This window comes from Peromyscus californicus, unplaced genomic scaffold, assembly GCF_007827085.1.
Source record: "Peromyscus californicus insignis strain IS unplaced genomic scaffold, ASM782708v3 Scaffold_4__1_contigs__length_199733344, whole genome shotgun sequence".
Classification (NCBI taxonomy): domain Eukaryota; kingdom Metazoa; phylum Chordata; class Mammalia; order Rodentia; family Cricetidae; genus Peromyscus; species Peromyscus californicus.
Genome location: NW_026294562.1, coordinates 99,253,390 through 99,311,158, shown reverse-complemented (window position 1 = coordinate 99,311,158; position 57,769 = coordinate 99,253,390). Strand labels below are relative to the sequence as shown.

At 36.1% G+C, this 57,769-nt stretch overlaps 5 protein-coding genes and 1 pseudogene across 5 annotated transcripts; 2 read left to right on the top strand and 4 right to left on the bottom strand.

Moving 5' to 3' along the window:
- The first annotated feature begins 11,630 nt into the window (after window positions 1-11,630).
- Window positions 11,631-12,593, top strand: LOC128123898 (olfactory receptor 52A1-like). The gene has a single exon (XM_052760176.1). The coding sequence runs from the start codon at window positions 11,631-11,633 to the stop codon at window positions 12,591-12,593; it is 963 nt and encodes a 320-aa protein (XP_052616136.1).
- Window positions 12,594-20,383: 7,790 nt separating this feature from the next.
- On the top strand, window positions 20,384-21,313 carry LOC128093983 (olfactory receptor 52A1-like). Its single transcript, XM_052711957.1, has one exon. It carries the CDS (start codon window positions 20,384-20,386, stop codon window positions 21,311-21,313), a length of 930 nt encoding a protein of 309 aa, XP_052567917.1.
- Window positions 21,314-25,221: 3,908 nt separating this feature from the next.
- LOC128093982 (olfactory receptor 52K1-like) lies at window positions 25,222-26,189 on the bottom strand. The gene has a single exon (XM_052711956.1). The coding sequence runs from the start codon at window positions 26,164-26,166 to the stop codon at window positions 25,222-25,224; it is 945 nt and encodes a 314-aa protein (XP_052567916.1). The 5' UTR covers window positions 26,167-26,189.
- Window positions 26,190-35,174: 8,985 nt separating this feature from the next.
- On the bottom strand, window positions 35,175-36,095 carry LOC128095494 (olfactory receptor 52M1-like; annotated as a pseudogene).
- Window positions 36,096-44,133: 8,038 nt separating this feature from the next.
- On the bottom strand, window positions 44,134-45,103 carry LOC128123897 (olfactory receptor 52D1-like). The gene is given in 2 exon segments (XM_052760175.1): window positions 44,134-44,445; window positions 44,447-45,103. Coding segments are annotated over 2 exon segments (969 nt in total).
- A 9,299-nt stretch (window positions 45,104-54,402) lies between these two features.
- On the bottom strand, window positions 54,403-55,347 carry LOC128095357 (olfactory receptor 52M1-like). The gene has a single exon (XM_052714219.1). It carries the CDS (start codon window positions 55,345-55,347, stop codon window positions 54,403-54,405), a length of 945 nt encoding a protein of 314 aa, XP_052570179.1.
- Between the last annotated feature and the right edge of the window lie 2,422 nt (window positions 55,348-57,769).

Sequence of the window (57,769 nt, the reverse complement as noted above, 5' to 3'; positions counted from 1 at the left end):
CAGGTAGCCTCCCTGGTGATGTGAGTAGCAGTCCAGTCATCCTTGTTCACATCTAGTATCCTCGTATGAGTGAGTACATACCATGTTTGTCTTTCTGAGTCTGGGTTACCTCACTCAGGATGATTTTTTCTAGATCCATCCATTTGCCTGTAAACCTCATGATGTCATTGTTTTTCTCTGCTGAGTAGTATTCCACCGTGTATATGTACTACATTTTATTTATCCATTCTTCAGTTGAAGGGCATCTAGGTTGTTTCCATGTTCTGGCTATTACAAACAATGCTGATATGAACATAGCTGAACAAGTGCTCTTGTGGTATGATTGAGAATTCCTTGGGTATATGACCAAAATAGTGCTTTTATTTTATAATCTTCCCTCTAAATATTCTACCTTGAATCTGGTTCCTGGTTGTAGATCTGCTCTTCAGATATTATTGCATATGAAAAACTTAAGTTTCCAAAATCTCACCTTCAGATCACTCATTCCCTTTCTTCTACTCAATAGCAATCCAGAATGTTTCTTTACATACTTCATCCTCCTCAACAATCCATTCCTATTCTGCATTTTACTAAAACCATTGTTGTCATCTTTCACCTGAAAAAATCCAAAGACAGATTCTTCCATTGACCTAAACTTCTTTTTATCCTCTCTGACTTTACCCCACTCTTAAGTGACATGAGAGTCAGGTTACTTGTCCCACATAAGCCCGTTCACAAAGAACTCAAGAAAAATTATCTGCTCTTCTAGCAAAAGACAGGAAATTATTTTATCCAGACTCATTATTGTTTGGATATGAAATATTTCTCTCCAGGCTCATGTGTTTGACCTCAGCTGTTAGATCTATTCTGGGAGGCTATAGAATCTCAATGACATCCAACCCAGCAGAGGAAAATTAATGGAAAGTAGGCATGAGGCCTTGCGAGTGTCATACTTCTCTCTCTTTTAATCCATCTCCTTCTCCTTGTACATCTCTACTCTTTTTCTTCCTCTTCTTCCTCCTCTACTTTCAGTACTTTGAACACCATTGTGCCTTTCTTTGCTATGTGCCATCATTAGCCTTTTATTGTGGTTTATAATTTTTCCAGACTTCTAAGAACTAAAATACATCACATGTACAGTTTCCTAAAGATCTTGCAAAGATGGTACATCTTATGGCATGAAGGCTTTCTCTCAAATCAGCAAACTTTTTTTTCTAAGTTTTAACTCTTTTCCTTTAGTGTTGTTCCATCTTGTTTTATTATAAACTGTTTTAATTAAAATTTTTTACATGAACTACAGTTGAGACAATTCAAAGCTTCAATATACCCTTCTCTTCTCCAAAGGTAAAATTTATCATAGAGGAGTCATCAAGTTGAATTTCACCTTCTCAGTAATGTCTGTGTTTTTTTTTCTGATCACCAAACAATGCTTCACTTTCATGTTCCTTAAAAAAATCAGAGCCTATTTTTGTTTGCATGTTTAAAATTTTAGTTTTTTAAATTTCCTATTCTTTCTATGAAGTTTTCTTTACCTGAATTAGATTTTGTTTCCATTACAAACTAGATCTAACTGATTTCTCATAATATCTTACTTCTATCAGATCATACTGCTTCACAATTTTAATTATTTCTAAGTGTATATTTTAATTGATTTTAGGCCACTTCCAAGATAACTCCTGTCCAACATTTAGACATTGTGTAAATAAAACATCCATGTGCATCATATAAACTTTATCATACAAGTACATAGAGGGAGCACAGTATGTATTCACTCAATTTTTGTTTGTCATTTTTATTAGTTCTTTGATAATGTCATATAAATCTTATCATATTAGTCACCCTGTCCCAACGTCTCCCAGATCCACTCCAATTACTTATTTACCTAACTTTGCATGCTCCTTTTTATTTATTCTGTTTTAAATTAATCAAGTACAGTTTTTGCTGTCTATATACTCCTAGATGTGTGGCTTTTCCAGTGGAGTGTAGTCTACCTACCAATGGTCACACCCTTAAAGAAAACTGATTCTCTTACAGCAGCTATAAAAATCTTTTTCAAAAAATATTAGCTTATAATGTAATTATATAACTTCTCCATTACATAAATATTCCATTCCCATTATTTTCACATAAGAATCTTTTCAAATATCTCATTATAACTACTACAAATCAATTACCTAATCACATGGAGAACGTTTAAAAAGCATTTATTATGATTGGCAAACAATGATAACTATTTTAGGATATATTATCTTTTTGCTTTTATTACATTACAAATTTTTGTCTCTCAAAACCGCAAGCAATAGACTGGAAAGCATTTCATTTTGTTGATTATTTTTCTTTCTGGAAAATGTCTTGACTGAAAGATATTCTTAAATATCATTTTTAAATCATTAAAGAAATTTATTCACAGAGAAGAGACACAGAAAAAATACTAATAAGTTATAGTTTGTAAATTTCAAGCTGAGCAATATTGACTTTCATGACCATTTTTTTTCTTTTTTTTTTTTTTTTTTTTTTTTTTGGTTTTTCGAGACAGGGTTTCGCTGTGTAGCTTTGCGCCTTTCCTGGAACTCACTTGGTAGTCCAGGCTGGCCTCGAACTCACAGAGATCCGTCATGACCATTTTTAGAAATTTTAGACATGTATAGATATCTAATACTAACCAAGAAAATGGAAAACTAAGCTTACAAGCATAGATAAGAATTGAAAAGAAAAATATTTTTTCTTTATTTCTTAGTGTAGAGTTAGACTGTTTAGGAGTAAGGAGTGTAAGATCATCAAAGAATGAGAGAGGAGGCTGTAGCTTTTAAAGACTCCACTAGAACAATAAAGAGGGGGGTAACAAGGAAAGGAAATGTTAGAATTATCTGGGATATTATTAAACCTTTGGGGAAAGTTTTTATATGCTATTTAGCTTCGTTATAATATATCTAGACTAATAGATTATATTTCAAAAATTCTAGGAAGGCCTCTAGAAGGTAAATTCAGAAGACATTTATTTTAATATCATAATCTCTATTGTCAAGGTTACAAACTGTCAATGCTACATGATATGTATATAACTTTATTAACTTACAACAACAACAACAACCCAAAAATTAAGACTTTTCAGGGAATGTCAATTGATGAGTCAATAACAATGTAGGAGAACTTCTAAGATGAAGTAATGAGACATTTATGTGTGACAGTCAGATAGGCTTGCAGTATCAAATGTACAAGCAGATAGGATCATACAGTTAGAGAAATTTTAAGCAAGGTTTGGATTAATGCCTCCAGTGAAAAATCTGATATTGTTGGTATTTAATTTGTTTTCATAAATCATTATAAACCATTAAGGGAACAGTGGGTCATTTAATAATACTTTTTAAATGTCAAAATTTGGAGAAACCGTTCTCTGATTCTCTTGGTTCTAATGCCATAGATCATTGGATTTGCCAAGGGAGGGACAAGGAGGTAAATATTAGCGACAAAGATATGAATGTATGGGGCCACATGACGACCAAACCTGTGAGTAAGGAAGGAGAAAAAGGCTGGTGTATAGGCTACTAAGATGACACAAACATGGGATCCGCACATGCCCAGGGTCTTCAGCCACGCTGCTTTGGATGGAAGATGGAAGACAGTGTAAAGGATGACAGCGTAGGAGCATATGATCAATATAAAATCTAAACCACCTGTTATGAAGGCTGCAGTGAGACTGTTTAATCTGAAAATCCTGGTCTCTGCACAAGCAAGCTTGAATTAATGGCTTTCCTCAGTTAGGAGTTATTAAGTAAGTGAAACATCCACAAAATTTATAAAATTTGAAGTTAATATGACTTTATGCTCTAAGTAGCAAATTTTCTCACAAATGTAAGGAAATGTCCTCAAATGTTAAATCCATCCAATGCATCTTGCTGTGGGACCAAAAAGATCTTTGAGAGACCATTTTAGTAAATGTTGGAAAATCATTAGTTCAATCTGATTACAAGTTCCACATAAGCATTTTAGAGCACATGGAAAAAATTAGACAATTACCTCAACTGGATGTAGGGTGCATCAAAATCAGAAGCTTTCTTATCATTTCCTATGGGTACAGATTGTGGAGTTAGCGTCTTAATTTAATTGCAGTATATTCTTATCTATTTTAATTGCAGAATATTCTTATGGTATTATTAAATATTTCTTGATTTTCTTCCCTTCCTGTTTCACTCTTAACTAGACTGCGATGGTGACTAAGAGTTCATTGCAGAAGAACTATGTTGTTTATATCCTTCCTTCTAAATCCAATCTAATTTTTCAATGAAGATTTCATGCTTTTCTAGTATTTCTTAGTCAGGGTAAATTAGGACGTTTGTCATGTGGGCACAGATATCTGAGTGCTAGAAGCATATGCTTGTGGTCCTACATATTCAGGAGGTTGAGCCAGAGGGAATCACAAATTTAAATTTTCCCTGCATTCCAGAGTGAGTTCAAGCCAGCTTGAGCTTTTAAGACCATGACTCACATCTATATATGATGTGCAATATATATATATATATATATATATATATATATATATATATATATATATTGCTTAAGATGTAGCTGAGTGATAGAGTAAATGTGCAATATTTCATTTTTTAAGACACGATTTATTTATTTTACTTTCTTTATATGGATGTTCTGCTTGCATGAATGTATGTGCACCATATGCATAACTGTAGGATATCCTAGAACTAAGGTTTATGAATGGTTGTGATACACCTTATGGGTACTAAGAATTGAATCCAGGTACTCTGCAAGAACAACTAGTAATCTTATCCACTGAGCCATCTCTCCAGCTCCTACATCTTAAAACTCACATGTCAAACACCTTTCTGATTGCCTTTCCCACAATTAATAGCAAATTATGACAGTATAGAAGCTTTGTTAATGGCCCAAATCTTTAAAAGTTGTTTTTATTTATTGTGTAAAGAATGAATAATGTTTAAACTTTGTGTGTGCATTGATGAATAATTTACATTCTCATTCCAAACTACTTCTCATGCATCTATAGTGACACTACAAATTATATTGCAATTTATATTACCATTCAGATGAGCACATTATCTACGTAATCGTGCCTCATTTCCTTGGTAAGTACAATTCTTCCACTTGAAATTCTACATGATATATTTACTCATTTAATACTGAATTTTGAAATCTAAGATAAATGTATCATTGGCAAAGGTCAATGACATGTAAGGATTCACGGAGTGGTGGGAGCAAGAGAAAGAGCTAGAACTGGCAGAAAGGGCTTTCTGGGTCCTGGGAACTTTCAGCATCATATTTTGGGTGCTGTTTTTTGGGTAGTGTTTCCTAATATTGTACATATCCTACACTGCATCAAGATTGTTATACCAAGGTGAACACTTAGATGGTTAGGTTTACTTTAGTGCTATTATATAACAGCTGCTATAAAAGTTAACACACTTATCTTACTGTGGAATCGCACTCTTGTTTGTCTTGACGAAATACCAAATAATAGAATTATTGGAATAGAATGTAGAGATATAATTTTGTTTGGAAACTTTCAGTAGAGAGAAAAATGAAAACATTAATATGACATTTGAAAACAGAATATAAACATGATGTTTATGTCAAAAACTTAGCTATCAAGGACAAGAAGAAATATTTTTAGAATATTTTTGTGGAAATGATAAAATTACGTTATCATCATTTATGTTTATGTTTTAGAAATGAAAGAGATTAGGCACAAAAAATATAGAAGATTGATGAGACCTGATTTCAAACAACTAAATGGGGTAGAGAAATGAAAACAGAAGCTAAACCTGAATTAATAATAATTCTTAGGTAAATGTCAAAGAAAGGAAGAGAAAGAAGTGGAACAAAGTTGACAACCGTCAGTTTGTTTACTTCTCTAAAAACAGAATTAATCTTGAGCCTTCACAAATGATTGTGGAGCTGGATAGACTTCAGAATGTTGGAAATTTGAACACAGACCCATCAGTGATGATCCCACCCAAGGGCAGAGAGTGTCAGAAACTGAGTCACATTCTGAGGGGAGTAAAGATACTGTCTGAAATCTTTGTTCAAGTGGTGTAGTTTCATCATCCTTGTCTTAGGTACTATTATCTGAAACCTGACAGAGAAAGGCAGATCTTTTTTCTTTCACATTTTTATAATTAGTGTGTTATTGGTATCATTTGACCAATGACTACTTACTAAACTCAGTATTTTAAATGCCTGCCAATTATTGACATTGAAATGTATAATGGTTAATGATATATGGAACTTTCTACCTTGGGATTTGGGAAGATCCCCAATGAAACCGTCATATATGTATGATGTCACTTAGTGGCAAGCAAACAATATCAAGGAAAGAAGAACTGTGTGTGAATAATTCAAATAAAGTTATTTCAGGGCTATGAGAGCTTTGGAGAAAGATGCATTAGATTCAGGCATGGGTGCTGACACTGACCACCCCAGCACTTGAGAGGGAGGAAGCAGAAGGACCATGAATTCAAGGTCTTCCTCAGTTACATGGCAAATTAGAGGCTACCCTGGATAGCTTGAGATTGTGTCTCAGGAAACCAATTAGCTCACCAACCAGCTCAACAGGAAAGAAGATGCACTGGTATTAGTATGCTCCATTTGATTTTGACCTAACTGTTTAAAGAATTAGCTCATTTGCTTCTAAGTGCACATTTATAAGTGGATGTTGATTAAAGGAAATTTAGACTCTTTTTGGATAACATGGAGAACTTGTCTTCTGAGCTATTGTATATTATGCTGTGTGTGGTTAACAGGACTAAAAAAAATAGCTATAGTAAGAGTGGTGGCACACTAAAAAATCAGGTGTCCTTAAAAAATTAGATAATGACAAATTTTCTGGTGTATCAATAGTGGGAACTTAGAAAAACTTACGTGTGCAAAAGTAGATTTTAATTGTATTCAAAAGTAAAATAATGGGCTATGGTCTAGTCTAGTAGTTGAATTCTATCTTCGCATTTACAGAATTTGATTACCAGTACGTAGGACACAAATTCATACAGGCACATATATACCTGTGGAAATCACTACAAAATGTTGCTCAACAGAACTGACATTCATTATATAGTTGGTTGAAGTTGATAGTAGGCACCACTGGTGCATTTATAAGAATAGTTCTTAGTCAGCTACTTTAGCTTCAGGTTCTTGACAGATGTATGGAAAAGATAGCTTGATAGCTAAATACTCAGAAATCACTGTTGTTTATGTTTTCTGGACCTTGCAATTGTGAGAATTACTATGCTATGAAATGATGCATAGATTTTAATTCTTTGGCCAAGGAGACTACTTTCCATTTAAAAATATCAGTGAACTTCCAATGTGTGTGTTCTAGTCCTAATGGTAGTTTGCTTTGGGCAAATAAAGTCAGGATTCAGGAGAATAACTTGTGGAGTTCAAAAGACAAGGATGTTCTTGGCTCATGTTGTAGTGGAAAGTACTCTGGTTCTTCTGTCAACATCTAACTGTGCATTGACATGACCAGTCAATGCTTCAGCCCTTCAGCCTTCATACCTCCCAGGTATGTCTTTCTCTCTACAGACTTTAAACTGGGAGTAATGAAAACTTATTTTAGTAAAAATACAATAAAAAAGTAAAGAATACTTCATTCAGTCTTTTCCCATGGTTTATTTGCTTTTATTTTTTTTCATGAAGTAGGTGTTACTTAAATAATGCATCTTTTAATTTTGTTATTTTATTTTTTGAGATTATAATATAATAACATCATTTCTCCCTTCCCTTTCCTCCCTCTAAACAAACCCATGTATTTCTCTATACATTTCCTTTTAAATTCATACAAGCAACATTATGCAGACTAAAGAGATGTTTACATATTTAGGAATAATGTACCTATTGTTTTCAAAGATAATTACATAATACATTATTGTACTTATGGTCCCAAAGTAGTTAATGACAACTTCCTTGTCTTAGTCAATAGGATTCGAATTAACTCTACAACTTTGTAATATTTTGAAAATGAAAAAGGAATATTTTAGGATAACCTCTTAATTGTCTCTCAGAAAGCTCAACCAATGTTTGAATTATGAAAATATGAAGGAAATATGATAAAGATGAAGCAAGAATGTACCATAAAAGTCCAGTATTTGATCTATTTGTCAAGCAAAATTTTTCTCAGGGCAAACAACATCCCAGATCTTATTTACTTTCTTACTTCTTTTAATATCATTTAATATTAATTATCATTGTTTACTTTCAGTAGACATTGATAACATATTTGTAATTGTGTTATTTCAGAATTCTAAGGTTCATCAGGTTGGGACCCTATTTTCTCTTATAGGAACTGGGTTTTAGGGAAGCGAGGTACATGAATAACCTCCATTAAGTTTCTAAATGATTCTAAAACCTAGAAAGGATAAAAAATTACCTGATTTAATTGAGAATTTGGCACTTTTAAAATATAGTGCTTGGAATTCTAAAAACAAATGAATAAATAAAAGCATAAAAATGCAAAGTAATTAGCATACTGAATAGGATGTTACTTTTGTATTCTAACCATAATCATATGATGACTGTTAGTGAGAAGTATCTGTGATGTACATCTCTTTGTCTCTAGCACTTTCCTCTTTTGGGGGACTTTTCTTCTCATCTATTACAAAGAATCTTTCATTTCCCTCTGCTCCTGTTTCTTTTACTCTTCAGCATTCCAATGACTGTTCTAGTTTTGAAAGCAATGCCAGACTTTTAGCAAGCTTTCATATATTTAGTTTAAGTATTGTTCCAAATACTGATCTGTTGGAGAGATTATTTCACTAAATGTATGAGAAGAAAGAGAGGTATTCTCAAGGTATAGATTATGAAACTGGAAAACAGGTTTAAGCAAATTTTGTAAGTGGAAAGTGGGCATCAAATACTAATATCTAGATCCTATTGCTGGTTATTTTTTCAAGCCTTTGTTTTAAACATTCATTGAAAAGGCACATAATCTGATAAAAGTGCTATCATACAGTGGGGGAAGCATAATACACTTTTTGCCTTTAAATTGCTGGGCAATTATTGAATGAAAAAAAGAAGCTTCTCTAATTTCTGGCACATCAAGTCATAAGTGTCATAAACAGCATGTGGCTCTTTCAGCAGTTCTTCTACCGTTTTCCCGAAACACCATACTCAAACAACAAAATAAAATGCTTTTCACACTGTTTACAAAACAGATACTTAGGGATGTTTTGACCATAGTCCATTCACTGGTGGTGTTGAGTAGTATTAAACAGGAGCTCAGTGTTCCTCCATGACCTGTTTATGACAGAATTTGTGTTCCAGATTAATTTTCTTCTCCCATAAACGCACATAATATAAAAAGAAGCCTATGTTTAACTGATAGAGTGCAGAGAACTGCCATCCAGGGAGGAAGAGAAAAATTTCTCCACTAATATCTCAAACATGTTCCCTTATAAGGGTCCTGATGTGAACACATGAAAATAAATCCTTCATGGAAGATATTGGAGTCAGTGTCTATATACGGAAAGACTGGAGAAAAATTCTTAATATATTTTTTAAATTCTAAATATTTTTTAAATAGACTGATGAATAAAACTGCAATTAAAGGGATGGAAAAGGTTTCAAATAATTAGATCCCCCCAAAATAAGTGTGCATTATATTAAAAATCTTCAAGAAACTTTGCTTTATATTTTAAATTACCTGTTTTGAACCCATATTTTATTCTTTTTCCAATTGATTCAAACAAGTATAATTCTCAAATTATCAAAAATTTCCCATAAAAGTTAAAAATGTGCAAAATGTTTTCCTCATTTCATGTACGTTTACATACAGGTCTATTATTTAGCTACTGTGGTCTAAGAAACATTCAAAAGTCTCTCAAAACAGTAACAAAAATAATCAGTTTGTACAGCTTACCATACGATAAAAAAAATTGATGTCAAAACTCCTAACACTTTTAAAGCAGCCAGGCACATGTCTGGTGAACAACAAGAATACCAAAGCCAGCTAGGTGCCTTCTGAAGCTCTGATGGAAACAGCAATGTCTTTAACTCACACATGCCTCAAAGCTATCCCAAGGGATGAATGTAAATTGGGAGAAAGGAACACATATTTCCTCAACCATCCAAGAAAAACAGAGCTCCAGGCATTCACAGTAGATCTGAGTTACTGCTTTCAGCTCCTATAGCAGAAATTTCATGTAGGAAACAATGCCTTATCTCTTCCTAGAGTGAGAATCATAAAGCAGAATGAAAATATCAATGGTCTTGTGAGTAGTGTACACACTGACCTGAGTCTTGTGCTTCCTTCTTTCTTGCACAGAGCCATGGGCTTCAGTACCTCCACTGGGACCTGAGACTAGATCACTGAGAACCAAAGCCCACACTAACCCCCAGCCACTCTGCAGCAGTGAACCACCTAAAGTCTGCGTTGATGTGTGACTCGCATTGGACAGCTGGAAAAGTTCCAATAATATCCATTTACTCTTGAAAGTCTGAACTATTAGGTACTTATGACAGTTTAAGTTTCCTATATCAAGAGTCTGATGGTAAGAGATTCAAACTTAGGTTCTTCGAAATAAGGCTTTTCACAGTAGAGAATTGGAGATGAGCACTAATTGGAAGAAGTACCCAAGATATCTTCCTGGGTTTAGCAGACACTTCTGCTCTAAAAATATACACATCATGATGAGACACAGTGCTCACATCCTATATGCTTTGTCCTACAAGAATCTCAAGTAGACTGCCTCTTGTCTACAACAAGCAGGCTAATCTCAATGGGGGTTAAAAACAAAACCATTCACAGCCAAGTCACCAGTCACAACTGAAATAGCTAACAGTTACTCAAAGACTTCACACAGACACTGTGATGTTGCCTAGGTATCAGAAACATGAAGATTGTTCATTAATTCTCCATAAGGTCTAATTTGTTTTTGCACTTTCATTGAAACTGGAATGTAAAATACCCTCTTAATAACACATATTTTATCCACTTTCCAACATTCTACTAAGGAACAATCAACATCTGATTCATTGAAGGAACACTTAATTTTACCAGTGTCTTTTATAATCACAGCTATTACCCTGCAAAGCAACAGATTGTTTAATATCTTGATGAAAGAAAGACTGATTCTAAGAAGATTAAAAATTCTGTCCAAAATTGTCCTTGAGAACAGATACCAGTGATCAGAATAATACTTTCCTAGGGGCAGAATGGCTCATAAATAATGCTCTCATGGGATTAGGTAAAAAGAGGTCTCATCTAAGACCACAACTCACAGAAGAATTTTTCAGTTTGATGATTAGTGTTTGTCTTCCATAAGTAAAGGAAGAACAGATAGTTAAAACTCACAAGCAAATGAGTATAGAGGTCCCAAAGAGGCAGAATAGAGCTCTCACTGGTGTATTTGCATGTGCCAAAGACATCAGCAATCCAGACACTTTCACTGTTACCTGTTTCATGGAACTATTGAAGGCTTCATGTGAGTGTTTGCTTCTACCATGACAAGCATCATAGACCTTTCATCACCAACTGAACAAAGAACCATGGGAGGCTATGATCTTTGCTCAAAATATACTGTAGTTGAATGCTAGTAACTGCTTGACAAAGAATAAGCTTAATTATATATTTTCACTTGCCTCCCAAATTCTTTTTCAGGTATCATGGTCAGTGGCAAGAAGACAGAATGATGAGCTCAGTGAAACCCAACAACATGTCATATCTGAACCCTAGAACTGTAATTTTGATTGGAATCCCTGGACTAGAGCATCTGCAGTTTTGGATTGGATTTCCATTCTTTGCAGTGTGTCTAGTGGCTCTTTTGGGAAATATTATTTTATTGATCATCATCCCAGCTGAGCGTAGCTTGCACCAGCCCATGTATATCTTCTTGGCTGTGCTGGCAGCCACAGACGTAGGACTCTGTGCAGCTATTGCCCCCAAAATGTTAGCCATCTTTTGGTTTAGAGCTTATTCCATGGCCTTTGATGCCTGCCTAGCCCAGCTGTTCTTCATCCACACTTTGCAGTGCATGGAGTCTGGTATTCTATTGGCAATGGCTTTTGATCGTTACATTGCCATCTGTGATCCTCTGAGGCACACATCTATCCTTACACCTTCAATTCTGGGTCGTATGATAGTGGTGGTGGTAATTCGAGCAATGGTGCTAGTAGGTCTGTTACCAATTCTAATAAAAAGACTGCATCTTTTTCATTCCATTCGAATTGACCACTCTTATTGTGAACACATGGCTGTGGTGAAGCTTGCAGCAGATGATGTACAAGTCAATAAAATATGTGGTCTTTTTGTGGGGTTTAGCATTCTGGGATTTGATATGATTTTTATCCTCATATCTTATGCACTGATATTCCAGGCTGTTTTTCATCTTCAACAGAAGGAGGCACGGATCAAAGCCTTCAACACCTGCACAGCTCATATTTTTGTTTTTCTAGAGTTTTATATTCTAGCCTTTTTCTCCTTTTTCAGCCACCGTTTTGGCCATGTTGTTCCTTCAACTCACATTCTTCTGTCTACCATCTACCTCCTCCTGCCTCCTGCTCTCAACCCTATTGTCTATGGTGTAAAAAACATGGTCATTCGTAAGAGGGTGGCGCAGATCTTCCTTCTAAATCGTGGATGTCAGCAGTGATCTGCCAGACACTGCCTTGCAGAAAAGGCTGTTGTTTCTAGAGATGAGAAAGGTTTCTGCTCTGTGCTCATTGTGCAGGTTCCACATCCTCGTGATGGAACATGAAGAGATTCATTTTCACAATTAGAAATGGATTGAAATAGAAATTCTTCAGAATGAGACTGCTGTCATGTCCCCATCTCTGTTATGTTTGATTTCAAATACATATATCTCATATTTTCCTTTTCTTTAATTAGGTTTAATCTGTGGTACATGTACTTTTTGATTAAAACTAAAAGTATTAGTCATTTGCTGATTACTCAAGGTAATATTTTTAATATATCATCTCATACATAGGTTCATTTTAGTTGTTGATTTCATTGTATTGTTCATATTTTGTATTTTCATCCTATTAAATTAAAAGTAATAAATGTAAGTTAAAATTCAATAGGATTTATACTCACTATGATTATTATGCTAATAATTATTTATTGAGATTTTTATTGATTTCTAAATAAGTTCTTATTTACCTGTAATTTAATCATTGTCATTAGAAAGTGTTAATATTTCCATTTTGTCCCAGTATAACCATTATACTATGTGGTTTTGTAATTAATATGTTTATTGTTTATTAGATTGTGTTTATGTGTGTGTATGTATGTCTATAAATGATCTGTCTACAACTTAATTTAAGGGATTAAGGAAATGGTTCAATGGTAATGAGTGAGCACTTGTTAATCTCTCAAAAGACCTGGGTTTGGTTCCTATCATACACATCCTGGTTTACAACCATATGGTTCACAACCACCAGGGAATCTGACACATTTTACTGAACTCTGTGGGCAGGTAGTACACACTTGTTGCAAATTCATATATGAAGAAAACATTCTCAAACACATAAAATAAAATAAATATTAATAGATAACTAAAAGTAGATGAATTGAAATTTGAGCAAGTAATTAATAATTGAAAAATTCAGAGAAGCAGAGACATCTCTCCAGCACAAACTAAATCACTGACATAAAGAAATAAAATTATAAACTGAATTCTACGTGTGTTAAAAAATATAAAGCATATTTTGAATAAATATGTAGCAATAAAAATCAATAATATAAGTATACTTATTACACTTTCTGGAGGATATAAGTTTTAAAACTGTTTTCTAAGTGAATTTGATTCCTGTTCTACAGGTGGCAACATATGCCTAGTACTGTAAACCCATGGTTAGCATCATAGACATGGAGAGGGAACTCACTGCAGGTGTCTAGCTAAGTCAGCGCAGCACCCAGTTGATTTCTAAATGTTTAAATATATACAGACAATTGCTACTTTGAGTCTCAATAAGAGAAACTTCTCTTTGCAGTGAAAGATAGTGAATGAAGAGAAACATGGATGTTCAAAGCCAAGAATGACTGTATCTTGAGGACTCATCCCTGAACAAAGCATGTTTATCACCCTACTAAGATGCAGGGAATGTTGAGCAAGAGGGGGTGCAAGAACATAAGAGCAAGAAGTTAGGGAGAAGGGCTGCAAAATGTCAGCTTTGGGAATGATAGAGCCTTTGCAATTATGAACTCATAGCAGCTGTGGCTACCTATACTGGTCTGACATGTCAGTTGTCAATGGGGGAGGAACACATGGGGCACTATCCTTTCCTGCTGAACTGTTGTCTACTTACATATTCTGGGGGAGGGAGAGTCATCGTTATTACCTATGTGCTCTCCGGTGAGCCCACCAGGTTCCAATGATTAATTACAATCCTATGGTCAAACTAATGGCCTTTGCTAAACTCAGTACATCACAAATAAAACAAAAAGATATGAATGTTAGAAAGGTGTTTGTAGGGAAGAGGACTGTTAGAGGAAGATGAGAGAAGATGGTGGATGAGAATAACCACAATGTATTATGTATATGTATGCCGTTTTCAAAGAATGTATTTAGTGGATAACAATTCTAAATCACTCTCTCATTAAAACATCTAAATATTTTATGGTAAAACTTTCCACTCTCCCCATAGCTATTCAATATAGTACTTGAAGTTCTAGATAAAGCAAGACAACTGAAAGAGATTAAGGGGATATAAATTGAAAAGAAGTCAAAGTACTGTTATTTGCAGATGATATGATAATATATACAAGCAACTCAAAAAATTCTACCAGAGAAATCCTACAGCTGATAAACACTTTCAGCAATGTGGCTGTTTACAAGATTAAAAAAACAAAATGAAATAAAACAGTATTCCTCCTATATACAAATGACAAATGGACTGAAGAAAGAAATCAGAGAAACAACACAATTCACAATAGCCACAAACAGCATAAAATATATTGGGCTAACCCTAACCAAGCAAATGAAATACTTGCAGGACAAAAACTTTAAGTCTTTGAAGAAAGAATTGAAGAAGATATGAGAAGATGGAAAGATCTCTCATAGTCATGGATCAGTAGATTTAACATAATAAAAATATCATCCTACCAAAAGCAATCTACAGATTCAACTCAATCATCATCAAAATTCCAACACAAGTCTTTACAGACCTTTAAAAGAACAATACTCTATTTCATATGGAAAAACAAAGACTCGGAATACCTAAAACAATCCTGAACATAAAGAACTTCCAGAGGTATCAATATCCCTGATTTAAAGCTGTACCACAGAGCTATTGTAATAAAAAACATCCATATTGGCATAAAAACAGATACATTGATCAATGGAATGAAATTGAAGACCCAGAAATAAAACATAAATTCACATACCTATGGAACCTGATTTTTGATTTAAAAAACCACAAAAAACAAACAAACAAACAAACAAACAAAAAAACAAAACAAAACAGAAATACACAATGGTAAAGAGAAACCATCTTCAACAAATGGTGCTGGTCTAACTGAATGTGGGCTTGTAGAAGAATGCAAATACATATTTATCACCCTGTACAGACTCAAGTCCAAGTGAAACTAAGACTTCAACATGAAACCAGACACACTGAACCTGACAGAAGATAAAGAATGGAATAGCCTTAAATGCATTGGCAGAGGAAAAGACTTTTTTGAACAGAACATTGTTAACACAGACACTAAGATCCACAAATAATAAATGGGACTTCACAAAACAAAATTTTCTGTAAGGCAAAGGACACCATCAATAGAACAAAACAGCACCCTACAGGATGGGAAAATATCTTCACCAACCCCACATCCAATATAGGGCTAATATCTAAAATATATAAAGAATTCAAGAAAATGGGAATGAACAAACCAAATAATCCAATAAAAAAAATGAGATACAGATTTAAACAGAGAATTCTCAATAGAGGAATCTCAAATTGTTGAGAATCACTTAAAGGAATGTTTAACATCTTTAGCTGTCAGGGAAGTACAAATCAAAACTACCTTGAGATTCCATCTTATATCTGTCATAATGGCTAAGATAAAAACTACAAATGACAGCTCATGTGGCAAAGATGTGGAGCAAGGGGAACACTCCTCCATTGCTGGTAGAAGTGCAAATTTGTACAACCACTATGTAAATCAATATAGACTTTCCTCAGAAAATTAGGAATCAATCTTCCTCCAGACCTAGCTGTATCACTCTTGGGGATGTACTCTGCATACATGCTGTGTTTGTTTAGCTTGGGTTTTTTTGTGGGACTTCTAACAGTAGAAGTGGGGTGTCTCTGACTCTTTTACCTGCTCTTTGGACCCTTTTCCTCCTATGTGGTTGCCTTGTCTGGCCTTGATATGAGGGTTTGTGTCTGGTCTTATTGCATCTTATTATGCTGTGTTTGGTTGATAGCACTGGTTGTACTGCTGTTTTCTGAAGGGAAACAGAGGAGCAGTGGATTTGAGGGAGTGGGTACTGGGAGTAGAATTGGGAGGGATGGGAGAAGGGAGACTGCAATAGGGATATATTGCATGAGAAAAATAAATATAAAGAAAAAAGCTTTCATGTAGTCTAACTTATCATCTTCCCTGGACAATTCTATCAAATGGTTTATCAAAAATGTCTGTGAATCTCAAAACAAACAGTTTCAGAAAATGCAATATTAGTACATTGAAAGACTGCGTAATGAAGTTGAAAGAATTTGAACAATTCAAGGGAGATTCTGTGAAAAATCTTTGGCTGACATCAATGTTGGAGGAGAGTATCAGAAATTCTCCCTAATGGTGGGAATAATGAAAAGGCATTTGGTTTCCACCATTTCCGCTACAAAGTATGTTTACGAACTTGGTATAATAAGATAAATAGGCAAGGATGTAAAAAGGAAAGAAGAAATAAAACTTTTAAGTTATGAGTAGCCTTGTTCACAACTACAATGAGGAGGTGGAAAGTGACATGGAAACAGGTAAGATGAGATGGGGGGGGGCACATTCTCAAATGGAGTTTGGCAGCAGGTGAAATCGGCCGTGTCATAGTGCTGAGACAAAGCATACTTTCCTTTATTCTTGAAACTACAAAGTACTACAATACTTTCAAAGAAATTTAGTAATATAGTAGTAGTTGCCAGGGATACATGACAGCTCTAGTGACATTGTATTTTCCAAGATAAATAGTAATTTCTTTCATTTTGCTATAAAATAGTCATAGGCCAGAAGGTTGGGCTAATACAATGACTATCTTCCTTCCTACCTTCCTTCCTTCCTTCCTTCCTTTCTTCCTTCGTTCCTTCCTCCCTCCCTTCCTCTCTCCCTCCCTGCCCTCTCTCCCTCCCTGCCCCCCTCTTTTTCTTTCTTTCTTTCTTTCTTTCTTTCTTTCTTTCTTTCTTTCTTTCTTTCTTTCTTTCTTTCTTTCCTTCCTCCCTTTTAGGCAAACAGAGGTCAAGGTGCAGTTCTGGTTTCTTAGTCCTCAGTCATGCTGGACCCTCCACTGATATACTCATGTAAATAAATTACTGTTATTGGGGGGGATTAAAATATTCAAACCCAAGATTAATCCATCAATTCCTGATTGTTGTTAAATTGCTCTCACTCTCCATATTTTAATTTTTGACACTTTGAATTCTATGAATGATACACATTAAGGTATGCTGAAGTTCTAAAGATGTCTTGACAAAACTACTTGACAAAATACACAGGGTTTAATATGATTTTTCTTTTATATCCACTCAAGAAAATTTATTTGCTTATTTGGAGAAAAATAGAAGCAAGAATCTGTATCAGATGTCATTATTTGCCTATCTTAAACAAATGAATCTTTTGTTTTTCTATTCTACATGTTTCCTATGTTTTCTGTTTGTTGTCTTCCAGATTCCAAATTGTTTTAGGTTTATCAGATTATAGCAGTGCCCTGTTTCCTCTTATAAAACTCCTGTTGTTTATAAACAACTTCCCAAGACATAGATACTTGTGTTCAGGCTGTGCAACTTCATGTCAAATAATGAGAATTTTTCCTATACAAACTAAAGATGGATTTCAGAAATGTAGCAGCCCTCCTCTAGGGACTAGGTTAAAACACAGACCTGGGAACAGTTCAGTTCTTAAAAACATCCATGCAAAGTAGTGGCTGGAAGCAAATGATGCAAGGTGGTAAGCTATTAATTCCTTTCCAAATTTAAACTGTGTCAGAGAAGAGCTGTTCCATTTAGCTGTTTTTCTGTCTGGGTGAGATTCTTCTCCATGTATTAAGACCTCTATATAGCTCAGTATTTCTGATGATAGCAAATTTTAAAAGGAAGCAAACCAATAAATAGAGAATCAGATGACCTCATTACAAATGTTTCGATAACGGATATTCCTCTGGCATGAGCCAGGTTTCTTTCTTGGACCCAGGATTTTTGTTTTCTTGATAGTATGTGATATGGATTAGGCTCACATTTAGATACAGAACAACCTTTAGAGATGGAAGAGGTAGATAGAAGGTAATTTTTGTATCATCATTTTAATTGTGTGTGAGGAAGGCATACTAGATATGCTAATAACTAGTATCAATAACAAGGTGAGTATAAGATTATCAAGGTATCTTTTCAATCAAATTTTGCCTAACATTAGCTTAGTAAAAATTTAAAATAGAAAGAGATAGTGTTTGCTGTGTGTGTGTGTGTGTGTGTGTGTGTGTGTGTGTGTGTGTGTGTGTGTACAAACAAGTATATAGTTTAAGCAGAAGAGCTGGAAGTATATGAAGAGGGAGTCAAAGATAGGAGCATCCTACTTTTCTTAGCTCATTATTTAATCCTGTTTCCTGAGCAGTGACTGGTCACATCTCATTCCTGAAATCCAGATTGTCAGAGAAACACATGTTGCTCAAAACTTATGCTTTTTCTGATACATAAAAGCAAATTATAAACTCCTATTGAAAAATATTACGTATTTACATACCACAATTTTATATATTATACTATATAGAAGAAATCAGATGTGAAACTTGAGTTTTTAACTGTGAAATGTGATCCCTGCATTATTTTCTGGTATAGTGAGACCAGAGCTAATTTTGCCTTGGTCTTCAACCAGCTTAGATCATCAATCAGCTTTTAAATAATGATCTCATATGGAATTTCTTTTTGCAGCCTCTTTACATTTTGCCTCAACAGCTTTTGCCCTCCTCACAAAGCATTTGCAGTTTTGTTTGTAATCACCTTTAAGTAATTTCCACTTCTATTGCCAATCGCATTGCAAATGAGCATCTGAATGACTTTGTCATCCAACATTTCTCAATATTTTAATCAAAATCTCTTTATTTTCTTTGTCATATTTTTACGGTTTCTGTTGCTAGAGAAGCTCATATAGAAATATTTATCCCTTTCCATTAACTACTGAAATATTTTATATTCGTGACACTGAAGAAATTCAGCTTATCCTTGCATATGTATTAATGTGCTAATTGCTATGAACAAAATATTATTTTCTTAACACATTAGCTTCTCATTTCCTTCCAAGAAGTATTTTTTAAGATTCCATTCAGAATTATTCAGTGATTATATTTATCTTTGATTAATCATAGAGAAAGTGGAATGAAAATTACATATAATTTTATGTTCATAAAGTGATTGGTGAAAAAAAAAAAGATTTGGTGGGTTTTGATTTTTACCAAGGAGAGAGAATTAGCAAAGTTTGAAAAGAAGAGAAACTTTAACAGTATTTGAAGTGGAAAAGCTCAATAGTGTTAGAAATTATTTTAACTGCCAGCTGGTAGCGATTAAATGAGCAAAATAAAATAAATTACATTGAATTCTACTACAAAATTCAGAGCCCTGCTGCTTTGCTGCATATGAAGCACATTAGTAGAGTAAGTGTGTAAAAACATATGTAAGCAGAGGGCATATAGTATTCTCGGTTTGGGACACTCCTTTCTTAGTTTATGGTTCCATTTTTTGCTTCATTGACCTCTTCTCTGTGTTCTAAACTCCCACTGTCCTCTAAGATCTGTGAGTACTTACATCATCATTATCATTTGATTACAAGATGGATGGTCTATAATATGACTTTGTCATAGTGACCTTTAACATTGTCTGGAATGTATGCCGAGTTTGGAGATGGATATGGAAAGAGTCGTATTTGCTTTCTTTGAGACCAGCTGGGGTGACTCCAAAAACTCACAGAATCAGTGCAATTAGACCATTAATTTTCACTTTTACAATGTCTAGAAGATGAAGATAAGATCACGTTCATAATCTAAAAATCAGCACTGGGTTTACAAAAGTACTGAAGAACAACATTCTTATGAAACTAAGTCAATGCCCAAAGATTTAAAGACATATGGTCATACTTCCACATTTATAAGATTATGAGAGGAAATGTGAGTATACTCCTCCACATTCATCAGTTTTCTCTGAGTAGGTGTCAAGATCAGTGGTGAGTAGAGCATTTATTAGCCTCATGGGATATGACAACTTGTCATATCTGAACCCAAGAACAGTGATTTTGATTGGCATCCCTGGACTGGAGCATGTGCAGTTTTGGATTGGATTTCCCTTCTTTGTTCTATGCCTTGTGGCTTTGCTGGGGAACCTCTTCCTGCTAGTCATTATCCCCACAGAACGCAGTCTACACCAACCCATGTATATTTTCTTGGCAGTACTGGCAGCTACTGACCTTGGTCTCTGCTTAGCCATTGCTCCTAAGATGTTGGCCATCTTCTGGTTTCGTTCGTGCTCCATGGCTTTTGATGCTTGCCTCACCCAGCTCTTTTTCATCCATGCCTTGCAAGGAATGGAGTCTGGCATCCTGCTGGCTATGGCCTTTGACCGATATGTTGCCATCTGTCATCCTCTGAGACACACATCCATCCTTACACCTTTATTTCTACTTCGAGTGGTTCTGATGGTTGCAGTTCGGGCAATTGTACTTGTTGGGATTTTACCTATCCTCCTTAAGCGACTGCAATGGTTCCACTCTGTTGTAATTGTCCATTCTTACTGTGAGCACATGGCTGTAGTCAAGCTGGCAGCAGAAGATGTCCATATTAATAAATCATATGGGCTCTTTGTGGCTTTTGCAATTCTAGGTTTTGACATGATATTTGTTTTCATCTCCTACATTTTGATTTTCCAAGCTGTTTTTCGTCTTCCACAGAAAGAGGCACGAAACAAAGCATTCAACACTTGTACAGCTCATATTGTTGTCTTCTTGGAGTTTTATATCCTTGCCTTTTTTTCCTTTTTCAGTCACCGTTTTGGTCATGTATCACCGTATGTCCACATCTTATTGTCTACCATCTATCTGCTTCTGCCCCCTGCCCTTAACCCCATTGTTTATGGTGTGAAGACCAAGGAGATTCGCAGATGTGTTGTACAAATTTTTTTCTGAAGTCTAATACTCAGTAAAACACCCTTAAAGTATTGTGTTAGAGGGAAAGTAGAGTCGCCTGTCAAAGCTTCTAATACTATATGTGCCTATTTTTATTAATTTTTTCCAATACAGTGATCTTCTATGATGAGTCTATATTCCCAAGGTAAAAATCAGTCTGAACATGAAATAAACACATGTGAAAAATATAAATGTATCTAATACATTCCTATGATCCCTTATCTATGTTTTCCTTCTCCATTTTGTTTCCTTTCTTTCTTGAATTCTTATACCCATGTTTTCTTTCTCCCAACCGAGACACCTATTGTATTTTATGTAATACAAAGATATGTTTTTTCCCTGACAGTGGACAGTGACACAGATGTGTTCTATGATTCTACAGTGATGATAACAGTATTGACCAAATTTAATGCAATGTTAGTTAAGGTGAGAGAAGTTTCAAACAGCGTATTTTGCTTCACATGAAGAAGCAGCTAGTCTAGATTGTAAAAGGAATCATACAAGACTTCATGGAGGACATCATGTTAAATGTGAGATTTGAATATTGAACTTTACTTTGGATGATGAATATTTTTAACCATAATATTAATTCAGTTTTAAAATTAGTGTCATTAGAACTCATATTGTGCAGATATGTGTGACTCTGACTTCCCTGAGAAATCAGATCATGAAAAACAGCCTCATCTTCAGCAGCCTCATCTCTGTATTCAACAATGTCCGTGTAAACAAACCATTCTGTTGCAGGGGATCATCTACTAATATCCCTACCATCTGATACACAGTTTTATACAAATGCAAAATATGAACTACATATATTTATTTATTTTCATAAAATATGCATTATAAAAATTCAGGTGCCTTTAGACCCACTGAGACATTTCAACAGCCTAAAGACTAGTGTGGTTTTCAATGGCCACTGTCTGTGTCATTTTGAAACTCACAATAACTTACTTTTCATTAAAAGTTAATTAGGAGGCATTGTTAAGAGTTTGAAACCTGTACTACTAAACTGAACAAGTATCATGATGAATATGCCATTATATCTCCTCCTGTTCTTATCTCTATGAACTGAAAGATCTTAGAAACAAATGAAGAAAATAGAGACTGGCATTTCCCTTTGTTTCTCTGGCCTGGTTGTCAGCCCTCATCCTCCAGAGACTATGGATTGAGAGCATATGTACTTTCTTGGCTTGTACCTCATAAGTACAAAAAATATTAATTCACTAATTTCTCCATTTACTATATTGATTTTCTTTTCCTTTTGATGATTAAGTTACTGACATACTATATTTACAGAGGGAAAGACAGACAAAATTTACCTGAAAATATTTTCAACCTAAAAATATACCACTGGCATAAAGATATGCTACCAAAAGCAGGCCGGGTGGTGGTGGCACACGCCTTTAATCCCAGCACACGGGAGGCAGAGGCAGGCGGATCTCTGTGAGTTCGAGGCCAGCCTGGTCTACAGAGCGAGATCCAGGAAAGGCGCAAAGCTACACAGAGAAACCCTGTCTCGAAAAAACCAAAAAAAAAAAAAAAAAGATATGCTACCAAAAGCAAACCATAGCAGAAATTTTAGTGTCAGTGTATATTTTCAACTTATTCCAAGAAAAAAAATGTGTAAGGGGGCATGGATCTTCATAGCTTTCTTTTGTTGAGGTCATTTTGGAATAGTATAAGAAATAGAACTCCTGATTATCACAGGGGGACATAGAACTATGAGGTATTTATCCAGTCACTCCACACCTCTTTGTGAATAGGTGGATAGTAACACTTTAAAATGCATTTACAGTACTCCCTGCACATTGTACTCATGGGTAAATTGTACTCCCCAAACCATAAAAGGGTCTTACAGAAGAAGTCATAAAATGCTATTGACATGAACATGGACTCTCCTCAGGCAACTTCTAAAGCAGCCTGAGAGCATGAGTAGTTTTTAATACTGTACCTAAAATGTTTTAGGTGGGAGGAACAAAGTATATAAGCAGGATAAATATTATTGTTCCAAGTTCCCTCATGTCATATAGAAGATGATAAGGTAAAGAAAACTGATGAGTAGTACATCATATGTTTGTGTACTGAGAAATCTACAAATTTGTGGGAAGAAAACTAAAACTTTAGATATTTAGAAAAGCAATAAAAGTGCCACCTTTCAACACATAAAGATTTTGCATTACCTTGTTCAGTAGAAATTTGCATTTAATTCCAGTGTTTACTTCTCTTATTCATTATTTTTCATATTTTACTGGAACATAAGGGATAGTATTAGTTTTCTATAGAGACGGTGTTGTAGTGAAATGCATAATCTTTAATAATTAATATTTTAGTAATTAAGATGTGTTGCTTTGAATGTGTTAAATTTGTACAAATATGTGTAGCATGAATCTTAAAAGTTCTTATTAATAAAATCAAACCTGAGGCCAGAACACAATACCACCACAAATATGTGAAACCAGATATATAGCAAGGAAAATTGAAAGCAAAAGAAGCAGTTCTTTAAAGCCATGGTTTCTTTCCATTTAATTCCATGTTTATTTTTGACAGTTTCATACATTTATGTAATATAGTAGTAATTTTATCCATCTTCCCCTCCAAATCTACCTTGATTACCCTCCAAAACCCTTTTTCCCATGCAGTCCTCCAACTCTGATGTCTTCTTTTTATGTCACTCACCAAGGTTATTAGAGTTTCTCACCTGAGCATGTTTTGTATGTTATTCACTGAAGCAAGGGCAACTTATTAGTGGCTACACCACTGAAGAAAATGACACCCTCATCAAACATCTCTTTTGCAACTATGGCAGTTAGCCTGTAGGGAGAAAACTAGTTTCATTTTTTCCATGTCCTTTGACCAAAGGCTGTGATGCCTTAATAAAGAGTGCCTTATCATCACATTCTGATGGGCAAGCAGACCAATAGCTTATACTGATTTAGGGGTCTCAGGTGTCTTCATGACCAACAACTCATAGGGAAGTATCCACAGTTGAGACTATAATTATTGTTTAATAACCCTTGGCTTCTGGAAGGAGCACTATCCACATGTGTAGGGTATCTCCATTCAACTCTTCCAGAAGGCAATGATTATATTTTAATTCCTCTTTATCACGGAGTAAAATCTCATTGTGTATAGGTAACACATTTTCATTATCTATTCATCTGTCAATAGACATCTAAACCAGTTCCATTTCCTAGCTCTTGTGAACATAGAGGCAGAGAACATGGATGTGTGGGTGTCTCTGTTATAGAGTATATATAATGTTTTAGTTATACACCCAAGAATATGTATCTGAGTTTTGCTGCCATACTATTTTTGCTTTCTGAGTAATTGATTTCCATAATTAAAGCCCATTTTCTTATTTGGAAATGCCTATCTCTCAAGTCATCTTATTACATACCTCATATGATCATGTTATTTACCCTATAAAGCTGTTTAAGCAGAGAAAGAAAGCTCATTACTTATTTATAAGTTCAAAGATGTGTTTATACATCTACTTTCATTACAATTGCCTTTTATAATATATGATTGTGTGTTGGTGATAGAGAAAAAACATGACCATGAAAGGACAAAATTAAACCAGCACTGTGTTGATGACACACACTTCAATTGTACTCTTACATCTTTTGGACAATTTTTTCAGTTCATGTGACCCCATTTGATTAAATACAAAATAAAAATAGTAATAAAGTACTCCTCTTTTATTACATAGAAGCAAGCACTTGAGAGTTACTGGATTTTCATGCACCCATATGGAAAAAACATGCTCTAATTATAGTCTCACACTGACAGAGTTCTTCTCTTCAATCAGGAGTAGATTTCCCCTCTCAAGAAAATCTTGAACTAACTTCTGGCTGTATATAGCACCCAACTCCATTCCACCATGTCTTCTTTTCATCAAAGGTATCAGCTCAGTCTCTGTGACAGTTGAGTACCCGAAGCACCCACTCCCGCATCTGTTTGGTTCGTGCTGCATATATTAAAGGGTTGACCATGGGAGGTACCAGGAAATACAAATTGTCTATTATAATCTGTAAATAGGGAGCCATATGGTACCCTACAATCTGGGATAAGACGGAAAAGACAACTGGAGAATAAAACAGACCTATGACACAAAGATGAGAATCACATGTGCTAAGAGCTTTGCTCCGGGCTTGCCAAGATGGAATATGAAAGACAGCATGAAGGATTAGTGCATAGGACAGAATGATAAAAACTAGATCAACCCCTACAGATGCCGCCATAACCAGGAGGCCATAAACAATATGATTAGAGATGTCTCCACACGCAATCATCACCACTGCCATGTAGGCACAGTAAGAGTAAGCAATGACCTTGGTTTGGAATCGTTCCAGTCTCTTTGTCAGGATGGGTGCAGGGGTCAGCACTGCTACTGCCCTCGCCAGTATAGCTAGTGCCATCTTCACAAGCATGTTGCTGTCAAGGATGGTTGTATACCTCAGAGGGTACCAGATAGCCACAAATCTATCAAAAGCCATGGCCAAGAGGATTCCTGATTCCATGACATAAAAGGAAGGGATGAAAAACATCTGTGTGAGGCAGGCATCAAAGCTGATTTCTTTGGCATTCATCCAGAAGATTCCTAGCATTCGGGGTACAGTGACTATAACCAGGCACAGGTCCACAACAGATAGTGTAGCCAAGAGAAGGAACATGGGCTCATGAAGACTCTTCTCTATCCAAATGATATTTATGATGGTGACATTTCCTATGATGGTTATTACAAATATTAAGAAAAAGGGCACAGAGAACCAGCTGTGAGAAGATTCCAAACCTGGGATTCCAGCCAGGATGAATATCAAGGGCTGAGGAATGGAGTTATTACATGAAGGCATGGTCGTAGGAGCTCTTCAAGGTCTGATTCCTAGGGAGAACATGGATAATATAATATGAAATTTCTGTATTCACACTTAGAAATAGTGGTTAGTATAGTAGTTTATGATGGTAAATGACTCACAAATTGATGATCAAATCAACACTAGTTACTTGGACTGAGAATGAGGAAAATTCTGGACAATTTTCTCTCTAAGAGGAAGAAGCTTTCTCAAAAACTAAGTTCTCACTAAACATCTACTAATTCCATGGTTTAGACTTTCCCATTGCTCTGACTATACAATACTCAACATTTAGCATTTTATCGTATGACCCCATCTGGGTGATAGGATATACCGGGGCATGTCTTACACATTACAGGCAGAGTGTATGCATATTATCAAGCCAGTCATTTAAGTGCTTGCTTCAGGCAAGGAAGCTGAATATAATTATGTATTGATCTTGTTTGGGGGATTGGACTTGGTGCTTTAGGATTTTTCTCTGGAAATCTTTAGATGTAAATAGTTCATTCTGATAAAAGATCCAGGAATTCTGGGAAATTTATATAGAAAGCAAGATGATCACTTTGGCAGAATAATGGATGTGTTAGATGACAAAACTGAGATCTTCAAAGGCCTCAGCAGATAATAATTTAGTATTTTTCAAATTATTCAGGAAAGCACAATTGGGATGTGGGTAAAGGTCAAAGGAAATTAGTGATTTTCTGTGGAAATGTTTGGTTGTGTTTGTATTGGGAGTAGTATTGGGGGTTAAATATAATAAATATTTCTACCAAAATACCACTTTATTTTAGTTATTAAATATTTTTAACTGTGTAACTATTTTTATAGAAGAACAAATGTTTCTGTCATTAAATGGAGGTCCTGAATGTATATTAATATGCCAAAATGGAAATTATATATGCATAATAAATATTAATGTAAGGACATGACAGTAAGTTTTAAAAATTATACAATGTAATTACATTTCACTTTTAGGGCTTAGATTCTGTAATTTTATTAAACGTTTCCACTATATAATAATAAATATTACAGAAAAGAATAAAAGCATAAGATCATGAACCAAAGCATGCATTCCAAAGTTGCTTAACAAACAAACATGGTGATATGAATATTATGTCATAATTCCTTCTTGAGTTGACAATTTTCTTAAAATACTAGGGTTTTATATTTATATTCATATCAAATACATCCCATGCCCTATTTAGCATGTTCCAAATTATTTGTAAGTCTAATGAGTTGGCTTTTATTGCTGTTATTGTTGTTTTCATTTGGGATTTCACTATGAAACAGGGTCTTTCTATGAAGTCCAGTTTGACTTCAAACTCACTAGGCAGTTATGTCCTATACTCATGATCCTCCTGCCTCAGTCTGATGAGGGCTGGCATTACAGGCACACCAGGGATAGTTACCACACCTGACCCTCGGGGAGCTACTGTTTAGTTTCTGGCATAAGCATATCCTTGACTTTATAAAGACAAATAAAACACACACACATGTTTAGGCTTAGGTTATATAATACAGCAATAGAGGGGTTTTTATATAGTTAAATCACTATAAATATGCAAGAGCACAATGTGTTGTTGGCCTAGGTGCTAAAATTCTACTGTAGCAATTTTTACATACTATGTTGACTGACTCAGACATGAATATTTCATATTATGACTTACATTTTGTCAAAGGCACACTGGAGCTCAACAATAGATATGTCTCCTGAGAGGTAACTTGGCATAGCAAAAAATATGAAAGTCTTTGGAATCTCAGACCTAAAACTTACTCTATGTGACTTGATCTTATCTTTATTTTTCTTTTTGATATTATGCTATGATTACATTGTTTATCCCTTCCATTCCCTTCCTAACCATCCCATATAGTCCTCCTTGCTCTATTTAAAATTAAATACTAAATTAAACTTCCTCATGTCAAAAATTAGATAAGCCATATAAGTTGAAATTAATAGGTTTAAATCCAACATTTAATCCCTATATGGATAATACATGCATGTTCCTAACATAATTTCTGAAAAAGTTTTTTTTTGTTCTAAAATGCAAAATCTATTTGAAGTAAGATATGAAAGTATTGTAAATTTGTTAGTTACAAAAGACTGGGATGAAGATAAGGAAAAGTTTTGAATTGATACCCCAAGCTGAAATAATTGAAAATCTTGGTACTTTTGTACTCTAATGTTTCTAGGTTATTTATATATTTAAGGAGAAAACACTTGGTATCACTATAACCAGATATCTGAGCAAATAACAGGGACTAAAACATTAAAATACAATTAATCCATTAGAAGAGAGGATCCTATCATAAATAGCTGTTTCACAACAAATGAGATACCCCACAAACCCAGAAACTCAATACACATTGGAGTTTCCAGGGGAAACTGTATAATCATCTATCAGGAATATTATGGATGACGTCCCCCACATGGCAGTATCTTTAGGATAGTATTTGGATTTAAAGCAAAAATAACAAAATTTTAATCTGTGCTATCATAATACATTGACAATAATCATATGATATGAATATTAATAGAAGTAAAGACACACTTGATTCAAGAGTAAACACTTGGAAGGTTTCTTTTGTTTTTGTTTTTCAAACAAGTGTCTCTGGTCATTCAAAAAATTGCAGATTTCTACAATTGGTTCAGGTATTTTGTGTTATTTTGTTGAAATAACTAAGAATATATTCTTCCTACACAACTCTCTGAGTCCCAGGACGTTTTCACCCTTTTCTCCCCCTTCTTTGTCTCTTTTCCTAGAGTCCTACCTGCAAACAGTTACAGATCTGGTCACAGTGAGTGTGGAGGTCCAAGGAGGAGCTGTTTCACTCAAGAACATGATGGAGTGTTTGAGCTTGAGGCCCATTTAAGTTGGTTTGGTTTTCCTCCCTGGTTCCCAAGTGACCTTATCTTTTATCCAATGTGCTGCTCTTAGCTTGAATGTGGTAGGGAACAAATCTTGAGGTGAATCACTAAGGACAGACAGTGACATGAGCTCCACAGTATTTGCTGTGGATTAGAAACTCCAGAGAGACAAGCAAGAGCAGGTGAATCAGAATTGGTATCTAAGAAAGCTGAAGCTATATGGTGTGGATGGGGAGTCAAATTTAAAACAGTGTGTACAAGGTTGTAATTACATCTACATTGATCTGTTTTCAAGTTATTTTTACTTCTAATAACCTTTAGGCTTCCATAAATAAATCCAAAATGGATATTAGAGCTCTTAATTTCTTAATTGGTATTGAAGCCCACAACTATACCTAGAAAAAGTATAGACCAGGTAAAGTTAACATTTTAGGAGCATGTATAATATAGAAGAGAAAGGGAAGAAATGATGGAAATTTGAGCAGCAAAGGAGTGCTAGATGATAAATATCATAGAACTCAAGGCTCAGGAGGAAATGGTTTAGAAAGCCTCTTTGCAAATTGTAGAAATAACTAAAAGAGAAAGAAATTGTTGAGAACTATTTTGTTCAGAAATTACTGGTCGAGGATAGATATCTTGAGGAGAATGATATGGGCCCTGATTACTTACTCATTCTTTATTCAACCAAATTACTACTTTTATTTTAAATTACTTCTCTTTTTTGAGATTATAAGATAAATACATTCTGTTTTCCCTTCTTTTTCTCCCGCCAAAGCTCCCATATACCTCTCTTTGTGTTCTTTCAAATTCATGGCCTCTTATTTATTAATTATTGTTATATATATATATATATATATGCATGTTTAGCATACATATATGCAAACTTCTTGGTCTGTATAATGTTACTAGTACATTTATTTTCAAAGGCAGACATATGGTACTGGATAACTAATTGGTGTGCTCTTTCTAGAAAATACTATTTCTCCAACTCTCAATATTCCTTAGTTGCTTGGTAGGGTTAAGACCTAGGATTTCTCTTCTGTATGTGTATTGCTGATATCATTGTTCAGCTCATGTTTAGGCAGTTATGTTATATGGGTATAGCTTATGACATTCCTAGGAGACACAATCTCACAGCAAATTACATTATTAATATTTGTCCTTATATCCACAGAGAACTGTGCTTCTTACTCCCATGAAGGAAATTTCTCTTTGAACAAGATAGAGACCATTGCAGAAAACAATAATGAATCAAAATGCAAAATTGTGAAGCCAAGCCTGAATGGATTCATCTGCAATACAACTACCATATCTAAGGCTCAGGGACCATTGCAGAAAAGGGAGGAGGGAGATTGTAAGAGCTAGAGTTTACTGTGAGGTTATGTCTATTTATTCATATATTCTTATTGCCCAGCCAAAGGCAGCCTTCAAATAATAAAATAATAAAATAATATCTATGAATAAGTATGAGCATTCCTACACAAACACACACACACACACACACACACACACACACACACACACACACACACACACACATGCTCACAATGTTTTTTCACACTCACAATGTTTTTAATCAATTGTTGACTCTGAATTCTTAGGTACAGAATAACGTTGACAAGGGTGAATGACAGTCATGTAACCTCAGAGTTTAGCAGAATTTTTATCAATCTATGCAACACAGGGTAAATATATTCATTATACTCAATGAATAAAATTCTTTCTTTGGTCATTATGGACAATTATTGTATTTATGGACAGTGAAAGTTCTCCTATGAGATCTACTTCATTCATTCTTCCATTTTTGTCATTGCAACCAATTTACATCATTGCAACCACAAAAATCTTATATATATATACATATATATGTATATATACATATATATATATGTGTATATATGTGTGTGTGTTGTGTAATGTGATGCTCTCCTCTGTGAAGTATTTAACTATGTTGAGCAGATTAACATATCTATCACAGAAGAGTAACTTAAAGCATATTAAACTCATGGTTTATAATACCTGATTAGTATATATATAGTCTTTCTTTACATCAAGTCCCTTAATCTATCCTTGATAGTCATGACTGTTCACCCTTCATGTCTCTCCATCATACTATGCTACCCTTAGTAACTATATTTCTTTTCTTTTCTCTAATATTCTTTTAAAAATTTTATTTCTTCTATTTTTGAGATTTTAACATGATTACACCATTCTCCCCTGCTTTCCCCCTCCAAAACCTCCCATAAATTCTTGCTCTCTTTCAAATTCCTGACCTCTTTTCTCATTAATTGTTATTACATGCACATATGCTTATGTATATACATATAAATCTCTAATCATAACCTGCTCTGTCAGTATGTAACATTACTCTTATGTATGTTTCCATGGCTAACCATTTGGTACTGGACAATCAATTAGTGTGCTCTTCTTCCGTTGGTAAGACTGTTTCTTCCACTCTTGGCATTCATTAGTTGTCTCTAGTTCTTTTTGTAGGATTGTTTTACTCGTTTATTGTTTACTGAGGTTCCACAAATACAATTCATGTATTTTCTTTGTCGATTAGACTTATTTCATTTATTACACTGTACTCTATATTCCTCTATATCGCAAAAATATGCAGGTTCTTCTTTGTTTTAAGGCCCAACAATGTCTTTTAAAAAGGCAAAGTTGAGTGTATTTCTCATTTACACATTACCAACCTTGCCCTCTTAGCTCAGCTACTAGCTCAGCATGCAGCTGAGCACAGTTTGCAGGCCTTCTCACTCTTGCCTGCTACTATACTAGTCTTAGTTAAGATTCTCTTACTCTGTTCAGTAGCAACAAAGAGTGTTCCTCCATTTCTTCCAGAGCTTCACACCTTATCCTATCTGAAGACCCATATCAATTCATGCATTCTATTTTCTCTCTTTGTGACATTAATAGCCCTATTTCCATGACCTCTCTGTCTTTCCTTGACTGTTGGCTCACACACACACACACACACACACACACACACACACACACACACACACATTTAGACATGCATCCATACATATCTGTGCTCTCACCCACCAGTGTACATGCCTATACACAAAAGTTCCCTCATACATACACATATCTTATTCAAAAGAAAGAAAATATAAATAGTATTTTTATAAAATACAAATTACTATAGAGACCATATCAAATTCACAAATATTTATTGAGTTTCTCTTGTGCAAATCATTCTTGTGTAAGGCAAGAAATTAGGAGAAGAGTTAAATTTTTTTTGTTTTTGTTTTTGTTTTTTTGTTTTTCAAGACAGAGTTTCTCTGTTTAGCTTTGCACCTTTCCTGGAACTCACTCTGTAGTCCAGGCCAGCTTTGAACTCACAGAGATCCACCTGGCTCTGCCTCCTGAGTGCTGGGATTAAAGGCGTGCGCCACCACCGCCGGGCGAGAAGAGATATATTTTACCAGGCATAAATCTTCAATTGCCCAGATATTTCCAGAGGAAGTATATTTTTTAAGAATTTCATTTTCAATATTGTGTGTTTATAATGGTTCAAAACTTTTGACTGATTTATTTTTAAAAATAAACTTTTACACAAGGAATTACCTTTTCTTTTCTCAATACAAAAAGAATAAAATCAAGATCAATGTGTCTAAGCAGACTGGACTTATTCATAAGAATGTGGAGACAGTCATGAACAGAATGTGAGTAAACTAAAACAAAAGGTTTAAAGAGGCCATATGGTTACTTAGCTCATGTTAAAACCAGTAGAAGAAAAATAGTCTATATATTACAAGGTGATTTAAATATTTGTAGAATCAGCTGCAGAGATATCCCAGTGGCTACGATATGTATTAAATGTGCAGAAGACTGAACATCCCATCCCAGCACCCACATTGGATAGCTCAAAACCATTTGTAACTCCAACACTTATGATTTCTGATGATACCTTTACTCATGTGCACATACTCCCCCACACACATATACATACTTAAAACAAAATAATCTTAAGTATTTGTTGATTGGACCATTATACATGATAGTCTGAATTTACTATAGGAAATCTTATGTGATAAATTTTATAAATATATGAGACATTTTAAATGTATTCAGGGGCTAAAAAATCAAATATATAATTTTTATGTCAATTATTGACAGTGGATGTAGCAGGGTCCTTGCTGTTGTTCCCTTTGGGGGTGAGGGCCAAGTAGGAGCAGAATCAAACCATACAGACTCCTCCGGGAGAATGTCAAAACAACAAGCTCAGTTTATTCAGGAAGAGGCAAGCCTTATATACCCTCCACCCCACCTTGGGGGGAGGTCTAATGAATATGCATCAGCTGGTGTGACATGGCTGTCTCTCATTGGTCCAGGTCATCTCCAGATCATGTTTCAGCTGCTGTTGCTAAGACCCTTAGGCAGACCAAGGCTGGCTCTCAGAAAGTATCTTTTTTACTTGTTTAGGCCGTCTGGCCCTCAAGCCCGTCAGGGATTAGTCATCCCACATCCCACACTTACTTACTTGCCTTATGAGACACCATTGCCCTTGGTGCATTGAAGGGATCCCATTACCCTTCAGTGGCAATATTCTGTTCCCTATTAACCCGGGGGCGAGGATATGCTTGCATTTTCCCCCAGAATACAACCACACCGATATGGGTACCCTCCAGAGATGTGCGTCTGGCAACAGACCAAGAGACTTTGGACAAAGAAGAAGCTTCAGAAGGGTAATGTATGATTTGTCCTGCTACTGTGGTATTAGTAAAAGTCATGTCATTGCTGGCATGTGACCCTAGATATTAAGCAATTGCCTCACCCCCTACAAGACTGATTATATACCACCAGAAGGACTTCAATTGGCATGATAAAAATGACTGGGGTCCCATCCATATCTTTGAGATTGAAATTTTTGAGTAATCCTTCTCTTGTTCAAATATCTTCTGCAACAGGTTCACCAACAGAAAGCGGCCACAAAGGCGACCCTATAGGTTTTATTGGCTCTCAGATACCTAGATCAAAGTCCTCCTAGAGAGATAATACACATATGGCTCACTGAGATACAGAAGGCTACTGCCTAAAGCCCACCACCCAGACAGCTCTCCAGGATTGAAGCTCTTCCAGGGCTGGTAGTCAATGACGGATTTAAGCTTGTTTGGCAAGCCAATCTAAGACAGGCACAGTCCATTATGCTGAGCTCTCCTGAGGTGGGGTCCACAAGGTTAGGGCAATGCACCCTAGCTCCCACTGAGCATGTCCTTTAAAATAATAAAGAGGGATGGATATGTAGGATGACTCATCCCTGACGGGCTTGAGGGCCAGACGGCCTAAACAAGTAAAAAAGATACTTTCTGAGAGCCAGCCTTGGTCTGCCTAAGGGTCTTAGCAACAGCAGCTGAAACATGATCTGGAGATGACCTGGACCAATGAGAGACAGCCATGTCACACCAGCAGATGCATATTCATTAGACCTCCCCCCAAGGTGGGGTGGAGGGTATATAAGGCTTGCCTCTTCCTGACTAAACTGAGCTTGTTGTTTTGACATTCTCCCGAAGGAGTCTGTGTGGTTTGATTCTGCTCCTACTTGGCCCCCACCCCCAAAGGGAACAACAGCAAGGACCCTGCTACAAGTGATCATTAATTTTTCAGTAGCAGATTTTCCTTAGGGAACATTTCAGAATGGTGGTGTGTTTCTTTCCTTTTGAATCACTTCTTCTTCTTTTGTTTTTTTGAGAGATGGTTTCTCTGTGTAGTTTTAGTGCCTGTCCAGGATCAAGCTCTTAGACCAGGCTGGCCTCGAACTCACAAAGATCCACCTCACTCTGCCTCCCGACTGCTGGGATTAAAGGAGTGTGCCACTGCCGCCTGGCTTTGAATCACTTCTTATTCTAAGGTAAGCTGTTATCCCCAGGTAAAGCATAGGTTAGAAGGACTGACAAAGAAAAGACTGCATTTTCTTTTATCATCAAGTTCTAAAGAATGTTACTATAAGCAAAGTATACAACAATATCACAATTAATTTCATCCGATTTGGGGCCTTCCTATATGTAGTAATTCCTTCACAATAAAAACTAATGTTTGAATTCCTGAAAAAAGTCCTTAATGGGAAAATGACTAATTATTTGCATTCTTTCTTTAGTTTCTATTACTGTATTTTCAAACAATTACATCATGATCAGCTACCTTTTACTCTTAAAGTACTAAGAACATAGTCTCTAATTTTTTGGGTCCTAACACCATAAACAATGGGGTTAAGAAATGGTGGAACCAATAGGTACATATTGGCTTTTAAGGTATGTATTTGGGGGACCACATGGTGGCCAAAATGGTGGGTCAGAAAGGTAAACCCAGCTGTCAAATAGAAAACGACAATGACACAGACGTGAGAGCCACAGATGCCTAAGGCTTTAAGACTTGCTTCTCGAGATGGGAGGCGAAAAACAGACCGCACAGAGGATCAGAACATAGGAGAGGGCAATGTAGAAGCCATCACAGGAGCCAATATCAAAAGCGACAGTGAGACTGCAACCCTTGATGGCTCCTGTGTCCACATGCCAACTTCACCATAGCCATGAACTCACAGTAGGTGTGTGCAATGATTCTAGTTCTGCTTGAGCAGGATGGGGTGTGGGGAGAAGAAGCCTACTCCCTCAGCACCACAGCTACTCCCATTTTGGCAATAGTGAGAATTGTGGCATGGCACAGTGGGTCACAGATGGCCACATAGCGATCAATAGCCATGGCCAAGAAAAAGCCAGATTCCATGGCAGTGAAACTGTGGATGAAGAACATTTGGGCAAGGCAAGCATCAAAGGCAAATGTCATGAGCTCCCATCCAGAAGAGACAGAGCATGCGTGGCAGTGTAGATGTGGAGAGGACCAGGTCAGTGACTGACAGCATGCAGAAGAAGAACATGGGTTCGTGGAGGCTGCGCTCTGCTCTCACCACAGCCAGGATTGTCACGTTCCCCATCACAGCCACTATGTACATGGAGCAGAAGGGAATCCCAATCCAGACATGGAGGTGCTCCAGACCTGGGATGCCCATCAGCCAGAAGGTGCTTGGAGAGAGTTAGGACTTATTAGCTGGCTCCATGGTGCCACTGCCCAGGGCTTGTGGATGAAGTCTTCCTTGTACAGTGTGCATGCTTTGCTAAGGTGGTTCCAAACAACTCAGAAAACAAGTGAGAAGTAAAAACTGAAAAAATAAAAGATATATTAGATGATTCCTGTATGTGTTATGTGTGTGCTAAATGCCTTAGATATACTACTATAAAAGTGTGTGTTCTGATTTAGCTCAGTGGTAGAGCGCTTGCCGAGCAAGCGCAAGGCCCTGGGTTCGGTCCTCAGCTCCAGAAAAAAAAAAGTGTGTTCTGAATTAAAGTCTCATTTTAAATCAAGAATTTCATAAGTTCACTTAAAGAAAGCTTTGTTAACATTTATATACAATAAAATATTGTGTATCTCTACTCCTTCCTGAATTTGGAGTTTCTTTTAATTATAAATTATCTTTTCATACATCAGATAAAATGAAGAACATTTTAACACTATTTTCTTCTTAATGTCTCTAGAAAGATAATTTTCTAACTCATCTGAATACTCTCAAGAAAATCTTTGTATTTCTTAGACAGACCTTAGTTGTGTCTTTGGTTTTCCTGTTATTATCCCAGAACCTGTCCTCAGGAGACTTGAGACAGCAGGGTTCCTTCTCTATGGATCTCTGCAGACTTTCTGGTCCTCCACATGGCAGTGAAGTGGTCTCTCCAAGATTTGATCTTTACTCACATGGAATTTCCTCACAAATATATTCACTCGTTTTAAGCTTAACTTGAATTTTCCTTTTCATCTCCTTTGTACCTTTCCTAGTGTGCCCAGTTATCTCAAGTTATATGGTTTATGTACGTATTAATCACAGCAGAGATTAATACTCCAGGTATTTCTTTTGATATTTGCATTTTGAATTGGAAACTATATTTTCATTCATATCATTTTGTAGCTAGAGTTTTCCTGCCTGGCCCACGGTCAGGGCAAATCACTCTCACCTGCCAGTCCCACAGCCGCTCAGACCCAACCAAGTAAACACAGAGACTTATATTGCTTACAAACTGTATGGCCGTGGCAGACTTCTTGCTAACTGTTCTTATATCTTAAACTAATCCATTTCTATAAAGCTATACCTTACCACATGACTCGTGGCTTACCGGCATCTTCACATGCTGTTTGTCATCGTGGCGGCTGGCAGTGTCTCAGACTCAGCCTTCCACTTCCCAGCTTTGTTCTCCTCCTTGTCCTGCCTATATTTCCTCCTGCCTGACTACTGGCCAATCAGTGTTTTATTTACTAACAAATCAGAGCAACACATTTGCCATACAGAACATCCCACAGTATCATTTCACATAAGACAATGAAGGAGACTTACTGAAAGACCCCCAAAGGTAGTCTTCCCTCTGGAGAGACCCTCGCCCAGAGATCACACCGAAACCACAAGTCAGATGCAAACAGCAAGAGGCTTTATTCAGGAACACGGGTACCCGGGGCGACACAGTCCCTCCAGAGGCTGAAGAGACTGGCGCGCCGACGGGCTGGAGTGGAGGGTTTTTATAGGGTCGGGCAGCGGAAGGGCGGGTACAGAAGCAAGAAGCATGTTCTACAGGGTTCTGATTGGACGACTCATATGAGGCCATGGCTTACAGGGTTCTGATTGGACGACTCATATGAGGCCAGGTTCAAACTCAGGACAGCTCGTGGTTTTTCCCGGAGCTCGACACGCCTGCTGACCTGGCTCCCATCCAGGGTACAAACTGTCCCTCCGACCCTCCAGTTCCCTGTTCTGGGGCCAGGTGGCCGACCGCAGACACCCCGCTCGTTCCTGCGCCCATGTCCTCCAACTGAACCCTCCCGTACTCCTCAGGCCCTGCTCAAAATGGCGTCAGGCCAAGCAAGCATGCTGGGGCCCCTCAGCACCACCCCAGAAGAGTCCCGGGGTCCCGGCCTGCACCTCCCTGCAGGGCTCCCCAGTCCTCAGGCCGCGCCACCCCCACAGGGTCCCCAAGTCCCCAAGCTGCGCCACCCCGGGGGTACCCGGGTCCCAGTCTGTACCGCCTGGAGGGTCCCCGGCTCTTGGCCTGTTCCACCCGGCAGGGTCCCCTAGTCCTGGCCTGCTCCATCCCGCAGGGTCCCGGGTGCCCGGGTCGCAGCCTGCACCACCCTCGCCGGCGGCGGCACCGGGCGCTGGCGCCGGGCAGCGGCGCCAATCGGGCTCGAGGACACGGCGGGCCCGGGCTGGGAGCCTGCGGTCTCTGCCCGCCGCGCTACGACGCGGGGCCTGGGCGCGCGGGCCGCTGCGGGGCGCGCATGGCGGGCGCGGGCGGCTGGCGCGGGGACGGGGATGCGGCCCGGCCTGCGCTGCCCGTGGCTCCGCTCCTGGCGGCCTTTCATTACTTAATTGCTTCTAAGTGAGGAAAGCCATTAATTCTTAGCTAGAAAAACCATGAAAGCTTTCCAGTTTTGACTGTAATCTGTCAGATAACACAACAACATCACAGATGCAACAGCAGAGACATGGGCATTCTAACTTACCTCTTCCTGAGTACAAAGCTTTTGTTGTTTTATTTGTGGCAGACTCACTATGTTATGTTTTGAATATAAAATATACAGTCAACTATAAACCACCAATACTTTGAATTTCTTTAAAAGTCAGATTCTTCTAGATAACTTCAGTGTGAAAAATGATTAACCTTAAGTTTACTAAACATTGTCTGCTAATTTTGTAAGTTTATGTTCTATATAAAAATGTAATTTCAATGAGAATTCTGAAATAACTTCATGTCAATTGAAGGGTTCTAGGTGTATCTCAGTAACATACTTTACAACTTATTAGTAATAAATATGTGAAATTTAATATTAACAGAATTTCCAATATTGAGCCCTGCATTTCCCATCATAATTTGACAGTCTGATCAAGTGTTTCATAAAATGGTGTGTGCATTCCATGACATACTTGTGTAGATGTAGACATCATCAGCCTACTTAGATGTTTTAATAGCTATACAGTTTTATTTGGAAATTTCTGAGTTTGACATGGGCTTCATAAAAATATTTACTTAATTATTTAAATTGCTATGATTTTGCCCATAAAAAATCACGAAGCCTTAAAAATCATGAGTATTTATTAGCAATGTTATTGCTTCTGACTTTATCTTTAATGATTTCATTCTTGTTGTAGATTTTTCTCATACCTTTTTATTATGTGTAGTTATAGCTTTAGTAAGTTCTAAGTCACTTGATTTGTCTCATGTTTCAGCTTCCCATTTTGGAGAATATAGAAAACAAAGATAATGGGAAGATTAAGATCCTTAAATATAGCCAGGCATAGTGGCAAATTCCTTTAGTCCCAGCACCTGGGGTGGGAGATCAGAGGCAGTTGGATCTCTGTAACTTCAAGGCCACCAGGTCTACACAGTGAGTTACAGGACAGACAGAACTATATAGTGAGACCCTTTCTTGAATATATATACATATATATATAATTATATATACATATAAAATGTATATAATCACTAAAATATTCCAGGTAGGAACACAGCCTTACACAAAGCAATCTATCATTAGTCAAGCAAACATTACTATTTTGTTCACTATTTCACAGCAAATGTGGTTTCAGTATAGTATCTAATTAAAAACATAGCATATAATTACACTATCAAATTAAAAAACAAAACTCATCCTTATGACTTATGTGTCCACTTTTCTATGTTCTAAATGGAGAGATGTAAACTTTATATTATTCATCAACCACATGATGCTTCATTGAAGAATGGTAGCTTTTTTCCACATAATCTTTTTCATCTTCCTTGTAGCATTTAGACGTAATGGAATTTCATCTGTGGTCCTTTGATTCTTTGCTGTATTACTGCACATAAACATTATTTATTTTCTATGGTCTCATTGGAACTTTACAATTTTGATATTTTTGAAAGGCTTAAAAATTATGGTACATCTTGTTCATTGAAATGGAATTTATTGGGTCAACTGACTTCTTTATAAGCTTAAATTTCTCAGTGTGGAAGTTAGTATTGTAATGATCCAGTCCAAAGATTAACACCAGACTCTTTATTTTATCAACAATTTTCCAAGAAATTAAGCCATTTTTTAATGGGAAAATGGTCTTTTAAGAAAACCTGTTTCGCCGGGCGGTGGTGGCGCACGCCTTTAATCCCAGCACTCGGGAGGCAGAGCCAGGCGGATCTCTGTGAGTTCGAGGCCAGCCTGGGCTACCAAGTGAGTCCCAGGAAAGGCGCAAAGCTACACAGAGAAACCCTGTCTCGAAAAACCAAAAAAAAAAAAAAAAGAAAACCTGTTTCAGGTCCTGTACATGAAATCTACAATTAAAAAACAGCCCCAAAACACAATGACTGGATTTTCTTTCTTTCATTTATTTTAAAATTTTTGACTTTTTATTTAATTAAGATATAATTGCATTGACTTACCCATTTTCTTCTCTTATTTCAACTTCTCTTATTTCCCTCCTTCGAATTCCTCTGTCTACCTGCTTACTCTCTTTCAAAACCATAAGGTCTTGTTCATCTTAAATAAGGCACATTTCTACTTTACTCCTAAATATTCTTCATCCCACAAGCTGTACTGTAATTTCTCAAACTCTAATGCTAAATAGAACAAAAGTAGGATTCCCTTAACACAGCTATGATATGTCCTAGGCATTTACAATGCTATTGCAATTCTAATTCAGAATGTCAATACACTTTAGTTGTTTGAAAGATACTATATATCATTTATGAAAGGATGCACTTTGTGTATGTCTATGAACATTATTATTCTTAACTTTATTATGGATATTCTTAGAATGGAATATTACCTTTCTGAAGATCTCATAATTTTACAAATTCACATATTAGTGTGTTGCCTTATTTCTTCTTTCCCGTCCAGTATGTCTGTTTTCATTCTTTCAGTTTAAAAGATGCTTGTTCTCCAGAGAGCTGCCTTTGATGTGCAGATACATACATGTTCTGCTAATAGGAGCTGGAATTATAGTTCACATGGATCCATCCCAGATGGAGCAATGATTAGTGGTCCTCTGGGATCAGGGTCCATTTACCACAATAAAAGCCCTAAATTGCTTTTAAGGAGAGTAAATATTATGAACTCATTTTAAAGAAAATTAATACACACATTGTTCCCTAATATGCTCTGGACACTTTGATATCTATTGAATTTCCTGAATATATCCAAGAATATTTTTATTATGAGTTTTCCTGATGTCAATTACTTGAATAGTGCTTTTATTTTCTAATCTTCCCTCTAAATATTCTACCTTGAATCTGGCTCCTGGTTGTAGATCTGCTCTTCAGATATTATTGCATATGAAAAACTTAAGTTTCCAAAATCTCACCTTCAGATCACTCATTCCCTTTCTTCTACTCAATAGCAATCCAGAATGTTTCTTTACATACTTCATCCTCCTCAACAATCCATTCCTATTCTGCATTTTACTAAAACCATTGTTGTCATCTTTCACCTGCAAAAATCCAAAGACAGATTCTTCCATTGACCTAAACTTCTTTTTATCCTCTCTGACTTTACCCTACTCTTAAGCGACATGAGAGTCAGGTTATTTGTCCCACATAAGCCTGTTCACAAAGAATTCAAGAACAATTATCTTCTCTTCTAGCAAAAGACAGGAAATTATTTTATCCAGAATCATTATTGTTTGGATATGAAATATTTCTCTCCAGGCTCATGTGTTTGACCTCAGCTGTTAGATCTATCCTGGGAGGCTATAGAATCTCAGTGACATCCAACCCAGCAGAGGAAAATTAATGGAAAGTAGGCATGAGACCTTGCTAGTGTCATGCTTCTCTCTCTTTTAATCCCTCCCCCCCTCGTTGTACATCTCTACTCTTTTTCTTCCTCTTCTTCCTCCTCTACTTTCAGTACTTTGAACACCATTGTGTCTTTCTTTGCTATGTGTCATCACAATTATTGTGGTTTATAATTTTTCCAGACTTCTAAGAACTAAAATACATCACATGTACAGTTTCCTAAAAATTTTGCAAAGATGGTACATCTTATGGCATGAAGGCTTTCTCTCAAATCAGCAAACATTTTTTTTCTAATTTTTAACTCTTTTCCTTTATTGTTGTTCCATCTTGTTTTATTTTCAAACTGTTTTAATTAAAATTTTTTACATGAACTACAGTTGAGACAATTCAAACCTTCAATATACCCTTCTCTTCTCCAAAGGTAAAATTTATCATAGAGGAGTCATCAAGTTGAATTTCACCTTCTCAGTAATGTCTGCGTTTTTTTTTTCTGATCACCAAACAATGCTTCACTTTCATGTTCCTTAAAAAAATCAGAGCCTATTTTTGTTTGCATGTTTAAAATTTTAGTTTTTTTAATTTCCTATTCTTTCTTTGAAGTTTTCTTTACCTGAATTAGATTTTGTTTCCATTACAAACTAGATCTAACTGATTTCTCATAATATCTTACTTCTATCAGATCATACTGCTTCACAATTTTAATTATTTCTAAATGTATATTTTAATTGATTTTAGTCCACTTCCAAGATAACTCCTGTCCAACATTTAGACATTGTGTAAATAAAACATCCATGTGCATCATATAAACTTTATCATACAAGTACATAGTGGGAGCACAGTATGTATTCACAGAATTTTTGTTTGTCATTTTTATTAGTTCTTTGATAATTTCATATAAATCTTATCATATTAATCACCTTCTCCCAACGTCTCCCAGATCCACCCCAATAACTTATCACCTAACTTTGCATTCTCCTTTTTATTTATTCTGTTTTAAATTCATCAAGTACAGTTTTTGCTGTCTATATACTCCTAGATGTGTGGCTTTTCCAGTGGAGTGTAGTCTACCTACCAATGGTCACACCCTTAAAGAAAACTGATTCTCTTACAGCAGCTATAAAAATCTTTTTCAAAAAATATTAGATTATAATGTAATTATATAACTTCTCCATTACATAAATATTCCATTTCCATTATTTTCACATAAGAATCTTTTCAAATATCTCATTATAACTACTACAAATCAATCACCTAATCACATGGAGAACATTTAAAAAGCATTTATTATGATTGGTAAGCAATGATAACTATTTTAGGATATATTATCTTTTTGCTTTTATTACATTACAGATTTTTGTCTCTCAAAACAGCAAGCAATAGACTGGAAAACATTTCATTTTGTTGATTATTTTTCTTTCTGGAAAATGTCTTGACTGAAAGATATTCTTAAATATCATTTTTAAATCATTAAAGAAATTTATTCACAGAGAAGAGACACAGAAAAAATACTAGTAAGTTATAGTTTGTAAATTTCAAGCTGAGCAATATTGACTTTCATGACCATTTTTAGAAATTTTAGACGTGTATAGATATCTAATACTAACCAAGAAAATGGAAAACTAAGCTTACAAGCATAGATAAGAATTGAAAAGAAAAATATCTTTTCTTTATTTCTTAGTGTAGAGTTAGACTGTTTAGGAGTAAGGAGTGTAAGATCATCAAAGAATGAGAGAGGAGGCTATAGCTTTTAAAGACTCCACTAGAACAATAAAGAGGGAGTAACAAGAAAAGGAAATGTTAGAATTATCTGGGATATTATTAAACCTTTGGGGAAAGTTTTTATATGCTGTTTAGCTTCGTTATAATATATCTAGACTAATAGACTATATTTCAAAAATTCTAGGAAGGCCCCTAGAAGGTAAATTCAGAAGACATTTATTTTAATATCATAATCTCTATTGTCAAGGTTACAAACTGTCAATGCTACATGATATGTATATAACTTTATTAACTTACAACAACAACAACAACAACCCAAAAATTAAGACTTTTCAGGGAATGTCAATTGATGAGTCAATAACAATGTAGGAGAACTTCTAAGATGAACTAATGAGACATTTATGTGTGACAGTCAGATAGGCTTGCAGTATCAAATGTACAAGCAGATAGGATCATACAGTTAGAGAAATTTTAAGCAAAGGTTTGGATTAATGCCTCCAGTGAAAAATCTGATATTGTTGGTATTTAATTTGTTTTCATAAATCATTATAAACCATTAAGGGAACAGTGGATCATTTAATAATACTTTTTAAATGTCAAAATTTGGAGAAACCGTTCTCTGATTCTCTTGGTTCTAATGCCATAGATCATTGGATTTGCCAAGGGCGGAACAAGGAGGTAAATATTAGCGACAAAGATATGAATGTGAGGGGCCACATGACGACCAAACCTGTGAGTAAGGAAGGAGAAAAAGGCTGGTGTATAGGCTACTAAGATGACACAAACATGGGATCCGCACGTGCCCAGGGTCTTCAGCCGCGCCGCTTTGGATGGAAGATGGAAGACAGTGTAAAGGATGACAGCGTAGGAGCATATGATCAATATAAAAATCTAAACCACCTGTTATGAAGGCTGCAGTCAGACTGTATAACCTGAAAATCCTGGTCTCTGCACAAGCAAGCTTGATTAGAGCCATAAATTCACAGTACGTGTGAGGGATGATATTTGTTCTACAGTAGGGAAGCCAGCGAAGCATTAGTGGTTGAGGACTGAAAAGCAATGCCCCACGGAAGACAATAACTATCCCCAAGTTCTGGATGACTCTGTGGGTCAGGATAGTAGAGTGTCTCAGAGGATTGCAGATAGCCACATAGCGGTCCAAGGCCATGGCCAAGATAAACCCCGAGGCCATACTGCATAGTGAGTGAATGAGAAAAACTTGTATCAGACAGGCTTCAAAATAGATCGCTCTGTCATGAAACCAAAAATTGCTGAGAATTTTAGGCATGGCAGTTGTAGAGAGGATCGTGTCAGTCACAACGAGCATACAGAGGAAGAAATACATGGGCTCATGCAGGGTGGAATCTGTTCTGACAATAAAGAGAATAGAGAAATTCCCCAAAAGAGCACCCAGGTAAACGAGGCAGAAAGGCACTGATAGCCATGTATGCATGGCTTCCATTCCTGGAATGCCAAGCAGAAGAAAGATTCTGGGATGCACATTGCTGATATTGGACAATGGAGTGGTGGAAACCATTTGCTGCATTCTTCTGTAGAATAGTGTGCAGTCTTCACACCCATCTGTCCATTAATAAGCAGATGATTTATTAATTTATATATAACATAACATGTTTCTCTCCAGGAACAAATTAAAAATTGGGTCCATTTTCCAACTTGGAACATCAGCAGTATATTAGGAGCAGTATTGATGTAATCTAACGATTATCTTCCCTGTACCTATTGCTTTAAATGCCACATGAGCAAGTACTTTGTGTGATCCAGTAGATGAAATTTAAACCACTTGTGTGAGTTAATTGATTCACAGACCACATGCATAATCCTTATCCATGAGCACCCTGGACCTTTAGAACAAAGAGAAAAATATAAATGTTTAAAATTCATAACCAGAAGACATTATTTGCCCTGCTGAGAAGATAAAAGAACTATTTTTCTGTTTATAGACCAGGATAGAGTATACCCTTTTAAATCTTTTACTATTTTTAAATACTCAAATACAAATTTTTATGTATTTTTCATGCATGACATATTGTTTTGAAAGTGCACACATGGTATAATAGAAATTGTTTAGTGGTTAATTTGATTGCTGCTCCTGCATAAAAGCTGGAGTTAGAATCCCCAGAACCTGTGTAAATGTCCTGTGGGAGTGGCAGCTGCCTATCAATCCAGTCTCCAAAGGCATGGACAAGGGATCCCTGGAGCAAGTCTGCTTCCTAGTCTAAGTGTGCCCATGAGCTCTGGGTTTGATTGAATGATGCTTCTTCATTTAATAAGGTGGAAGAATGGTCAAGGATGATTTTGGATTTCAGCTTCCAGTCTTCACTTGCACATGCAGCTATATACATACCCGGGTGTGTGTGCCAGCACACCAATACATATGCGAACATACATACACTCTCATGCACACCACAAACATTAACATAAACAGACACACACACACACACACACACACACAAGAACTGGAAAAAGATATATAGATATATATTAAAGGGTGATTAAATTAAATTCATTTATCATTTTGCTAATAGTTTTTTTGCATTAAAAACATTTAAAGTAGCTATAGTGTCCACACACTGCACACTACAATAGATCCTCAATTCATTATATATTCTTTGGCTGACATTTCCCCTAAGTCTTACCAGTCTGTGATATATAACTACGAGTTAACCTTTAAGAATGTTATATATGAGAGCATGTGACATTTTTCTTTTTTTAACATACCTGCCTTCTTGCATTACATAATTAATAGGTGAGCCCATCATGAAGGTTGTTAATTGTTAAAGGGAAGTTTCTGCACATAATACTTACCTTGAGTGCTTTAAATGGGACAAAGCACAGGAGACCTCAACCTACACAGAGAACTACAGGAACTAAGGAATGCTGAGAGTGGGAGAAATAGCCTTCCCCAGGGAGGAGCCCTCTCATTGGTTATCTAACACCAAATGGCCAGCCCTAAGCACAGACATACAAGTAACATTATACAGACTCAGAAGGCTACATTTCGGAATACAAATGCATGTATGTGTATGCATGTATTAAAAGTTAATAAGAAATAAGTCAATCTGAAAGAGAAAAAGGAGGGTATATGGGAAGGTTTGGATGGAGGAAAAGAAAGGAAGAAATAATATAATTATATTAAAATCTGAAAAGGAAAAGAAACAAAGGATCTTTTGCATATTTGTTAACAAAATGAAAAGTCTGAAACATTATAGATCTGTCAGTGAGCAGAGTTTAGAAACTGAACATAAAAGGCATATAATAAAATATTGCTTGTTCCTTAAAATATTTCAGAACATTTTGACATATTTCCTCTAGCAAAATTCTACAAAATTTTATCTACTAAAATAATATTCTAGTGATATGCCACAGAAACTCAGTTTTGTTTTCATTCTTTTCTACCTGCTTTATAGCTATCCTTTTAATTTTTTTATTTGTAAAAGATTTAAAAGTCCATTAATTATATTCATCTTCTAAATTCTTTTTTTATTAAATAATTTTTTATTCATTCCACATACCAACCACAGATTCCCCAATTCCTCCTCCTGCTCCCCACCAGCCTTCCCCATCAGTCCACCCCCCATGCCCTCCTCTGAAAAGGTATGGTCTCTCATGAGGAGTCAGCAAAGCCCCACACATTCAGCTAAGACAGGTCCAAGCCTCCCCCTGCACCCCCCGCATCAAGTCTGTGCAAGGTGTCCCACCATAGGCAATGGGCTCTAAGAAGCTAGTTCATGCACCAGGGATAGGTCCTATTTCCACTGTCAGGGGCCCCTCAAACAGACCAAGCTACACAACTGTCTTGCCCATGCAGAGGGCCCAGCCCAGTCCCATGCAGGCTCACAGCTGTCAGTCCAAAGTTCATAAGTTCCCACTGGCTTGGTTTGGTTGTAACTGTAAGTTTCTCCATCATGGTCTTGATGCCCCTTTCTCATAGAATCCCTCTTCCCTCTCTTCAACTGGACTTCCAGAGCTCAGTCTGGTGCTTGACTCTCTGCCAGTAACTGATAGAAACAGATGCATCTTCTAAATTCTAATGATTCAGCAATTTTAAAAAATGTATAGTAATTTCTTTTTAGTGAATTGCATCTTATTTATTTTTGTGTGTGTGCATTAATGTGTGTGTGTGTGTGTGTGTGTGTGTGTGTGTGTGTGTGTGTGTGTGTATTTGTGTGCTCATACATGACATGGCACACAAATGGAGTCAGAGGACAACTTGCAATAGTTAGTTTGTTTGGGGAAGTAGGACTCAGGACATCAGGTTTGGCAGCAAGCACTTTTTCTCACTGAGCCACATACTGGCCTCAGTCTTCTCAAAAAGAATTGAATCATTTGATTTATCACAGCATCAATCCTACAACAAACCATCCAGATTTACAATAAACTCATCTATGGCAATTATGAAAGTATATTAAAATGGCAATGTCATCATTATAGAATGAAAGGAGCCAATTTTATTTAATTTCAATAGTTGTAATTATGCCATGACTGTAAATATTGATTTATACTTTTCCTTATGTGTTATCAGTACTCCTTTACCCAAAGCAACCATAAGTAGGGTGAAGGTTTCTAAGAAAGGGTACTTTCCATACTTTCACCTTTGAATAAAGGAACCATGTTCTTATAGTAAGTAACTGGTTTTGTACCAAGATATAATCATCCCTCTATAAATCAAAATCTCTTTTCTACTCTAAACAGTTTTTTCTGTTTCTTTCCCTTCTTTATATTAATAAATTAGAGTGTTATTTTTAGAAGTTACACTATACACTTAACTCTCATGTGTTCAGAAGTCCTACCAATAACTCTGAGGGTAATTTAACCTAGATATATAAGAACAACAGTGGTAGCATATTTTACTAGGAAGAGGTATGTACCAATGAAAGAACCAACAAATGATAGATACTGATGCAACAAAATTAATGTCTATTGCTTCTGTCAGTATTATTCTATAGCACCAAAGGGGTGGTTGCATAGAACAGCTCCTCTCTATCAGGAAATGCATAGCAAGAACACTGTTTTTAGAACCGTTCTCCTTGACAACTGCTTCACAGGCAATTAAAGAGAGTACGTTTCATTAGTTTCAATACTAGTATGAGTACAAGAGGGATTAAATCAAAAAGTCAATGAGTTTTCAAGCTGATAACAACTAAACACGGACAGATTTCTTTCATTTGAAAATGAGTGAGAGGGACTGGAAGGATAGCTTAGTAGCTAGAGCACTAATTGCTCTTGCAGAGGACACAGTTCAGTTCTCAGCACCCACACAGTAGATCACAACCATCTATAACTTCAGTACCTTGGGATTCAGTGCTCTTCTCTGACCTCTGCAGGCACCAGGCACACATATGATGCAAAGACATACATACAGGCAAAATACATACTAATATAATATAATAATACATAAATCTAAAAAAGATAATTTAAAATGTGTAAGAAAACAAAGTTAAAGAGAATTAAAATGACTTGGTAATTATAATGAGTAACTAGCTCACTTTTTTGGTTCGTTATTTATCTAATAGAAAGTTTTTATCATTAAATGAAATAGATTAATCACTAGACATTGTTTTTATAAGAATAGACAAAATTCACCAAGACGTACAATTAAACTGCTCTTCTTAATACCTCTTTAACTAAGAAGTAAATCAAATTCAAAGGAAAAACATGCCTTAAAAAATCATACACACATTTTAACCACATACTATCTTTGTGCCATAATCTAGACCTTTCTCAGAAATATGTAGATATCTTACATTCATCACATGAATGCTGAAAAGAAAATGAAAAATTAATTAAGAATTTTAAGAAATGTACACTGTAGCCCTAGAATCTATAATAGCCATAAAAACACGCCATGCAGGCTGGTGAGGTAAGTCAGTGGGTGAAGTGTTTGCTTTGTAGCAGTGAGGACACCAGCTCCAATCCCCAGAACACATGTGAAATCAGATGGAATCATGGATATCTGAAGTCCCACTGGTGAGACTGGAGGGAGCAACAGAAGAATGGCTGCAGTCCTCAGGCCAGCGAGGCTGCTATACACAGAGGTGGCCAAGACACCTCGTCTCAAACAAAGTAGAAGGCAAGGAGCAAAATCTGAGATACTTCTGTGACTCCAATGCCTGAAAATGGCTCATGTACAACCTGCCACAAATGTACAAACTACACAAAGAGTTTTATAAATATAGAAAATAGAAATGTACACCTTTACATGAAGACAGAACTTGTCACAGTTCACTAAGTTTAAGACAAATTACGGATATAATCAGCAAGGATAGCTGTATAAAGGAAGAAGTAATTGATTTAGTCGTAAAGTTAGAAGTAGAAGCCACCGAGGGAGCCTATGTTACTGGTGCTCTCAGGACTCCTGGCAAACAGAACCAGAAATAAACAAACCTTTGATGTTATTCTTTCTCCCAACAAGAACTCCATTCTATTTTACACCCACAAAATCTTCACTTTAAGTTCCTTGAAGCATTTGTACATAAAACATAGATGCGTGTCCCTTGCTCTAATGCCGATAAAAACCTTTAAGGGAAAATATCCCTGCTTTTTCGGAGATTACTTATCTGTAGTAAAGTTCAATTATGTGGCATGCCTCCTCTGGAGAGAAATCTTCACAGTCACTGGGAAAAAAAAGAAAACTCTAGCTGATGCTCCAAGCTATGCTGCAGTTATGTAGTCTATAACTTTACATAAATATTAAAATATATGCAATTAAAATGGGCTATGGGAGTTTACTCAACTTAAACAATATACTTGTTTATAGGATACTACAGTCTTCACAGCATCTTGTTTTTTGTTCTCTGCAGAACACTATTCTATTTTCTGATCCCTTTGGCACTTGTAAGAGCCCAGTATTCCTATTCCGTTTCTTTGGAGAATGGAATGCTGAGATATTTGTGTCGTATGTGACTCTAACTTTATCAACAGATGCTGCTGTAGTTCTGTCTTTGTTATACCTGCTGTGGACATCAAATATAAAAGCAGTGGAAGAAGTACAGCCACACAGAGGCTGGGAGAGTAACCCAGATGTTTCTCTACTCCCCAAAGAGCCCACCATATACCAGAGAGGAAACTTTTTAAAGAAACATAACATCAAGTCCCATGAATATTCTTTCTTTTAAAAACTAAAGATCTAGTGTTTCTCAAATGTGTATGTTTGGGGGCTGACCATTTGGCATTGGATAATTAATCAGGGGAGCCTAATCTTGGGAAAATGGTTCAATAGACCGTATTTACATATTAATTCATAGAACACACACAGAGAGAGAGAGAGAGAGAGAGAGAGAGAGAGAGAGAGAGAGAGAGAGAGAGAGAGAGAGAGAGAGAGAGAGAGATGCACACACACCAATACTAACTAAAGAAAAAAGACTAAGAATTTGAGAGGAGCAGGAACAGGACTGAAAAGAGGTTGGAAGAATGAAGGGAGGAATGATGTAAATACAGTATACATGTATGAAATTTTAAAAATAAATGAAAAACTAAACATCTAAGAATAAGAGGAGAGAAAGAATTTAAATACCATGTGTCTTTAAAAATAAATGAAAAACTAAACATCTAAGAATAAGAGGAGAGAAAGAATTTAAATACCGTGTGTCTCACAGTATATTTTTTATTGGGGATATACTAGATGATAAAAGACAGTAAGTTTACTTGTTCTATTCTATATGTTATGTTTCCAGTTTGTCTATCTTTGATCTTCTCTGACTGATTTCATCATCCCTTGTTACTTTAACAAGGATATAGCTATATAGGATCAGTGGGCAGGTCTAGCCTGTCAGGGAACCGGGACCTGGGTTTTTGCCCAATCATGTAGTGTGACTAAACAAATATCAAAATCTCTTATTTATGAAAAATCAGAATAATGCAAAAAAAAAAAACAAAAGCAACAAAAAATAATACCAACTAGAGTTGTTCACTGTTTTTGGTATATAAATTAATTCCCCAGATAACGGGAGGTGAAAATTAAACAATTTTCAACATTCAAATCTAATAGATACAGCCTGGTGAATGAACAGAAATGATGATGAAGTCATCAGAAAGAGGATTCAAGGGGAACCTATAGGAATCATTTTTAATAATTAAAAAAAAAGGGAGGTTAGAGGTGGAACTGGGAGGAGTGGAAAGATGGAAGGCTGCGATCAGTATGTATTGTATGATAGAAGATTAAAAAAAAGGAAAAATGTAACTTTAAGTGACTTAAATATAAAAAGTTCATTTGTTAGTAATAGAAAGGAAGAAAAGAAAAATGCATTGATTTCTTATTATTAGAATTCTTGAAAAATGAAAAATATACAGAAACTAATTTAATATTTAAACATTTATCAAATAAAAAAATCACCCTTCCTTATAAATGGTTAACCTTTACTTAGAGTAATGTCTCTCCTCTGTAGTGTGCATACTGGATTCCATGAATGACTCTATAATGTACCAATGGGGACAAATTGAAGAATACATAATCAAAACTTGATACTGAAGGACAAATATGTAATTATTTTGTTTTCTTATTGCATCACTTAGTGAAGTTTTTTGGTGTTTGAATAAAGACTAATTAGAACCAATGCTTCGCTCACTTGGTTAGGGTTAGTCCAAGATATTTGATGTTATTTGAGGCCATTGTGAATGGTATTGTTTCCCTGATCTCATTTTCAGTTCGTTTGTCATTTGGATATAGGAGGGCTGTTGGAGCTAATTTTGTATCCAGCTACTTTACTGGAAGTGCTTAACAGCTGTAGGAGTTTCCTGGTGGAATTTTTTTGGGTCACTTATGTATACTATTATATCATCTGCAAATAAAAATACTTTAATTTCTTCATTTCCAAAAATGTATCCTCTTGATCTCCTTTGGTTGTTTTGCTGTAGGTACTACTTCAAGTAATATATTGAAGAGGTATGGAGAGAATGAAGAACCTTGTCTTGTTCCTGATTTTAGTGGAATTGCCTTTGAGTTTATCTCCATTTAAGTTGATGGTGGCTATGGGCTTGCTGTAAACTGCCTTTATTATGTTGAGGTAAGTCTCCTTATTCCCTAATCTCCCCAGTTATTTTATCATGAAGGGGTTTAGGATTTTATCAAAGGCCTTTTCTGTATCTGGTGAGATGATCATGCGATTTTTATCTTTCAATTTGTTTATATGGTGGATTACACTTACCGGTTTTCAAATATTGAGAAGACAAGTATCAAGATGAATTTTTGTCAGTATGGGTTGAGGAAACTAATCTTCCAGACAAAATGTAGGAGTTTAAGTGGGTGTTGGATTTTTAACAACAACTAGTTCTTCCTAGGTAAGAAAGATGTAGAAAGGAGGAAAATTCTGAGCAAAGATGTAAAAGATATGGAGAATATTATGGCTTGAATGAAGATGTGAGTCTTTGTGGGTAGAAAACAGCACACAGGAATGTGGAGGAAACTAAGAGAAACTGAAGGATGGTCATTTACTAAGCCTTGCTTACACGCACACATGTCTATATCTACTCACCTATTATCCTCCCACCTATCGTCCATCTCTGTATACATAATCTATTTTTAGGATGTAGAGGAGGCACCAGGTATGTAACTAAAATAAGAATCATTGAAGCAGTTTTGGTGATAAGTAAACACTGAACAATTGTACTTAATAAAGAATAAATGAGCCCAAATATGTGCCTTTAAGAAGCTCCTATATTGAAGATAAAACAAAGAATGATCAAAGAAATGTGTAAATAATAATTAGAAATTATAAATTTATATAAAGACAGCATCACTTTAGTGAAATTAACCTTGACTTGATTGACTGGTTCTGAAATAATTTATTTCCTGTGTAGACTAAGAAAGAAAGGTAGGAGTTACCATTTTTGAGGAGTAGTTAAATGGTTATATTTTCCATAAATATATTTACATTCTAATTAATAATTTTATTTTCAATGTTTCTGATAGAATAGTCATCCAAAAATGTAAACTGTACTTTACATCTTGTTATGTACTTTTTATTTAACAAAAAGCAGAGTCATTTAATAATATCAAAAGAATCAAGTTTATTGCTCTTGACAGGTCTCTGGGTATAAATACAAGTAAGTATGTAGTGTGAGGAAGGAAGACACAGAAGCTTTGAGGACCATAGTAATACAGATGGAGTGTTAACTAATGTAAAAATTCAATAGCAAATATAAGTTCCTATATTTTTTTTTACAATACCTGCTTTATGTAGTATTACAGAAAGATCCCTGGGCTTTGTGTATACTAGACAAATATTCTGCCAACATCTTCAACCAAAAGTAACTCTTAGTGGGGAGAAAATATTCTACCAGAAATATGGAGCTTAGATAAGGCAGATGTAATGACTGCTGTGTTGGACTCTACAACATTTGCTGATTGAGAAAATGCTGTGTTGACTCCTGTGAGTGCATGCAGTCTTCCTTATATTCAGATGCTACTAGATCATTTATAATGCCTCTTCATAGCATATTGTCAATGGTAATTAATTTTTCAATTATATGTTCTTCATGGGCTTGTTTTCAGATTTTAATGTGTTTATATCATTCATGAGTCATTCATTTTTTAAATAAGCTTTTATCCATTACGTCACACTTTGGTAAATGCAAGGCATTAAGAGGTGTATTTACTGCTCATCAAGTTCATAGTACAGTCCCTAAAAGGCAGATGCCCACAAAAAATATTACAGTTGCTAATAATTCACACATTAATATTATGCGAAGATATTGTTCCTAATATAAGACAAAAAATATCTGATTTCCATGAGAAAATACAAAGATGGCAGTTATGAAGAAGGTTTGAATTACTTGCATGTTTTTCATCCTGTATTGTCATTCTCTCTGCACCTAACTTATAAAACATCAGGAAACTTTTATTGTCAGAAAACTAAGAACATACTCTCTAATTTTTTTTGTCCTAATGCCATAAACAATGGGATTAAGAAAGGGTGGCACCAGAAGGTACATATTGGCAATGAAGATATGAACTTGGGGGGCCACATTGTGGCCAAAGCGGTGCGTCAGGAATGTAAAGACAGCTGTGGAGTAGAAAACGAGGATTACACAGACATGGCTGCCACAGGTGCCTAAGGCTTTAAGACTTGCTTCTCGAGATGGGAGGCGAAAGACCGCACGGAGGATCAGAACATAGGAGAGGGCAATGAAGAAGCCATCACAGGAGCCAATGATAGACGCCACACTGAGGCTGTAACGCTTAGTGGCTCCTGTATCCACACACGCCAGCTTCACCACAGCCATGAACTCACAGTAGGTGTGTGCAATGATTCGAGTTCTGCAGTAGGGCAGCTGCTTGAGCAGGATGGGGTGTGGGGAGAAGAAGACTACTCCCCTCAGCATCACGGCTACTCCCATTTTGGCAATGCGACTGTGGGTGAGAATTGTGGCATGGCGCAGTGGGTCACAGATGGCCACATAGCGATCAATAGCCATGGCCAAGAAAAAGCCAGATTCCATGGCAGTGAAACTGTGGATGAAGAACATTTGGGAAAGGCAAGCATCAAAGGCAATGTCATGAGCTTCCATCCAGAAGAGACAGAGCATGCGTGGCAGTGTAGATGTGGAGAGGACCAGGTCAGTGACTGACAGCATGCAGAGGAAGAAGAACATGGGTTCATGGAGGCTGCGTTCTGATCTCACGACAGCCAGGATTGTCACGTTCCCCATCACAGCCACTATGTACATGGAGCAGAAGGGAATCCCAATCCAGACATGGAGGTGCTCCAGACCTGGGATGCCCATCAGCCAGAAGGTGCTTGGGGAGAATTGGGACTTATTAGCTGGCCCCATGGTGTCACTGTCCACTGTTTGTGGATGAAGTCCTCCTCGTACAGTGTGCATGTTTTGCTAAGATTATTACAAACAACTCTGAAAGTGAATGAGAAGTTAAGCTAGGGTATCCTAAAAACTCAGCATTACCCAAACTTTAACAAGAACAGTGGGTTCTCAACCTGTGGGTCATGAATCCTTAGGATGAACTCCTCTTTTATAGGGTTTGCTTAAGACCATCGGAAAACACAGATGTTTACATTACAATTCATATCAGTAATAGAATTACAGTTTTGAACTAGCAACAAAAATAATTATATGGTTGGGAGTCACCACAGCATGAAGATCGATATTAAAGGGTTACCAGGCTAGAAAAGTTGACAACCACTGAACTAGAGTGTAAAATATATCCTTAGTGACATTGAGTAAAACCATGCACCCAGTTATCCAAAATTTATTGTAAATCAAGTGAAGAATCTCATATCTTAAGAAACACTAAATTTATTTGACAATATATGATACAGCAAACTCTAATCCTATTTTATATTCAGAATTTGTTTTAATTCTCAGAAACATCTGATTTATAAATGGAATAAGTTTGAAATTTTAGATGTATGCATTTCCTTCTTAAATCATACCTAAATCTTCCTTTCTCCTCTCTCTCTCCCTCCCTCTCTCTCTCCCTCCCTCTCTCTCCCTCTCTCTGTCTCTCTGTCTCTCTCTCTGTCTCTCTCTCTGTGTCTCTCTCTCTGTTTCTCTCTCTCTCGTGTGTGTATATGTGTGTGTGTTTGCTTTTTTAATCTAAGGATTCATGTTCCACAGATGATTGAATCCTTCTTTGCCAATATTTTCATAGAATTTATCCCCAAGAGTCATTTTCTTACTGCTGTATAAATGTGAAGGTTTTCTAGAATTTGAAAATTAAAATTAAATTGAAAACTTCAAATTAAAATTTGAAAAATTCTAGAAAATGTGCCAGGTATTCTAAAATTTGAAAATTAACAAGAGTTTTCTAACACTTTCTCTGTTTTCTTAAGTATGATTTCTCAATTCATATGCCCATTATTTTAAGCTTTAATTTCAGGAAACATGATTTCTGCTTCAGCTTATTCCCCATATGTCCAGTCTTTCTCTACTTCCACTATGTTTAACATAGTTGGCACAAAATAGTAACTCTTAGACTTCTCTTGGTGTTTGCACATATGTGTGATATTTGTCCTCATTTTCATGCAAATTGAGGCAAGAGAGTAATGCCTAGATTCTCCTAAAACGTAAAATAAAACAGCATCTTAGAATGCCCATATATGTTAATGCTTAGCTGGAAATGCTATGCAAAGTAAATACTGATTTTCAGCATGCATGTATGCAACAGGAGCTCAGAACCTATAGATAACGCAAGAGCAGTACCTTTTTGGACTATAGGGTCCATTTGGTTTTCATTGTGTTAAACTTAATTTTTCCTGTCACATATTATATTCAAAATTATGTAAAACAAAATGCGGTGATACCTGTTAAAACATACTCTTGTGTTTTCTCTTCCATATTTCATAACAGAAGTCAGGTTGATGTCGGTGAAGTCCTACAAAAGGAGATACGAATGAACACTCTGCTTTTTAAACTTCAGTTCAGGATAATTCCTTATGACCCAATAGTTTTAGTCTGGAATTCATTCCTTGCTTTTTATTCTTTCTTATCTGTTCAAACTTGGTAATTTGAAGAATAACTGACTGAACAGTCTTTTTTAGGGACATAGTCTTATATAACCTAAAACACCCTCAAATTCTCTGCAGAAATTTAAGACGGCTTTGAACTCTTGATCCTCCTGCTTCTACATCCCAAGTGCTTAGATTACAGAAAGGTGTTACCAGGCCTAATACTAAAAACATATTTAAAAATATATATTTTTGACTAATTTAACATTTCCAAGCTGATATATGTGTATAAATTTATTATGTATGTGAATACCCATGATATTGGGCATATATATGAAGTGGGAATTTAAATCAAAACAAGCATACTGATGATCACAAACATCCAAAATGTCCTTATGATGAAGACATTAAAAAGTCTTTGATTTACTTTTTAAAAAGGCAATTAAGATAAGTAAGAGAATGTAACAGTTTGGGCTGTTTTGAAACATTGTTTCCTGTTTGTTCTTGCTCAACTGATCATCTCAATAAAGGACACTTTTCTAACTATAGGCCTTGATATGACAGACCATTTTTTAGTGTTGAAGAGGCCAAAACTAGTTGTTCTCTGCATGCAGCTGCCACTGCCACCATGATCTGTCCTGGTGAAGCTGCTAAAATGCTACTGTAACTCTTACCTGGATTGTTGATCATTCTATATAGCATAGTTAGCTAGCAAGTAACTATATTTACTGCATTTACAAAGGCTAATGTTTTTATAATGTATCTATGATATTTATCCTTATCTTTAACAT

Coding starts and splice junctions, on each gene's coding strand:
- LOC128093983 (XM_052711957.1), top strand. CDS start 20,384: ATGGGATATGACAACTTGTCATATCTGAACCCAAGAACAGTGATTTTG.
- LOC128095357 (XM_052714219.1), bottom strand. CDS start 55,347: ATGGGGCCAGCTAATAAGTCCCAATTCTCCCCAAGCACCTTCTGGCTG.
- LOC128093982 (XM_052711956.1), bottom strand. CDS start 26,166: ATGCCTTCATGTAATAACTCCATTCCTCAGCCCTTGATATTCATCCTG.
- LOC128123898 (XM_052760176.1), top strand. CDS start 11,631: ATGATGAGCTCAGTGAAACCCAACAACATGTCATATCTGAACCCTAGA.